This window comes from Mytilus galloprovincialis, chromosome 2 (genome assembly GCF_965363235.1).
Source record: "Mytilus galloprovincialis chromosome 2, xbMytGall1.hap1.1, whole genome shotgun sequence".
Taxonomy (NCBI): Eukaryota; Metazoa; Mollusca; class Bivalvia; order Mytilida; family Mytilidae; genus Mytilus; species Mytilus galloprovincialis.
Window position 1 is genome coordinate 94,985,862 of NC_134839.1, and position 60,948 is coordinate 95,046,809.

At 32.1% G+C, this 60,948-nt stretch overlaps 2 protein-coding genes across 2 annotated transcripts; both read right to left on the reverse strand.

Moving 5' to 3' along the window:
* Positions 1-28,386: 28,386 nt before the first annotated feature.
* Positions 28,387-35,390, reverse strand: LOC143064955 (uncharacterized). The gene is made up of 4 exons (XM_076238194.1): positions 35,264-35,390; positions 32,917-32,970; positions 32,119-32,201; positions 28,387-30,433 (listed from the first exon to the last, which is right to left on the reverse strand). Exons 3-4 carry the CDS (start codon positions 32,168-32,170, stop codon positions 28,482-28,484), a joined length of 2,004 nt encoding a protein of 667 aa, XP_076094309.1. The 5' UTR covers positions 32,171-32,201; positions 32,917-32,970; positions 35,264-35,390; the 3' UTR covers positions 28,387-28,481.
* Positions 35,391-43,578: 8,188 nt separating this feature from the next.
* On the reverse strand, positions 43,579-47,678 carry LOC143062461 (uncharacterized). The gene is made up of 4 exons (XM_076234154.1): positions 47,601-47,678; positions 46,094-46,208; positions 45,000-45,134; positions 43,579-43,716 (listed from the first exon to the last, which is right to left on the reverse strand). The coding sequence occupies exons 1-4, from the start codon at positions 47,661-47,663 to the stop codon at positions 43,583-43,585; spliced, it is 447 nt and encodes a 148-aa protein (XP_076090269.1). The 5' UTR covers positions 47,664-47,678; the 3' UTR covers positions 43,579-43,582.
* Between the last annotated feature and the right edge of the window lie 13,270 nt (positions 47,679-60,948).

Genomic DNA, 60,948 nt, shown 5'->3' on the forward strand with positions numbered 1-60,948 from the left:
TTGTTATGACCGTGTGTGTAGTTATGTCATAGATTTCAACAGACGTAAGCGAACGTAATCAATGCATCACTGGTAGCCAGGCGCCGGTATCGTCTACACAAGACTTAACACTTTTACTGAATTCTTTCATAGATACAAATATTTGAATAGTAAATTTGGCTGTACCTGTAGAATACTAATTACAAACAGAATTTCACATCCTAAAGGAGTAGGTGCGGTATGGGCTAATTTTGGTCTCAAATTTCAGGTTCATCTGACGAAAGATTTTGGACACTTTTTAAACACTTAAGTGTCTATTTCAGTTGATTCAATTAGTTTATGTGAAAGATTTCAACTGATTTAGTCATTTAAAACGACCAGATTCAACTTAAATATGAAAAATCTATCAAATATGCCAAAAAATGTCACTTTTCAGATGTTTTTTGTCAAAAATGAAAGTGGCCACATCCGTGTTCATCCTCAATCTTTATATATGTTATGAATTATCATTAAATACAACTTACATTTCAATATTACGGATGAACACAAATGCGGCCACTTTTATTTCAGACGGAAACCGTAAATAAATTAACTAAAATGCTAAAATTGTGAAGATTTCAGTAATTTAGCATGACTTAATGATGCTAGTACCCGATATATGTGCATTGTATTGTCAAAAAAAAACAGCCCATATGCATGTAGCAGAAGCATTCTACTTTCCAATGAATAACTAAAAGTGTACACTTTAATAATTTTGTAAAAATGCTATATGTTGGGGCCAAAAAGGGGTCTTAGTGAACCTACTCCTTTAATTAGTAAAGGTTTTCTTACCAATGTTGTAATTAAATCTTCGAATGTAGTTTACGTGGAACAAATACTGATTTTTTTTCTAAAACTTTATTTTTTTCAAGCGGGATGTAAAGAGACATATCCATCTTCATTTTTCCTTAAAGAAGTTAACTCCTACCTATCCTACTGCCTGTCGATACATTTATTTTTGGCATTGTCCATGACGTTAAAATACTAAATCACTGTGAATTGTTTTTAATTAGTTGATTTTAGTCTCTGATGCAAGATTATTTTTATTAAGGTAGATCATTAGTAAATATTTTTCGAGACAGATTTTTCTTATACTTAGCCAAAATGAAGATTTTATTATTACTATACTATATATAAAAATATTAATTTTCGCGAACCATTTAGGTCACGGAAATTCCAAAATATGGCATCAGTAAGGAGAGTTGTACAAACAATGTAAATACACAGAACCCCATCTAAACTTGCTTTAGCTAATAGTATTCATCTTTTTCTATTTTATATGTACTAACAACATTCCATTTTTCTATAATTTCGATTAAAAAATTCCAAAATCTGAGTTAAAATAGGTCGAATGCCCCAAATAAACGTTGCCTGATTGGTTGAAGTACTGTGGCGTCGATGATAAGCATAGAAAGCCTCGATGTAAAGCACACGCTTCACAGGAATAAGGAGAGTTTTACAAATAATGTGAATACACAGATCCTCCATCCTATTTATGTTTTGCTGAAAATGTTGCAGTGTTCATCATTTCTGTTTTGATTTTGCTAACAACATTCCATTTTTTCTATAATTCCGATTTAAAGATGTGGAAACCCGTAATAAAAATAGATGGCCTCAATGATTTAAAAAAGCAACGCAAAAAATTCCGTTATATAAACCAATTCACAAATAAACATGATAAAGATCTCCTTGCGCTCAAATGTAATTCTTAGTGAAGTATACGGGTAAATTCGTTTACGGAAATTTATACACACTTTATCATTAATATATTACCAGGCTTTTGCATATTCACGTTTTTTTATGCTCAACTTTAGTCAAATTCAATTCTATACATTTTTTTTTACTTAAAGCAATAGGAGTAAGAATATTATTTCGCGCTAATTTAACCAGCATCATCACCATCATCAAAATTATTTACCGTTATCTTTGTGAAATTTCAGTTATATAGTTTATTAATTAGAGAAATTTTGGTAAGTTTTACTTATTAATGTTAAGGTTCTACTGATGTGCTTCTCTAGACCTTTTTGACGGTCAGTTTTATCCAATTTACCTCAATATTATCCCCGATGACAGAAATGTCAACCCGACCTGTTCGTGTCAAAAGTGAAAATCGATGAACTAATTTCTTCATGAACTGTACATGCATTATTTCTGTATTATTTGATAACCAATCACATTCACGTTGCATGTTTGCATGATAATGGGTTATGTATTAGTGGATTGTAAGGGCGATGCAACATATGTGAGGTCTGCGCGATCACGTGACATTATTATTTGTAAACAAACATGCTCCCCGTGTAACACGTGTGAATTATCCTTTCAAAGTGTTATGAATCTTTCAATCACTATTTTATGATATATTTTTCTGTTTGTTTTTAGGTTTGCATATCAGTAAGTCAAAGTGAATTAGACATAGTTCTGAGAAGTGTGGTTTTTTTTTAGAATTAGAAGGTAAGTCTACATAACTTCATAATAAAATTGAAAATGGAAATGGGGAATGTGTCAAAGAGACAACAACCAGACCAAAAAAAAAAAAAAACAACAGCAGAAGGTCACCAACAGGTCTTTAATGTAGCGAGAAATTCCCGCACCCGGAGGCGTCCTTCAGCTAGTCATTATTTAACTGAAGTCTAAAAAGATGACACAACTTTCCCTCCAATTCTCCCTCTATTTTTGAAACCTCCATACCAAATTAAAGGGCATTGGCTCCCCTTGGACACTATTTGGCCCCTTCCCTGTCATTTCCCTTTAAATTTGCTCAAAAGTCATACTTTTAGTCCATTTACAGTAACGACTGATTTGTGATTTTACCATCTTAACTGCAATTTGCATATACACCTTATGGCTATTTGTCCGCCATTACTGGATATCACACAGGTTCCTGTAAAATTTTGACGTCATAAAACAAAATATCTGACGCCACAATGGAAAAGTGATTGTTGTGTAACCGGAGAGCATGTTTCTACTCTACAAATTAATATCGTCACCACCGGGATTCGAACCTCGGTCGTCTGCGTTAACCCACTGAGCCAAAGAATCGATTCTCTAGCTCAGTTGATTAAGACTGGCTTTATATGTTCTACCTGTACTGAGGGGAAGCATCCCTGCTACACTATTCCCCCACCACAAGAGTCATCATATCTTCATATATGACTCTTAACAACACAAACCCTGGCTATACTCCAGATAACCATCGTGGATTTTTTAGTTGGGCGCCAAATGTAACCGGAGAGCACGTATCTACTCTACAAATTCATATCGTCACCACCGGGATTCGACCCCGGTTGTCTGTGTGACAGTCAGTGCGTTAACCCACTGAGCCAAAGAATCGATTCCCTAGCTCAGTTGATTAAGACTGGCTTTATATGTTCTACCTGTACTGAGGGGAAGCAACCCCGCTACAGTTGTAAGCGTCAAAAGTTCAAACGGCCGGGTCAGCCGGGATTAGCGATAAGGTGTATTGAACACATTTGACCATTCAGTATGAGTTCCCATGTATTTTTGTCTTATATGAAGGAGGTTTTATGTCATGTTTTCCTAAACACCTTATTGCTATTTGTCTGTCTGGATTGTTAAAACCACAAAATCAAATATCGATAAATATGCAAGTTTTCAACAATCCAGGAGAACTGACATCCACGAAAAATATAGGAATCCACAGTAAGATAACTCCTCTTTAGGTTTTGATAAAATTTTGGATATGACATTAGGAAGTTTTAAAACTTTATTCTTTGAATATGTTTCAAGCACATTACATGCATGCATGCTCAGCACCGCTTTTTATCAGGAATTTTATAATTTATTAGGTCCGAGACCAAACAAAGTGTTGACAGTGGGTTACTTGCCATTAATTTTTATACCCCTTCCAAATTTATTTCTCCATGTTACATGTAAATGCCTCAAATTGCAAGTAGGGGAGGGGGGGGGGGGGGGGGGGGCGTCAAATTACACTGTAAAAAAAAATGAGTCCAGAATTTTAAAGGAAAGTAGTGATTTGGTCCAGCTGAAAAAGGTTTAAAATTAGCACTTCAGAAGCTGTCAAAAGATTTCAAGACGCCCTAAACATAAAATTGTTCATAGTTTGAGTTAGAGCCGATGAAGTTTTCTATAATTTTGATATAATTTTGCCCAAGAGTAGTACAACACACTGTAAAAGTTTCTTTGAGAAAGCGCAGGTTGGATTTTTTTTATTTTCATTTATGTTCTAAAAGAAATGCACTACGAAATAATTGTGGTCTCGGACCTTATGTCTTAAAATTCGGGTTTTATCCATTCTAATAGGTGGATTTTCAAGTTAATGAAAAAAATGCTTTGTTCACTAATTCAGCAATGCTTTAACTGTTGTGAATGTGAGCTCCCTTCGGCTATTATTAGAATCTAGATTTACATCATTCATTTTCAATGTAAGAGTTTTCCTTTCATTCAAAAGGTAGATTTCCATGTTTGCTGGTCACTTGACTAGAAACTGCATTCAGTGATATTGTTTGTCTCAATTTATACCTGAATTTCAGATTTTTCCTAATTACCAATTCACAATCACTAAAATAAATGTCATTTAATACGTAATAAATACATGTAGTATTGTATGTAACTATCATATTCATGTTTTTATTTGACATTATCAAAGTACTATTGAGATCCAGGATTCTGACTTGAATAAACAGTGTTTGTAACACACATGGTTTTATCCGTTTCTTTCCCTTCCCTTAAAAGTATCTTTCAGTTTGAAACTACCTGAGAAGTTCACACCTAATTTGAATTAGTTTAATTCACATTTGAAACAGTTTACATTAACAAACACATATAGTTCAAATGCGAATCGAATGCAAGTGAATTGTCTGTCTATCTATGGTCAACATGTTGGGGTATGACTATAAACCACTTTTACTAATTTTAAGAAACATTGTTGAATTTTATTTATGGAAGCTTACTTTTCATTTATATAAATTTAAGATTAATATTTCTGAGATGTAGGTTATGGATTGTCTCTACTTATAAAGGGGGAGGATTCCCAGTTATTTAATAGACAATAGACAATATTTTATTCGCACAAACACATTTACATTAAATGGTTATGGCATACAAAATTAAGACAATAAACTGACAGTAGTTAAATTGATGATAATTATATTAGAGTGACAGTGGTATTCACAGCGAAGAAGAAAAAAATTAATATATTTAATTAAATTGTATTCAGGCGCGTAGCTCCCTATACGCCAACACGCAGTTGCGTGCACATCAATTCAGCATACAAAAAAAAAATGTCAAAATAAAAATTTAAAGGAAACACAAATACCGTATGTTGTTTATAATAAACAAATCATTTAAAAATTGTATGTTTTTGAATATCATAAATACAGTTGTGGTGGACTATTAGTTCCCGAGGGTATCACCAACCCAGTAGCCAGTACTTTCGGTACTGGCATGAAAATACGGATTTTTTTGTGTTATTAAAATTTGCTGTTACAAAATGATAGAAATTGTTATAAATTAAGGAATGTAGTTCTCCCTCATGCAAAGCTCACTTTCACTGATTTGGCTATACCTTTTGGACCTTTTGGATTATAGCTCTTCATCTTTTATATAAGCTTTGGATTTCAAATATTTTGGCCACGAGCATCACTGAAGAGACATGTATTGTCGAAATGCGCATCTGGTGCAAGAAAATTGATACCGTTAATTTTATTGTGAAAATGAATAATCAGTCCCTTGCTTTAATGAAAATGAAAAATCTTGCTTCAATAGTGCAGAAAATGAATAATTTGTCCTCTTAGATTACAAAAATAAATAACCTGTCAAAAACAAATCCTCCTGCCCCCCCCCCCCCCCAGAATATCAAATGGGCGACCCCTAAGTCTATATAGGATTTTTGTTCTGCAACAAGTGCCTCAAACCATGTATTAAGATTTTGGATAAAGGACCACAATAGGTAAAAGTCCAATTTAAAATTAAATGTTTAAGTTCTTAGACCACATTCATTCTGTGTCAGAAACCTATTCTGTTTTGACTATTTGATCACAATCCAAATTCAGAGCTGTATCAGGCTTTAATGTCGTGTCCATACTTGCCCCAACTGTTCAGGGTTCGACCTCTGCTGTAGTATCAAGCTGCGCCCTGTGGAGCATCTGGTTTATTTGAAGGGTAGATGTTCCCGACCTGTTTATTAGTGGAATTATGAATCAGGCCATTACTCTTCTCAATTGTATTAATGCATACTTTTCATGTTGGGACAGTTTCCCTCATTTTTGAAGGCTGTATGGTTGCCTATAATTGCTTTGTCATTTGAACATTTGTATATGTACTTTAAAATTTTAGTCTTGCATGTTTATAATTATGTGTACGATATATCACTGATTCAGTGGCAATGGTAAATAGACACTGACAAGTCTTAGATAACATTTTATAGTTTTGAATGTTTTTTCATCAGTTGACTAAAATTAGGTGGAGGTGTGTTCTTATTTCCAACAACCTATATCAATTTGTGCATGAAGCAAATTGATAGTTGCTAGATACTGAATGATTATACCACAAAAAAGTTTTAACCTGTGCATATATACTTAAAATACGATAAAAAAAATCATGTCTTTTTCAGGACTTCTGATCCAACCATGTAGTATGGCATGTTATTGGGATATGGTTTTGGTCGATGGATGTTCGTGAAGGACCTGTAGTACAAAGTATATCACTGGATTTAGCTCTTTGTCTAAGTGTATTATTAAAGTACTTTGCTTTGAGCTCAGTTCATTGTTATGCAATTCATTCTTTGTGAAATAAAGATTTGACAGACAACTCTCATGTACAAGGATTTGTCAAATAAGTATCACCTCTATGTACAATGTAAGTAATAGGGAGATAAAAGCATTCTATTTCGATTGTTCATTGACCAAATTTAAAAAAAAAGACCAAATTTACCTGACAATACTACTCCCGCTACTAGCAATATGATGCTAGGTTGTTTTAATACATCTGTACTGCCTACTGATGACTTGGTCCTGAGTGTAAATGGTCCTTCAAGTACCCTTACAGAACTGAAATGTTTGCAGCACATCTGCTGCAAACAAAAAGCTTGCAGGAACCCTTAGAATAATGTTTACAGATGGTTTGCAGCTAGCTGCAAACCTCCTGCAAACATTGCAGCTTTTTGCTGCAAGCTTGCGGCAAGTTTGCAGAAACAAATATGTTTGCAGTAAGATTGCAGGAAAAACAAGAATATAAGGGATGTTCGCAGCTAGATTGCAGGAATCTTTGACAATTTTATATGTTTGCAAGAGCATTGCAAGAAACTACATAAAACGACTGAGCATGCCTGTTGGTAACTTCCTGGAAGATAAAGATTTGAAATTTGAAAATGTTGTTGATGTTTGCAATGTGTCATGATATATATTAGTGTTCAGGGATGCATTATAGTTTGGCAATTAACAGATTAGTTTTTTAAGACATTATTTGTAAGTACAAATTCATCGTAGAATGTAAACTTATGAAATTCATTCCCTCCACAGATATCTGCATGAAGGCTAAAATTACATTTTCAAATATGTAACCATGCAATGTACAATACTCCCTCATATGCTTAGAGATTATAACTTACAAAATATGTAAGTCTAGTTGAATTTTGTGACTATTTTAATTTAACTAGCTGTGTATATATATATATAATCCCAGTAAATTTAAGTTTTTAGCTCATTCTAGACGATCCGGTACAATTCACAGGTCTGCAGCAAACACGCAGGAGAAAGATTAATTTGCATAAATATGTTTGCAGCAGGTCTGCGGCAAACACTCATTTGTATATACATGTTTGCAGCAGGTCTGCAACAAACACTCATTTGCATATAAATGTTTGCAGCAGGTCTGCAGCAAACACTCATTTGAATGGTAATTGTTTGCAGCAGACCTGCAGCGTATTTGCAGCGTGGTTTACGGACTCTGTGTTCGCTGCAAGTCTGCAGCAAGTTCGCAGCAGACTTGCAGCAAATGTTTGCAAGAGGCTGATTTTTTCAGTAAGGGTATGTTTAAAGGGGCACTAGCTAAGAGATGTATAAAAATCTAAAGTATGATTCGTTTTTGTTCAATCAATTATAAAACTGAAATAGTGAAATAATAATTCGCTTTTAGCAGCCAAAATGGTTCAATTTTGTCAAATTATGTTAAATAATATTGATAATGAAGTATTCACTTGCAAGTGATTAAGTCGACCTCATTAAATCCGTATTCATGTGAACCTCAATTTAACCTGATTTCTAAAACTATATTTTATTGTACATGTTGAACATTTTTCATTCATTTGTTTATTTCTTAATTTGTGTGAATTAACATTGATACAGTAAATGTTAATTACTACACTTTCATACCACAACACATACTGTATTGGTACATGTATCACTTATATTAGTATTCATATAACAGAAAAAAAATGAAAAGAGAATAATTTTGCATAACCTTTTGAATACTACTTCAGGCATTGTCATTACTAAAATCCAATAAATGTATTCTAATATGAGGAACATTTTAACAATTTATACTAATGATACTGATGTTCCACCACAAAATAATATAAATTCAACCATACAAATAGTAAGCAAATACATATAAAAAAAGATGTGGTATGATTGCCAATGAGACAATTCTCCACAAGAGACCAAAATGACACAGAAATTAACAACTACAAGTCACCATATGGCCATCAACAATGAGCAAAGCCAATACCCCATCATCAGCTATAAAAAGCCCCGAAATGACAATATAAAACAATTCAAACGAGAAAACCAACAGCCTTAGTTATGTACCAAAAATTATACAAAAAGCGACTATGTAACACACAAACAAACGACAACCACTGAATTACAGGCTCCTCATGTTATCAAATCTTTATATCATCTCCCATTTAGAAAAAAATGCATGAAAAAATGAACCTATTATGTGTTGCTCTCCTAGCTACAAAGTGAATCAAAAATCAAAGATGTGGAACATATTCGATTATAATCATTTGGTAACTAATGTAATTACTGTCTCTTCCATGCCCATCTTGAACATAAAAACTAAATATTGAATAAACGATACTCCTAATGCTCAGGTTGTTTGTCATCGTGCAACGCCGTTAATAACACAATATAGGAAAACATAGAACTCCCTTTTGTCATAAGTAACTGTCAAACATCAAAACATACTATCCACACTCATCTGTGTCCACACTTGTGTTCTTTTCAAAAAAAGATAATAAAAAGTATGGGTCACCGTGCTATTTTTCAAGCTATGAGTCGTTGAAAATTGTCTAAATTTGGTTAGATTGTTCAAGGAAAAACACATTTGTGTGCATAAAAAAAATCTATGAGATAGAATTTTTAAATAAATTGTGAAAAGATAGGTTTTGTAATATATTTTAAGATAATAAAAAGAAAAAATGGTGTCACCGAACATGTTTTCTTACTACCAGTAAAAAGAAAAAAATCCCCTATCAGTCCAGTATAAATGTTTTACTAAAAGAGTCCCTTAAATGGCTCATTTTAAAAAAAATGATTCTAAAAAAAATAAAAAAAATGATATTTGTTTAAATATTTTGAATTATACAATAAATTACAATCTTTTCTTTATATTATTAAACAGTCTAACCTTTAAATTGCAAATCTGTCTCCAAATTGGCAGATTTAGGCAAATAACTAGACCGATTTTAACTGTGATTGTACAATCCAAGATGGCGGTATACCATGTATCTACCTTAATAATGCTTTTAACTAGCTGACAGTAACTGCGAGTACTCTGAAATTGTACTTTCTTGTTCATTTGGCTTGTTGATACTATATATTTTTAATGCTTTTTGTCATCTAAAATTTACTTATTCTGGGTTAGATATCCGTCGTTATGTCAGCTTTGATAACCGTTTGATAGTACTATAAACTTTCTCTTCTTCGTACTATGTTTTGTAAAAAAAATATTTCCATTCTCCATTTAAATTGTAAAGCGGTATACTACGGTTGCTTTTATTAAATCAACCCTGATTTTGTATTTACATTGTATCATAGACCAAATTTATTCGTTCAGTGTATGTTCACTATTATTACTAATAATATATCTTTTGATTGAGTTAATCCTTTTTAATTGATATTTTATAGCATGTCTTTCTATGTTGTGATGTTACACTATTGTTTCAGATTAGGGTGAATGTTGGTAAATATAAAAAATGATTAATCCGCTGCATTTGTTTGTACCTGTCCTAAGTCAGAAATCTGATGTTTAGTAGTTGTTGTTTGTTGATGTGGTTCATAAGTGTTTCTCCTTTCTCGGTTCTTATATAAATTAGACTGTTGCTTTTCCAAGGAATGCTTTTACACTAGTCATTTTGGGCCTTCATAACTTGATGCCAAGGCTCCATGTTGAAGGCCGTTCTTTGACTCCTAATGGTTTCCTTTTATAAATTGTGACTTGGATGAAGAGTTGTCTCATTGGCACTCATACTACATCTTCTTATATCTATTATCGACATCTATTGACCAAAAATGCAATGGTATGCTACCAACATCTATTGAACAAATAACTTCTCAATTTGTACCTTATCCTTTACTAATTACATGAAATATTTCAAATGTAAACACTATTTACCAAATACATAAAGTCATCATGTACATTGTCTAAAATTATCTATGCATGGTTCAAATGTTCTTTTATATGAATATACATATATGATATGTGCCTAATACATGGTCAGACTTTAAAATACCTTTTTTTGATAAATAATTAAATAAGCATATGAAGAGTATTAATAAATTATAATAAATTAGGATATTGGCCATAAACCATGTCTGAAATACATGTTTATAAGTCAAACATGATAGTTACCAAATACATGAATACATGCATGTATGTTAAAGTTATGAAGAAGTATACGATTGTTTTTATCTGATGGAACAAAAGGTGAATATATTTATTCATTGGCTTTCAAATTAATTCAGATTAGCAAAATTAAAAACTGATAATTGGAAGTTGATATTACATTACATGTATAAATACGCATGCAAATATAAAAATGGATAACACAAGTACATGTGCATATATAATGTGTACATCAAACTGATGTCTACTATAATAAAAGATCTCAAATACAGTCGTAACGTCAGCTGACAGCTATATACATGTAAATTGGTTATCATGCATTTCCTGCTTGCCGTTTTAACTATGCAATTATGCAAGTTTTTTAATATCGATTCAAATACTTCTTCTTTATAATATGTTTGTTTTTAATTATTGAATTCAAAATGTCAGAATACCTCTTGACGAGAAAATTCTAAAAAAAACACAAAAATGCTGAACTCCGATGACAAGTTTGAGCAGTGCGTGGGTGTAGCAGACTTGTCTTTGGTTGTTGTATGTTCCCCCATTTCTGTTAATTATTTTGTTGAATAAATTAAGCTGTCACATCTACTGTATTCCTCTATGCAGTTTGTTCGTAATATGGTTTTGGTATTCTAGCCCTTTCTTTAGTTTTCCTGCTTCATTGACTTTGACACATGAGTTCTGGTGTACTTGTACTTATTCATAAGTGCAAATCGTGTCATATGTTTATGATTTGTACCATGAAAGAATGCTTGGATAGGAAGAATTGTCTCTATTCTTAACTTCATTTATTTTAATGAGACAACCGTGCGTGCATATTTGAAATGGTATATATGTCCACCACAACTTGAGTATATAATCATTCTAAGTCTTGATTGCCATGAAAACACATTTTTACAATGAATACTTTCTAGCGGTGACATATTTCAACACAGGCATTAGCTCTTTATTACAAACTTGTCCATCTTGTTTTTTCTTTTTGCTATACTTCTTTCTAAATTGTTGATTTCAATGTTAGCACTTGGTCTGAGTATTTCTAGAGAGATTTGAAATCGGCTCATGAAAACATTATCTTAATTAAGCACATGAATTTTAGATACGATCTAGGTAAACTTCATCCTTCATATAAAGATATTGTAAAAGTTTAGCAAATCAACACTATAATTGTATCTTTGAATATTGTTTTATCGGTATAAATAATGATTTAGTATTCAATTAATTAGAACTTTATTAGATATCATTGTTATTTAAATATATACATTCACAGAACTACAATATCTCGATAAATATATTTTGGCATTGCACAAGGGCATACTATTCGCCGACTTTTAAAACAGTCTTTACGCAATATCCATTGGATGTTGAATGTGTACTGAATAATGTTTTAAATGAAAGTTAAGATACTAGATTTTGTTTCATTAAGTCGATAATTGCTTTGATCTCGCTTTCTGTTTTTGGGAGTTCTTTTTATCTGTACCTTGTGACTATTGTTTTTTTTTTTGTTGTGGTTGCTTCGTATCGATCTTATGAGTTGAGACCCGCTTTCAAACTGATTTTGATAGTTTGTTCTTATGTTGCATTGCTACACCACTGTACTAGATTTATGGAAGGGTTTTACGCCAAACACAATGTTTAACCCGCCACATTCTGCATAAGTGTGTGACAAGTTAGGAACTTGTAATATAGTGGTTATTCTTTTTTGGAGTATCTCATATTTCCTGTTCGTTTATTATTTTGTACATAAATCAAGCCGCTAGTTTTCTCGTATGATTAGTTTTCTATTTTTATTTCGGGAACTTGTTAGAAATATTATGCCGTATTGATATTTGACGAAACGCGCGTCTGGCGTACTTAATTATAATCCTGGTACCTTTGATAACTATATTCGCCTTGTTTGCGACCGTTTTCTGATTTATAGTTGTTTTTTAAATGCTTTGGTGCTGTGGTGAAAAGTTATCTAATTTGCAATAATTGAGCATCCTTTTATTCTCCTCTTTCGCATTTTATTTTCTTTTGCATCATGGCTAGTGAAAGAATATGACTCTGTCCAAAAGCCAAAAAAAAAAAAACCAGAAAGGATAAAGAAATGAAACATTTGTTTAAGATGTTTGGAGTGAACCAAATAACATGTATATCATATGACCAAATGATCAGTAAAATATCTCTTTACGCGGAATCGACTCTTCCATAACCTACGATGGGTTGTAACATAATTTATGATATGTGAATACTTGTGCCGGACACTTTGCAATATACATTACACTATGTTATGAAATTTAACGAGTTTGGTATACAAAATATAAAAACAGTAAAAGCTACGAATGTCACAATGAGCAGTTCATGTAAATGTTCAGAATGTCACTAATATTTTCCAATTAAAGTGTATATCTACGTGTTGTTTTCTTTTGATTATATAGATGTCCGTTACTCTAGTCAATACAAACTAACGCTGGCGTTATGTAAACTGTTGCAGTGACGTCAGTCCGTTTATTAAACATGCACTTGTTTCATGGATTCAATTTGAAATAGATAGCTCAAATAGTCACAAAATTCGTGATTCTCAGTCAAGTTTTTTCAATTGTGTTGCTTGTTCGCATAAATTTATTAACATGTTCAATAGTTTACTCATATAAAATAATGTGTACGTATGGCATGGGTTTAAAACATAACTTCTGAACTTTTTTATTTTCATTTGTCGTCACTGAGATTCTGATTACCTTCTTGAATATAACATTAAGAGAATATGGTGTGATTGTTAATGAGCCAACTCCCAAACAACAGACCAAATAACACTGAAATTGAGAACTATATAGGTCATCGTATGGCCTTCAACGTTAAAGACTGTAATTAATAACTGACATTAAGAACACTACGTAACAAATTGCTTGACATTACAATTATTTATTTATATATAATAATCAAATCAGATTTCATATTACGGTTTTCCCTATTTCTTTATTACAGAAAATAGTTGTTTATAAGTCATATAAAGAATTAAGTATGATTTCAAATTTTATCTCATCAGCAAAAATGTTTTGAACAAAAAAGTATTTTAAATGTTGAAACCAGGAGCATGAAGTAACCGATGATAAAAACCGAATATTATGGAAATATGGATTAACGACAAATAAGATCAGTCCAGAAGTTGAAACATTATAACAATCGACCTATTCCTCATTTGAGTGTTGGTACGTAGATTGAGTCATGTTCAAATTAATATCTCATCCAATGATTTATGGAATGCATCATAGTAAAGATGCCTTTATTAGTACTAGATGAGAACGGCTATATTTCATTTGTTATACAATATAATCAGAACCCCGTCATTCTTACCCCGTGTTTTACCATTTTAAGTTAAAAGCCTTTAATCTTTGTTAGGTCTTTACAACGACTATGTCATTGGCACTATTGGTTAACAATTCGTCTGGTATCACCAGCTCAGTAGTCCCCAAATGTCTATGGACATTGAATATCATTGACGTATTCATTTTCTGTAAACTTATTGTGTTAAGTTTCGGAATTTTCAGTTTTTTATGCTCATTACATCTTCTCTTTTGAACCTTTCCACTGTTTTGATTGCAACGTTATTATTGAATCTTGTGTAGACGAAACGAGTGTCTGACACACCAAATTATAATCTTGATATCAGTTTTTATGATATGATCCATAAACGTCATAGGATAAAGAGATATGTTCACATGGTTCGGTACTTGGATATATGTGGCTCAAATCAATTTTGATGAAGGTAAACTGAAAAAAGCTCTTCAGACGGAAAAACAATTGAAGTGTATTGGCATAATAAATCACAAAAAGGGTAAAAAAGAGGCAAAAAGAATATTCAAACTCATAATTCGAAAAAAAGCTGATTATGTCATGACAAAAAAACGACAATAACTAAAAGACAAACAACAGTTCACAAAACATAAAATAAAAAACAAAAAGCAAAATTAGTAGATCACATTTGATGAATAGAGGATAGAATTTTTGGAGGTATGATTTCAACTTTGAACTCTTTGGTCAATAGTTTTATTTGTAAACAGCAATCCTTTATCATGGAACTCAGGATATAAAATGCAAGTTCGTATAAAATGTTAGATATATACTACATATGAAAGTGCTGGTGGAATGCTGCTATATAAGGCCGTGTTCACACCAAATTCCATGTACAGTAAACTTGTTAACAATTAGTTTAATGAACTGGACATTGGTTTCACATTAAATTTGTTCACATCTATACACCTTGTTTAATTACCTGTACATAAGATTTGTTCACATTTGTAAACTCTATGTCATTTAAATGTTCATTTCGTAGAATCGAATGAAACATTTTCGGACAACTTTTCTAGCAGTAAGGGAACGACCATTTGACTCTAAATAGGGGGGATGGAAATATTCCGAACCCCAATTGGATAAAGAAAACAATTCTGGTTCTACAGATGATAAAAAATATTCTGAATCAAGAGTTTCCCCATACATTATAGTGTTAAATGTTGAAGAAAAAAAAATTGATTACCAGCATCGAAAAAAAAAAACAAAAAAAAAACCCGGAATGAAACGTTTGCGCGGCAAAATAAAGACTCAAATAAATAAACAAAATACCCCCCCCCCCCTTTTTTTGTTGAAGTTAAGTGGTTGCTTCTTTATGAAAGCCATTTTGATGATTTGCAGTAGTTTAAAGATACTAAAGATGTCTCGATTAAGCATTAGAAAACGTAGGCTGCAACAGCGTGCTTACAGACGAAGAAGAAGGATTGAAATATTAGGGATCACTATATTTCTGTCTTTTCTGTTTGTTCAAATGGTATTTCTTCTCCAAGAAGTATTTGGCAAAGGGAGTGGGTAATGTTTTTTTTCTTTTTAAGTGTAATTTCACGGATCCGAGATACTAGACAAACAATACATTTACCTCACACTTTTTAAGTAATTTTATGAGTGAATCGATGTTTGAGTAAAGACCAGTGGCAAATATTTCTGTGTAAGTTAAGTCAATTCGGAAAGACTTTAATTTTCAAATGAATTATGTGTTCAGCAATGATGCTGCTTTGGGTCTTGATAAGGGCTTAATAAAGCTACGTTAAGTTTTATTTCTAAACAACACAAATAAATATATCAAGTTGAGACAAATATTTCTGTAAAGAACTTCATAAATAATTGCTATAAATATCAATTTTATTAAAAAATCGTTTCTTCCTTAAATATGCACGGTGAAACTAATGTTTTAAATGCCTAGTTTTGTGTACACTTAATCTACACAAGGCCTACATCGAGTATCGACTGCATGTAGACAAAACATGATTTACACTACATGTAAACATTGAGTTTTATCAATGGGAACGTAATTTTGTTTAGTTTACGTGTGAGTTGCACTTACACAACACCGAGTTTAGGTCACTGTGAACACGACCTAAGATTGTTTACAGTTTGGAAGATCCAATCATCTCTTGTGTTTATAACCGACCCTTATTTTTAGTTTTTAGCAGTAAGTCAAAATATAAGGCTTCCTTAACTGCATTTAGTTTCAAATTACATAATTAAAAAGATAAAGAAAGGGTAAAAGAGAAGCAAAACACAAAAAGAAAATTCAAACTCATCACTCGAAAAAAAACCCCAGACAATGTCATGACAAAATGCGACCCTCACTGTCAATTTTAAGATGCAAGTTAATGTATTAGGCTTATTTAACTGTATTTGGTATATCATCTATTTCAAGTTCGATAGGATATATGCATTCAACATAGTCAGTAAAATCATTTAGTGACAGGACATCATCTATATAGCGGAACGTGAAGTTAAAGGATAATTCTAACTTGTTTTCATTCTTCAGAAGACGGCTCATATTAATAAAGGAACAAGCCGCAAAAAAGAGGAGGCATAGTTGATTCTAACGGGAATTCTGATAGTTTGTTGAAAAACACGTCCTGCTTCGTTACAAATATGTTGTCAATCAAGAAATTAAGCAATCATAACATTGCCAATAGATAAACCTGGAATCATCGCTTTTTGTTATAAATTCAACGAGCATGCTCCAAGTATTTACTCTACTTAGGAAATTATAATCCAACCGACTTACACTTTAGAATAGACCCCTGTACTTGCATATATATTACGTGTAGCAGTTTCGTTGACGTAAGATTTATCCAACTCTTATTATAAGAATATAACGACTAAAACCAATGATTAAAATGGAGTAATGTTTCCTTGCGGTCTTTGATAGTAATATATATTTTAATGACAACCAAAAAGATTTGTCAAAAAGGTATTATTAAAAAAAAAACTGGTCGATTGGTAAATGAAATGATATCTAATTAATTTACATTTGTTTTTTGTAAACCTAAAAAAGTAAACAATTGATATAATTATATAAGTAATTGTAAATAGTTGAGAAAAACCACATTGTGTAGGCAGTTATTTGAATTTGAAATTAACCGATACTGTCAAATTTGTTGTATAATACATTTTTGACAAGAATATTTTGATGTATTACTAATTATAATATAAATGAATAAAATGCTAAACAAGAAACGCAATTTCCTGAGGAATTGCCATAATCATTCTTAACGTCTTTTTAGAGTTTGTCAAAACTCAAGGCAGGGTCACTACGCCGCCAATTCGAAAAAGGCCAATTTATAACACAACATTTTTTAAAAATGTAAACAAAAACAATGTTCGTAACACTAACCACAATGATAATGAAAGTCTCATTGATAAAAATTATTGTACAAGCTACGTAACCTAATAAAGTCAAAAAAGTATGTTATTATGTTTTTTGACAATAACTGTCCTCGCTAAGAAACCTTTCTAAAAAATATAACAGGCTCTTCGCGGTACAGCTGGTGCTTGTTATTGAAAATAAAGTCTTACAAAATATTGGTAATGTGCAGGTGATACCTGATATAATGCTACCAGTATGAACGTAACTCGACCTATGACGTTGTTTCTTTTGTTTTTTTGTATGTGTTTTGTTGTGCATTTCCTGATTTTTGTCATGGATGGGAACCCCATATTCTTTGTTTTTCTATTGAATGATTTATGGCTCCTGGATAAGACAAAATGCGACTTTATTTGAACGTTTTAAATAAATTACTAGAACAATAAATAAGAAATATCTTAATTTGATGTATATAAAAAAAAAGCGGAAAGTTAATCATGAAATTCTATAATTAAAATGTGTTATCATTGATATTTCTACTAGATCTATGCATAATATATGACTGAGACAGCTTGTTGTATAATACATTATGACAAGAATATTTTGATGATTGTCTGATCGTTATTGAAATAAAAAAAAGCTAAAGAAGAAACGCAATTTCTTGAGGTAATGCCATACTCATTGTTATTTGAATTCGTCAAAAATCAATGTGGGTCACTACGCCGTCAATTCGAAACAAGCCTATTTACAACGCAAAATAAAAATTTAAGTATTTACAAAAAACATTGGTTTTATTACTTACCAAAAGGCCGAATCTCACATGGATTGAAATTAATTGTTAATGCTTCATTACCAAATAAATCCTAGAAGCCAGTATGTTCTCATTTTATTGACATTAAGTGTTTTCGTCTTTTAAAAAAAAAACTATTAGGGGGCTTCGCAGTATCATTACTTTTAAAGTGGTTGCATGTTTTTGATCATAAAGTTTGTTTTAGGAACTTTGGTAATATGAAGTTCATTCTTGCAATGATGCTCTGACGACGTACCAGGCTTGCAATTTAATACGCCAGACACGCGTTTCGTCTACATAAGACTCATCAGTGACGTCTCAAATAGTTAAAAGTAAAACAAAGTTTAAGAGCATTGAAAACCCAAAATTCCAAAACGTCGTGCCAAATACTTCTTAGGTAATCTATGCATGGGATAAGAAAATCCTTAGTATTTAAAAAAAAATCATACTTTTGGAAATTTATAAAAAATGACCATATAATTGATATTCATGTCAACAACGAAGTGCTGACTACTGGGCCGGTATAAACCTTTTTCATCTGATTTTTATAGATTGTTTTTATGTTGTACTGTTACACCACTGTGTAGGTTGGCGGGATTTTAACGTTGTTTTAATGAGTGTAACCCCGCTACCATATATATGTGCTTGCCCCAGGTCAGGAGCCTGTAACTCATTCGTTTGTTTCTGTGTAACATATTTGTTTCTCATAATTTTTTATGCATAAATCAGGGGCCGTGTCAACGAAGCTGTCCTAGGACTAAGACATGTCTTAGGATGGTCTTAGGACACGTCTTAGTCCTTAGTCGGGTTAACGAAAGTCTCCTAAAATAAGAATTTAAGATATGTCCTAAATTTGGTCCTAAAGTTAGGATATACAATTAGGTGTCTTAGGATAGTCCTAAAGGTTACATCGTCCTAAAACGTAATAAAAACAACAAATATGGCATAAACTCAATACTAAAAATACTAATACAATATTAAACTATCATTAGATAAAATTAATAAAAAAAAAATATTGTTTAATGTTTGTTAAAGATTTAATTGTATTATATTAAATTATTTCGTGATGCCTTTTTTGAAGCCTAAACAATACTATCATCATACGCAACATATTTTCAAATATGGGGAAAAGTTTACTTCTTTTTTACCTAATCCTGTTTCGATACATGTAATGAAATCGAGTGGACCTAAGGACAAAACTAGTTAATGTACTAAAATTGCAGCACGAATATCACAAAGTTTTGTGACCATCTACTTTTGTTTTCGTATTAAATTCATTTATATCTTTTATCATATTTAATAACGTATTTATTAGTATTCCGTAATAACTTTAACTTTTATTTTGCGTTAATTGTTTTCTATATAAGAGTCATCCTCCCTCTCTTTACATATATGTTCTAAAATACAATTCAATCTATGTCATACAAATCTCTACATATATTTTCAATTAAATAAATGTGTTAGGATGGTCCTAGGACCATCGTAGTTAGGACTGTCATAAGACAGCTTTGTTTTACATCCTAAGACATGTCTCAGACACGTCCTAAGACCATCCTAAATAATGTCCTAAGACCTATCTTAGGACATGTCCTAGGACACTTTTATTGACACGGCCCCTGGTCGTTTGTTTTCTCGTTTAAATTGTTTAACATTTGTCATTTCGAGGCATTTAAAACTGACTACACAGTATGTGGTATGAGCCTTGCTTATTGTTGAAGGTCGTACGGTGACCTATAGTTGTCGATTTATGTGTCAAATAGTCTTTTGTTTAGAGTTGTCTTATTAACGTACTAGTACCAGATCTTCTTATTTCTACATTTACAGTATCAACTACAACTAGACCAATGATGTCTAAATGCATGGCCACTGAGAAAGACATAATGATATGGTATTTGAAAGTTTTAAATATAGTACTAGAACTATAAAGTAAAAATTGTATTTCGATAAATAGGAGTAGATGTGGTATGAGTTGTCAATGACACAACTCTCCATCCAAGTCACAATTTATAAAATTAACCAATTATAGGTCAAATTACGGTCTTCTCACGGAACAGCAAGCTATAAAGGGCTCAAAAAGTGTAAATCTATTCAAACTGAGATATTGCCGTTATCACTGTTAACGTCTTTTTAAAGTTTGTCAAAATTGAAGGCAGGGTCACTATGACGTTAATTAGAAAAAAACAACAGATTTACAACGTAAAACAATAAATTCAATATTTACAAAAACAATTTTCTTATTACAAATCAGAAGGCCGAATAGCACACTAATTAAAATTAATTGTACATGCTACATCACCAAAAAAAGGTAAGAAGCCAGTACGTTCTCATGTTTATTGACAATAATTGTCCTTGCTTAAAACGAATTCTGAAAAAATTAAGGAGCGCTCGGCTTATAACTTTGTAAGCTATTGCTTATTTTTGAAATAAAAGTATTTTAGAAATTTTGGTAATGTGAACTTTTTACTTGAAATAATGCTATGATGAGTCAAACCTTTTCAACTGATTTTGACAGTTATTTTTCATGTTGTACTGTAACACCGCTGTTCCAGGTTAGCGTAGTATTGGTGCTTTATAACTAGTTTAACCCCGACACCCTTTAAAAGTGCTTGTCCCAAGTCAGGAGCCTGTAATTCAGTAGTTGTCGTTTGTTTCTGTGTAATATACTTGTTTTACGTTCATTGTATTAAATCAGGTTGTTTAATTTCTCGTTTGAATTGTTTTACATTTGTCATTTCAGGTTATTTTAAAACTGACTATGAGGTATGAGATTTGCTTATTGTTGAAGGTCGTGCAGTGACATGTAATTGTAATTTTTGTGTCATTTAGTCTCTTGTTCTAGGGTTGTCTTATTGTTCTAGTAACATATATTCTTATTTCTATATTTATTCACCCCTATTTTATAGATTTTGTATTTACATCGTATTATAAATCAAATTTATTTGTTCTGTATTTTTCTTTTTGTATTAATATGTCTTTTGATTGAGTTAAGTTATTTCAATATATATTATATTCTTAACAGTTGCACACTAATGCAGCAGGTTTAAACGTTTTAATGGTACGTTTATTATTCCTATTAAGTTTTAGCGACTATATTCTATTCTTTTCTTCTTTATTTTGGTCAAATATAAGCGGTCATCGTTGATATGCTATCAATCTGCTGTAATATTTCTTAAGGTTCACATATATTCTTAAACAAGCTAATTTCAGACACGCTAAATTGTTTCTTTTAAAATTGTAACACGATGATGACTGCTGTACCCATATTTTGACTATTTTATTTATTACGTCTGTTTAGTTCGCGCATCATTGTAAATATAACGGCATTTGATTAGACTGTCGTACAAAGTGCGAGGTTTAGCGCTATAAAACCAGATTTAATCAACCATTTTCTACATTTGAAAATAACTGTACCAAGTCAGGAATATGACAGTTGTTGTCCATTCGTTTTTGATGTGTTTGGTCATTTGATTTTGCCATGTTATTAGGGACTTTCCAATTTAATTTTAAGTTCAGTATTTTTATGATTTTACTTTTTTCGAACGAATTAAGGGACTGCGAGAGGAATGCCATAAACTACCCAGTTTTTTAAACAACAAAAAAGATAAAGAGGACAATTTCGTATTAGTAACATAAATGCTATTTTTTTATAAGTTGAAAAACATCGATAAGTTTGAATGGATATTAGAAGTCACAATTTGTACAGTAAACCATTATAGAATTTTATTTTTCAAGGCCATCCATAAATTACCACCGAATTACCAATTCTAAAATCAGTAAATATATTTGAAATATTGTATATAGACTAAAAAGGTAAAAATATCTTGTTTTAACAATTCAGTTCATATTCCTAAAAGAGAGGTATGAAAGATACCAGAGGGACAGTCAAACTCATAAATCGAAAATAAACTGACAACGCCACGGCTAAAAATGAAAAAGACAAACATACAAATAATAGTACACATGACACAACATAGAAAACTAAAGACTAAGCAACAAGAACCCCACCGAAAACTGGGGGTGATCTCATGTGCTGCGGAAGGGTAGGGAGATCCTGCTCCACATGTGGCACCCGTCGTGTTGCTCTTGTTACTACAAACCCGTTAAATAGTCTAAATCAGTAGGTCACATTCATGAAAGAGAAGAGAATTGTAGTTACGACGTAAGCAACATATCCGATATCATCTGTGAAACGGTTATTCCATAACGGTTCATAAACTCGTGATGGCGTCCGTAAAATTTAAGAAGGGATTATTTCAACTGCATCATTTGGAGCTCTTGGTTTAATAGCTTCCTTGTGAGCAGCAACCCTATATCAAGAAAATCATGATAGGAAATACAAGCACGTGAATATCGTATCAATTGGGATATATACTACCTCTGAGTGAAAAAAAAACAAACAAAAAAGAAGCATTGTCTAATATTTTTCAGATAAATACTTCAAACGATTTTGTCATGTAAAGAAAGACAATTCATTTCTAAAATTAACATTTTATAAGGTACAATACAAATATGGTAAATACTATTCAGTACGAAATAGGAATGAAATTGTATTATATCCATACAGATTTAAACAAAGTACGTAGCGTATCGATTGCAGATTCCGTTGATCTCCATTTGTATAGGGTTACATATGAGAAATGTCCTTTGATCTGTGTAAAAAGGATCCGATGATTAATAGATTGAAGAAATCTACCCGGAAATTTTTGTTTAATTATAGCCAATTGTGTAAAGATGTTTATATCAGTGAAAATACACCTACTTCATGTAATTACAGTAATTCCAAATACATTTATGGACCCATTTCCAATGTTATAACAGGAGATCTTAACATCGTTCAAGACCGAGAGTTGAAATCATTCCTCAGTAAAGGACCTAAATATCGTCCCCCTTCAACTATTAATTGGAATGAGTGTCGTGATATCATCCACGACTCACTCCGTACTTACTGTTTGAAATGGATAAAACGGGAAAAAGCTGACAAAAAAATCTTTGGACTCTTTTTTTAATTCAGTAATAAACATTGTTGGTATACGTATTCAACATTTTAAAGAACATTTTACTCTTTACAATAACCACAATAAACCTATTTCTCGTATCAAACATAAACTAAAAGAACTAGCCAAGGAATTAGTTTTTGTCCCGGCCGATAAAGCTGCTAATAATATTATTATTGTTTGACGTAAATTTTACATTGAGGTTCTACAAAAAGAAATCACCAATTCACCAACATTCCAGCTGACTCCATTTTCAGAAAACGACATCTGTAACAAACATAAACTTTTAGCTACCGCTTTACAAGCAGAACCAAAAACAATGAAAGTCCCAACTATGTATTGGCTTCCGAAACTACACAAAACACCTTACAAATATAGATTTATTTCGTCTTCAAGCCATTGTTCCACTACTAAATTATTTATTCTTCTTACCAGTACACTTGGTACAATCAAAAACCTGATAATAAATTGTTCAAATAAGGCCTTCGAAAATAGTGGAATTATTTACTTTTGGAGTGTCAAAAACTCGTTGGAAGTACTTGATAAATTGCATGCTTATATTGGTGATTTTGAATCTGTTCAAAGTTTTGATTTTTCTACCCTATATACCACATTGAATCACATTCTCATTAAGAAAAAATTCACACACCTAATTAAATGGGCATTTAAAAAGTCAGAATGTGAATATATATGTTCAAACTCTTTTAGGTCATTTTTAGTAGCAATAAACAAAAAACCTATGTCAATTGGACATGCTTTGATACTGTATCTGCCCTTGACTTTTTACTAGATAACATTTTTGTTCGCTTTGGAGATTCCGTATATCGTCAGGTTATCGGAATTCCAATAGGGACTAACTGTGCACCATTTATTGCGGACCTGTTTTTGCTTTGCTATGAGTTACAATTTATGACAAAAATCAGCAAAGACCCATCGAAACAACATCTGATACACAAATTTAATAATACTTTTAGATATTTTGAAGATATTTTAGCTCTCAATAATGACGACTTCAGTATGTATACTAAAGAAATGTATCCTGTTGAACTTACTTTAAATAAAGCTAATACTAACAATGACCACTGCCCTTTTCTCGATCTTGATATATATATCATTAACGGAAAGCTTAATACTAAAATTTATGATAAAAGAGATGATTTCTCATTTCCTATCGTTAATTGTCCATTTTTAGATGGTGACGTTCCCTTGTCACCATCTTACGGTGTTTATATTTCTCAACTTGTACGATTCGCTCGTGTATGTAACAATGTTTTAGATTTTAACGAGAGAAATTTATGTATTACTGAAAAATTATTACACCAGGGTTTTCGATATCACAAACTAGTCAAAACATTTACTAAATTTTATCATCGGTATAAGGACATCATTCGTAAATATAGCTCAACATGCAGACTTCTTATACGTTCAGGTATTTCACATCCAATATTTTATGGAAATATTCTTTATAAAGCACAAAAATGTCAGTATTCCCCTCAGAAACTTACAAAACCTTTGAATAGACTTATTAAGAAGGGATATAATTACGATACTGTTGTCAGGTCATTAAAGATTGCATATTTTGGCGTTAATATTGATTCACTTATAGTATAGGGTCTTTGCATCGGAACTAAACACATTTATTATTAATAAACCAGTTGTTGGCATGACACGGGTTATGTTCTTGTCATATATGTAATGATGGTATGATACTAAACCCCATACGGGGAGGATTGTGCCTGATATTCATATGATGAAGACATAATTTTTTAATCAGTTTAATTGAAGTCCGGAGCTGGCATGTCAGTTAACTGCTAGTAGTCAGATGTTATTTATGTATTATTGTCATTTTGTTTATTTTCTTTGGTTACATCTTCTGACATCAGACTCGGACTTCTCTTGAACTGAATTTTAATGTGCGTATTGTTATGCGTTTACTTTTCTGCATTGGCTAGAGGTATAGGGGGAGGGTTGAGATCTCACAAACATGCTTACCCCGCCGCATTTTTGCGCCTGTCCCAAGTCAGGAGCCTCTGGCATTTGTACAATTTCAATTTTTAGTTTCTTGTGTACAATTTGGAGTTTAGTATGGTGTTCATTATCACTGAACCAGTATATATTTGTTTAGGGGCCAGCTGAAGGACGCCTCCGGGTGCGAAAATTTCTCGTTGCATTGAAGACATGTTGGTGACCTTCTGCTGTTGTCTGCTCTATGGTCGGGTTGTTGTCTCTTTGGCACATTCCCATTTCCATTCTCAATTTTATGTTGGTGTTCAGTGCAACACTCAGCATACTTAAATATACCACAGCGACCAGTTTTTATTTGTGTTGATAGCATAGCTACCAGAAAACCATGAATCCTAGTCAATAGAAACTAGAGTCAAACACACCTTGCCACGAAAGGGGTTTATAATCACAACGTTAGTTTTGTTGGTTCTTGTGGCATAAAGGATACTATAAGTTTGAGGCATGCTAGTAAAAACTGAAGATGAAACACTTAAGACTATTCTGTCACCATGGTCCCTGGATAAAAAAAAACGTCTTTGCCAGGATTTATCGACGCAACGTTTGAGGAGCAATAAAAAATCTCATACTGTGGATTCATCTATTTTCGTGGTTACCAATTTCTGAAGATTGACGAAACTTTTCATTTTTGTATGGATATTTGATTTCGTGGTTTTGCATACATTCATATATAAAATTTGTAATTTGATGGACATTGGAATTCGTGATAACCAAGTAACAAAGAAAATTGGTATCCAACGAATAATAATGAATCTAGAGTAGTATTGCAATTGTACAATTTACATATCGGAATATAAAAACCGTTTGACGTGTATATCCCTATATCAATACAATGTGTTCACATCTTCAACCATCCGATAACTTTACTAATCCATCCGAACTAGCTTTATGTAGACACAAAAGTCGTTCAGGCTAGTCCGAGCGTATTTCCCTTCAACATTAATATATTCTTCAGCATGCTCTTTCGGTGCGATCTACACAATTGTCTGCAATGTTACTTATTAAACAACAAACACTGTATTTCCTAGAAATCAAACCTAGTAAGCAGTACAGCCATTTGACAATATCGCAGTAACTATTGCAATTTATGTTTTTTTTAAACATTCCTCCGACCATATGTTGATAATGATAAAGACAAATGTGTATAACTCACTCGTTCAGTTTGTATCAATTGTTTGATATTTATTTATTGAGAATTTGGGTAGATGCAAGATATTTGTTCGTCAAAGTTGAATTGTTTTACAGCTAGTTCAAATTGTGACATTTAGATTTCTTTTGTTGTTAACTTACTAGGTTGCTTTATCTCGTTTTCTCGATAACGTTCAATCCACTGATCCTTTTGTTCTGGGAGATGGAAGATGGAAATAAAAAGAAAGACGACTAAAACAAGTTATTGTTAGTTAACTATTTACCTCAGTCATCAAACTGTCTTTTCTACCTCTATACAGAATTCCTATAACGTAACAAGTGCATTACACTTCAGTATTTCAACAAATGTGGTTTGTGTTGCTCGGTCTTAAGTTTTTTCCATGTTATTATTTTGTTTACTGTTGTTTGTCTTTTGGTCGTTTTCCGTTTTTTGCCATGGCATAGCCAGTTTTTTGCAATGGCATGGCCAGTTTTTTGCAATGGCATAGCCAGTTTTTTGCAATGGCATAGCCAGTTTTTTGCAATGGCATGGCCAGTTTTTTTGCAATGGCATGGCCAGTTTTTTGCAATGGCATGGCCAGTTTTTTTGCAATGGCATAGCCAGTTTTTTGCAATGGCATAGCCAGTTTTTTGCAATGGCATGGCCAGTTTTTTGCAATGGCATAGCCAGTTTTTTGCAATGGCATAGCCAGTTTTTTGCAATGGCATGGCCAGTTTTTTTGCAATGGCATAGCCATTTTTTTGCTATGGCATAGCCAGTTTTTTTGCAATGGCATAGCCAGTTTTTTGCTATGGCATAGCCAGTTTTTTGCAATGGCATAGCCAGTTTTTTCCCCCGAGTTATCCTTTAGTATCTTTCGCTTCTTTTTTTTGAGTAATATATTTATACACAGATTTTTCTTTTTTTTTCTTTTAAGATCATATGTACCACTCGTATAGTATTTGACTTATTTCAAAGAAAATAATGGTGATTGTATATATATATATAAAACCGAGAAAAAAAAGTGACGTTGAGGAACATCTAATAAAAATAATGTAACTTTTCGTCGGTTATATATACATTACACTCCAGTTTCTTCTGCTTGTAATATGTTAATTTGGTATGGTGTTGTTCTGGGTTTTTTTTGCAGATATGAACAACGAGAAAGAAGACGGGATGTGGGTCATCTGTATTTCTAATATGTAATACAACTAATCAAACATATTCGTTTAGACTGCAAACTATAGAAATGGCATCGATGTTAAAATGAATTTCACTGACTGCATGTTCATGCACATTCTCTAGTGATATTAGCTGATTTAAATCACTTAAATATACACAGAAAAAAAGTAATTTGATATCTCAAACTTGCATATGTTACGATTTCAAATTGTTAACGGACTAGGTTATATGAATACTACTAATCAATGTAAAATTTCGAACAAGAGCAGGCAAATGCCGCTACAAGGCAGCACTCACACCCGCAAAGTTAAAAGCGATTAATATAAGTTGCATTAACTTGTTATCCAGTCCACTCTAAATAAATATATTTAAACTAAATCAATGTAAATAATTGATATACAGTAAAATTTTATAGGACTGTAATAAATATTCGAAGGAATGTCTTGTCGTCTGAGAAATATACGACTGACTTTTCATTCAAATGATATCAGTAATTCTTAATGAAGGACCATTTTGCTACATGTAGATACCTTTATATATTTGCATACACCTCATGAATGCATGAAAATAGTTAACTTTTTCAATGTTTGTACATTTTACTTTTTCAAATTCCTGTTCACGGACCCATACCCTTTTTTCTGTGTAACTTCATACACACGCAGATCAACGGACTGAGTCCTCTATCGATCGATTGATACCATTGAAACCGAAAATGAAAGAATGATTTTAAACTTCACATTCACTTTTTGGTCAAAAATTGAAGACAAAATCCATATTTCTTATGAAAATTTATACAACCTATTTGATAGAGTTTACGACTTAAAAGTATATAAAATAAAAGCATAGTCTTCAATGAACCTAACTATAAACTTAATATGTCCGATTTGATCCGCCAACTAAAGCACCTTTTAAAATTTGCATCATCATTTGCGGATTTTCACTAAGTGCCTCATTCCCCATTAACAGAGGAATTAGACTACTTGCTTGTGATCGTCCACCGGTTGATGCGCCTCGGTTCATGTAACGCATTAACATTGGATTCTGCATTAACGGAGATTCCTCACCGCCAGTTAAAGCCATCATATTTTGCATGTTAGATGGATTATGGTTTTTATTTGACCTTGATAACATATTGGAAAGGAAATGAGGGTTCTCATTTTCCCCTCCCGAAGGAGACAATAATGCTGTAATATCGGGAGGATTCTGGCGTGAAATCGAACCTTGTAAACTTCCGGTTCCTGGTGTTGTATGCTGTTGTTTAGATAAAAGATGCTGTATCATTAATGGATTCATGTTTTCTCCTCCTGATAAAGCTAGCAACGGAAGAATTTCCGTTGAACTTTGTGAACTTTGTGATGTAGGCTGCTGTTGTTTAGATAGGAGATATTGTAACATAAGTGGATTCATGTTTTCGCTTCCTGATAAAGCTAACAAAGGAAGAATATCCATTGAACTTTGTGAACTTTCAGTTCCTGGTGATGTAGGATGTTGTTGTCTAGATAAAAGATGCTGTATCATGAGTGGATTAATGTTTTCTCCTCCTGATAAAGCTAACAAAGGAAGAATATCCGTTGAACTTTGTGAACTTCCGGTTCCTTGTGATGTAGACTGTTGTTGTTTAGATAAGAGATGCTGTAACATGAGTGGATTCATATTTTCTCCACCTGATAAAGCTAACAAAGGAAGAATATCTGTTGAACTTTGTAAACTTCCGGTTCCTTGTGATGTAGGCTGTTGTCGTTTAGATAAGAGATGCTGTAACATAAGTGGATTCATGTTTTCTCCTCCTGATAAAGCTAGTAAAGGAAGAATATCAGTTGTCGATCCTTGTTGTTGACTCTTTTGTGTGATATGATAAAGTAATGCAGGATTAATGCCTTCTAATCCACCTGTCATGGCCAGGGTCTGCAACAATTTATCCTGACTCTGGTTAGGTTGCATTAGTTGAGATAACACTAAAGGATTGTTCATTATACCTTCGTCCCCACCAGATAATGCTAGTATTGGTAACAAGTTTGACTGAGTTGCACCATTTTCACTTCCTGTTGTCTGCAACCCCTTTGACAATAAAGGGGGATTTTGAGGCAGTCCTTCCATACCACCTGTAAGACCTTGACTTGTTTGTAGGTCACCAATAGTAGATCCTCCTGTGTGGGTCTTGCGATTGAAAAGGTATGACATTGCTTTTGGGCTTCGAGATATTTGTTCAGTGCTTCCATAAATTGAGTGAAGTAATTTTAATTTGTTAAGGAATTTTTGTTTTGGTGAATCACTAACAATTCCTTGATTTGGCAATGGTAAAGAAGGTGACGGAGACAATGACTGATAACTTGTTCTAGTTGGTGCTCGTCCTAGCATTTGACTAGGCATTTTAAAACCTATACTTTCCTTCTTTGTTTCCTGTCCTTTATTTTGTGCCAAACTGTTTGTATTGACCGACAGAACATTTGAGGTTGCATCAATAGGTACATTGTTAATTTCTGATAATTTTATTACATCAATGTTCGATTCAGGTACAGAATTATACAATGGCTGTTTTGCTGGTATTGATTGAGATACTGAATTATACAACGGCATGTTTGCTTGAATTGATTTAGATACTGAATTATACAATGGCATTTTTGCTGGAATTGATTCAGTCACAGAATTATACAAAGGGATTTGTGTTGGTATTGATTCAGCTTGCTGATTAAACCCACTATCCCCAGTTATTGAAGAACCCTGTAAGGGATTGTTTGAAAATGCATCGGTATTTGTGAACATGAAGTAATACTTCCAAAATAATGGATCTGTAAATGGATAAGACGGAGCTCCATTAATTCCTGAAAACAGAAAAGAAAATCACATTTATGCTTATAGATATATATCAGGAAGACCAATTGCCTTTGATTTTGTTTTACTAACTTTTAGTATCTTTTTGGGATAGTTGAATATCGAATAGCGAAACAATATACTATGACTTAAATATAGGGCATTCAAAAACAGAAAAGACTTAATCCCATCCATACAAGTATATGAAAGATATCTAACTGTCCAAAGTATATTTAATTTATGCGCTATCACCGTGCAAATCCTAAATAATGTTGAAGGAAAACTGTAAAAGTTGCGGATCACAATAAGTAGGTAAATTTTTTGTGTAACGAACAGACGGAGTAAAAGCGGTTACTAGTATAGATGATGCAAGGTTTTTATAAGAATAAAGTATGTGTAATGTTTATCATGTTTTCATAATTTACATAATGTGTAAAACAGAAATAACCTAAAATATCTTGACAAATATTTAATGAATGCATTTCCTTAATTAGTAATGCGATTACTAATGTAACGACAAGGTACAACACAGCCGATTATACTTATACTGATGGACTTGGTTATTCCTATGATTTCTCATTTTTAAGTATGTAATTTCTATAAAACAAATGTATGCAAATAAACTTCATACATTACTTCATTGTCTGAAAAGAGTTTGCAGTTCGAAAGTCGAGTCGATAACTTCATCTTTAATGTTCAAATTATTTGGTATGCCCTGAAACCCTGGTTTTTCTTTTGTGTCGAGAGCAATGACTGCCTGTTACCAACGCCTAAATGATTGACAGAAAAGTCAATCAATTCTGTTTGGTATGCTTTGAGTTTTAATGTGTGCCTTCTTATTTGTCCTTTGCCTCGCCTACTATAGTCTGTTTTGACAGTATGCGGTTTAAACTGTAGGCCTTTAAATGTTTTCTCCAGGCAATTCGGTTGCAAATTAGTTTACGGGAATCATTTATGGAATGAATTTTTCTGCCAAAACATCATACGAATTGTTAAGCAGTTGACGTTGCAGACGTAAATATGTCTCGCAAATGACGTTGCACATTCAAAATTGGCTATGCGGTATGGGCTTTGCTCATTGTTGAAGACCGTACTATGACCTATAGTTGTTAATTTCTGTGTTATTTTGGTCTCTTGTGGAGAGTTCAACTTGTCTCATTGGTAATCATACCACATCTTCTTTTTTTATATTTGGTTGTCACTACATATTGAGCTGGTCATGAGTGGTCGCCTACAAATCACGTCTGCCTGTACCGTTGATGTTAGGACAGTAAGAAGAGTTTCTGAGGTGAAATTTTCTAGCAACGAATCGATCACCTATACTTGTCCAAAATATTCATATGGCCTCATTCAGATTTTCACCGCTTAGTCTCGACAATATGGAAATGCAAGATTTGTGTTACCGATTTGAGTGTGGGTATTGATTCATAGAAATATTTCACGAATATATATTGCTGGTAGAAAAGCATTCATGGATTTAACATGTTGAGCAGGATTGCCTACCTTTTAGGAGCACCCCCGGTTTTTGGTGGGGTTTGTGTTACTCAGTCTTTAGTTTTCTATGCTGTGTTGTCTATACTGTTGTTTGCCTTACAGTCACATTTTTTTAAACAGAAAGAAGTATGGTAAGCATGCCTATATATTATTTTAAGATTATTTGGTGTAAAAAAATCAGCAAAGGTGTAAATATTCTTACCGGGGTCTGCAATAACTAACTGAATACTTATGGCTATCCATAATAACCTCATGTTGATTTGAAATATCAGCGTGTACGAAAACCTATAAATTAAAATAATCTTTAATATAGTCGTTCTGTTATCCGTCAGTAGCTCGAAAAATTCACTATTAAACAGGAAAAAACATATAAACATATGCATGGCAGATATATATGTACGTAGAAAAATTTGTAAGAAAAACTTTAATTTGGCCTAAAACAAATGCCGTGCTATATTGAGTATTTTCTTACCATAAACTGCATGAAGTGAAATATTTTCACAGTGTATAATCAAATCACTCGACACCTTCATGTCTATATACAAACTAGATACTTTTAGTTTTTTGTTCTTCGTCCAATCTAAGAGTCAAGTCATATCCATATTTACATATCGTACTTGTGTTGTGCTGTTATACTATTGTCGCATGTTAGGCGTAGGATCGAGTGATTCAAAACATGTTTGGTCCAACCGCATTGTGTATGTGTTTGTCCCAAGTCTTTAACCTGTGACTCAGTTTTTGTCTTTGGTTGAAGTCTATCATAATCGTTTGTTACTTTTTTCGTGAATCAGGACATTGGTTTTTCTCGTCTAAATTGTTTCACACTTTGTCACGTCGTCGGAACGTTTTCAAGCTGACTACACAGTATGGTATTGCTCATTCTTGAAAAACGCACGGTAACCTATTGTTGCTTACATACACTCCATTTGAATAGTTGTCTCATTGGCAATCGCACCACATTTACTTATTTTTATAACATTCCTTTAATCAACAGACTTACCTCCAGTAGGTGCTAGCAAGTATGGGACTATTTCAATTATACTAGTTGTTAATCCTGAAAATATTTACACTTTGACAAAAAAATATGTGAATGACACGAGTAATATCTGTCGGGAAATGTTTGAAATTAACCGCAACAAAAATATACGTCTTTATAAATTTGATTGATTTGCAATCTCACACATTTCTTAAACGTTTTACATAACTTTTCCATTTCTATTATTTGTCATCGTAAACACAGAAGGAAGTTTTTTTTCCCAAAACAATATTGATGGTTGTGTTAAGTTCAATGTCATCTCGACATGTGTCTTAATATGACCGAATGTATGGCATACATAAGAGACTGTAATGAGCTGTTTAGTTTGCAGCTCTGGAAACCTTATGTGCAATATTACCTATATACTATACTCTTCCAATGGCAGTTCCAATTTCTCGCTCTTCATGCAGGTCGACCTTTTATTATATACAATCTCTTTAAATGATTTTAATAAGTTGTCTTTTCACAAAACATCTTACGAGAAAAATACTCATAAAAAGCAAGAATTTCAGTATATCGTACGATTTTGTGAAAAGAACCACGGAAAATAAACAAAATATTTGCCACTGGACGTTATTAATGATTCAAACAAATGATAAGTTGAATGATAACTATTTTTTACTTGCAATTTCCAACTTGCAATTGTTTCAATTTTCTACAGGACAGAATACCTCAACTTATCAAACAAACGAAATATAGATTTAAAATTAAATGGTTTTTTAAACAATTTAATGATAATTATCATTGCAGTTATGTATAAACTGTTGCTTATGAACATAACTCATACAATGCATGTCTAGTCGTACATTTGGTATTCTATCTTGAAATCATTCGCAAATTGTCTGAACTTGAGCAGATGATGACCGTGGTCCTTTTTTTGTTGTTGTTGTTTTGAATGGTTAGTATAGACGTACGCCCATTAACAGAATGTCTGCTATGAAAGTATTTGTTTAAAATTAGTAAGCATTCTTTACAATTAATCAAAACTATACATGATACTAGTTACTATGTAAAGTAATTATTACTACAATGGTAGGTTGATTGTTTTCTTGCTTGGAAGATTATCGTTTTTCTTGCTTGGAAGATTATTGTTATGCTATTTGTTTCAATGAACGACCATAATGTCATTACCAACATTTTCCTTAATAATTTCTGAAATTTCTTTGAGGGAAAAATTACAGATGTCACATACAATATTAAGAAGATGCCTGCAGGAACACTATGATGATTCAGGTCAATAACAAAAGACAATCGATAACAAAGGAGAGGACTGAGTTTAACTCCGCAACTTATGTATTTGTCTAACTAGAGCTGGTATAACTTTGTTTACAATGTATTGACAATAAATAAAACTTTTGATTTGATTTGTCTCTCTTTAGAAACACCGTCAGTTGATGTCTTAAGTTGCCGGTACAATAGTATATATCTTTAAGTTTTTAAGTCATGTGGGAAATTTTCTGTTGATGGCAGATCTTTCATAGTTTCTGTTGAAACTGTTTACAATTTTAAAACTCTGATTATTAGAGCTTGACATATTTTATATACGCACTTGACGTAAATTGGTCTTTTAATTTGTGTCCTTGGATTGCGGTGTCATTGACATGTACCGATGACAAATTGATGGATATGACCTAAGCGTGACATATTTGCGAAGAGGTAAAGATTACGTTCAAATGCAACGAAACAGATAAGTGGCGCGATGATCACATTTGAAATTGAAAATCTTCGAAACTTCCTGTCAACATTAGTTAATCTATGATACCTTAGACTATAGAACATTTAGAATACATGTAAATAGGAATAAGATGAGATATAAAAATATTATAATATATTTCATTTTTATAGATTGCATGGAAACGTTATCAGATGCTATATTAAGGCTTACACAGTAAGAGGTATCTCAAGTTTGAAGACAATAAAATACACTAAGGCATGCTTTTGATTCAAGCAAACCAGATCCGTTAACAACAACACTGGTTGTGATTATATTTATAAATTAAATCCTAACACTTATATGTCGTCATGGATTTCTTTTTGATGATATTTTAATGTGTAATGCCTTCTACGTTTTATTCTATTATTATTTCTAGGGAGACTTCCTAGAAGAAAAAAAAAAACATCTTCGGTGAACGTGCACATATTTTTCGAAACTTTTATTTACACGAAGATGGTTTTGATGCAAGTACTAACACTACGTAGACGGGTACCAAGTATTTATGAACCCAAAAGTTATTTACTAGTTCTTATTTTTATTAATCTTTAATTGAAAATCGTACCAAGTTTTGTTTATCTATAAGATTAATTTTCTTACCTTTTCTTTACGATGATGTTATTCGAAAGCCTTATAATCGTTTTTATCTTAAATTACAGCTTTCAAATAAGTGTCATTTATTTCTATAAATTTAACTCATTAGTGACTGGAAGGCAGTCGTGTAGTATAGGTTGTGTGTTAGGTTTGTAATCTGTTGTTTATTTCGTTTGTTTACGACATCAGCGTTGATGATGCTTTACAATCATTAATTAATAATTATTTTTAAACATAAAACCAAGACAAATAAATGCTCGAGGTTACCACAAAGACATGTATCAACAATGTAGCTTGGAAATAGATAACAGGATGCATGACTTAACCTTAACATCTGTATGATTAGTATATTATATTCATTGAAGTTTGTCATTTGCATGTGATTATATAACCTTATCACTCTTGTCATTATCATATGACATGTTTCTTACCAATAAAAAAAGAGCAGAATCCATTTTCTTTGTACACATTACTCCTACGTGTATATCTTATAAGCTAATAGAAATTCGGATCATCTTTTTGTAATAAGACAATTAATAGATTAAAACGAATCATTATGGCGCGAACATTTTGTATAGATATTCTTTGATATAGATTTGCTGCTCACAAGGAAGCTATTAAGCCAAGAGTTCCAAATGGTGAAGTTGAAATCATTCCTTCGTAAATTTTACCTACGCCATTACGAGTTGGTTGATCGTTATAGAATTTCCTTTTCACGATGATATCGGAAAAGACCCTTATGTCGTAACTACAATTCCTGTTTTCACGAATTCGACCTAACGAATAAGACCAGGTTTGTTTTAACACGAGCAACACGTCGGGTGCAACATGTGCAGCAGGATCTTCTAACCCTTCCGGTGCACATGAGATCACCCCCAGTTTTTGGTGAAGTTTGTGTTGCTTAGTCTTTAGGTTTCTATGTTGTGTCTTGTGTACAATTATTTGTTCTGTTTATCTTTTTCTTTTTTTAGTCATGTCGTTTTCAGTTTATTTTTAGATCTATGCTTTGAATGTCCCTCTGGTATCTTTTGCCCGCCCCTCTTTTGTCGGAGCTTGCCGTGTGATGCTAAATTAACCAAGCACAGCGCGTCATTTGGCTTTCTATTATAGTGTTTGTCATTTTATACTATTTTTTAAGACACTTACACAACATATTTAAATGGTTCAATAAAAATATAAAAACAATTGTAAAGTAGTTTGTTTTCCTCACTTAAATGCATTTTGTTTTGCTCCCTCATCCATGAAGCCTACGAATTATAAAAATGTTAAAGACACTACTACGAAGATATGGCAATGAAGCAGATTTCTACACATTCGGAGAACACGAGTTGAACCAAGGTGTTCTTTTATTTTCAAGAGATTGTATCAACAGAGTTATGTACCTTGTTGCTTTCTCATGATTGTGTCTGCATTCTTTTATTTCTTTTTCTATACAGAGCATTTGAATCCTTTCTTTAATGTTTTTTTATTCAGTTTTATTGATAGCCAAAAAAGCGTTTTATGGTCATTTTAGTAATTGAACTGGTGAATCATATGAAAGTAAAGCCTTTGAAATTCAAACAAATTCTTTAATCAGTTCAACTTTGTAAATCAACATTACTCAAAACTGTCTATAAAACAATATTCTCTAATTTTTTTTAAATTAATAACATTTTCAGTGTTGGGACACATGTACATTTTTATACAAAATGCCTAAACACTTTGGAGATACTGTGTTTTTATTCCCAGCCATTTGAAAACTTTAGTTGCCATAGGATCGCTTTGAAGTTTGTTCACACTGTCATCCACTGATGGATTTGATACTTTAGCACGCCTTGGAAGCTTACTGAATGTTCAATTTCATGCTTGAATTCATTGAAAATGTTGAGTTCAAGTACTAACCAATGGCAACATTTTAACACACGAAGATCAGTAACGACTGGATCACACAGCGCGACAACCAGGACGACTGGATTATCCAACGACAACCATTACGACTTGAACTGCGACATTTCAATGATGTATAGTCATCAAAGTAATAACACTACACGTATTTTATATAATAAGGTTAAGAGGGTCTAGGGAATCTACATAGGTATTTAGAATGTAAATAGGTTTAGCATGATGAATCATTCTCTCCACGACACTAGCATATACCTTTTCTGGCATATATTCAATAATTGAATGGCAAATATATTTACCAAAACATTTACTGGAGAAATAAAATGGAGGTTCCAAGAAAGCATTTTTTGGTAAACCATGTAAACAGTCTTCTGAATATTGCATTTTATATAGGGATAAGGCAACTCATTTGTCTCTGTGTTGGTTTTATTGGAATGTCTTAATCGACTGACTCTCCTGTTCATACACAGTTGTATCCATATATTCAAAGAATGGAGAGAAACAGGCTCTGTCATTGGGATCCGGCCGACACCTCTAGTTAATCAACCATGCCTGTAACATATATACTTTTTTTCTTGTTACACAAACACATCCTCCAAAACCTCGTCAAGAAATGTTTTACTATTGTGGTTATTAATATAAATTGTGTACACTGCTTACCTCTTTTTGTGAATTTCGCTTCCTGTAAATCGTTTTTGATAACTCCACTCTTATTTATTCAAGTTCATGTTAATTGTGTTACTGTTTTCTTATTCTAGGATGAGTTCTCTAGTATTTCAATTCTTTGTATTCCACTTTTATGTCTTTTCGGCTATTGCTAATATTGGTTTGTTAAATTACCGGTTTGTCCATAACCACCTCGTGTTTTTTTTTATAGGGATAAGGCAACTCATTTGTCTCTGTGTTGGTTTTATTGGAATGTCTTAATCGACTGACTCTCCTGTTCATACACAGTTGTATCCATATATTCAAAGAATGGAGAGAAACAGGCTCTGTCATTGGGATCCGGCCGACACCTCTAGTTAATCAACCATGCCTGTTACATATATACTTTTTTTCTTGTTACAGAACACATGCTCCAAAACCTCGTCAAGAAATGTTTTTCTATTGTGGTTATTAATATAAACTGTGTACACTGCTTACCTCTTTTTGTGCATTTCGCTTCCTGCAAATCGTTTTTGATAACTCCACTCTTATTTATTCAAGTTCATGTTAATTGTGCAACTGTTTTCTTATTCTAGGATGATTTCTCTAGTATTTCAATTCTTTGTATTCCACTTTTATGTCTTTTCGCCTATTGCTAATATTGGTTTGTTAAATTACCGGTTTGTCCATAACCACCTCGTGTTTTTTTTTTTTATCAACTATAGCTTCTAGTATTCTTAAAATTAAAAACTTTGTTTCTCTCTGAAACCTCAACTTCCTGTTATCTTTTTGCCAATATTGTTGGAGATAGAGTTCGACTATGAATTTCAAAACAACAATCAAGACAAATTCTACAAAAAAAGTCAAATGGCCAAAATCATCACTCGACTCCTTAAGGGAGTACTGCCTTGAAATAGCATTTTTTGCCATTTTTGTGTTTGCCTATTATCTTTAAAACAATGATACAGAGCAACCTTTCAAACAAATTGTTAGCAAGATATTAAAGATCTACCAAAAATAAAATAATTGTAATATCAGTCAACCCTGATAAATAGTATTGCCCCACTTTTTTTACCATGTTTAATGTTGCCTATAATTTTGAAAAATATAATAAAAGAGAACAAGTTGACGCTTTTTAACGTTTATTTTTTTGTTATTGACTTATATCTTGAATACTATTTTACAAATAGAGAAACTGAAAAAAGGATCGAGATTTGCAATCAACTCAAAATGTCCGAAATCACCAGTTTAAAGGTTCTTGCTCCTAAGTACCGATTGTTATCTATTTTATTGAATTTTGTAACTAATATTATAGAAGACAGTTAGAAACCCTAAAAGTAAAATCTGTCAGCAAAACACGATCTATAATAATTAAGTCATCTTAATCAAAATTGGCAGTTGAGTTATTGCCCTTTAATCAAGATTTTATGTGAATAAAGTTATGTTCTTCTATCATTGCAATTCGAAGACTTGCTTCTGTGTCATTGTTGTCATAAGAAAATGCCTGTACCAAGTCAGAAATATGACAGTTGTTGTCCATTCGTTTGATGTGTTTGGACTTTTGATTTTGCCATTTGATTTGGGACTTTCCTTTTTGAATTTTCCTCGGAGTTCAGTATTTTTTTGTTTTTTTTTACTTTTTGCAACAACGGCCGTAAACATATTGCTTTCTTCAAAGTAATTCAATTTCTCGATGATTTTATCTAGCTTGTAAAACAATGCATAGTGTATAGATACAAGTGGATAATAAACATTGCATATTTGAGGTTTTTGTCTATCGTAAATGATTATAATTTTACTTACCACGCTGTCACATAAATATTGATATTCAGAGAACATCGCCATTATTTATTTAAAAAGGTAAGATACAAAGTGAGCAATAGATACATATAAACATGTCTAAAAAAGACAAAAAAAAAACCACGAAAGCCAATTGAAAAAGAAAAAGAAAATCAGGTTCTCCGGAAGAATAGTAATTCTTGTTCCAAAAGGGGCATCCTTCGTGTTGCTCGTAACCAGTAAAACTTCAGTCATAATTCATTATTTCACAAACAAAAGTAAAATATAGATATAACAGTTGTCATCTGCAACAGAAACATTCCATGACGGTTTCCAGATCATGGTGGTATCGGCATTACATTATTCAATTTCGTGGAAAGTCTTAGCAGATTTATGAACTGCAATCCCTAATTTTGAGGGGAAAATTCTCAAATCATATCTCTTCGTAATTTGAAGTTATAAGCCTGGTTTTTTTATGTGTTTGTTTTTACATTTCCTCTGAGGAGGCATAATTTCATTTAATATTAAATTATATATATATTTGCAAGTGAAATTATTCTTAAGAAGGATATCTGTTATCTAAAATATTTATAGATAACTACATTTAACATTTCCTTTTTTTATCATTGATGTTGTTTTGTACACTTTTTAGGCGTTTATATAATTTATTAATTGTGTACATTAATCATTACTCAAAACGTTACAGTGGCTTCGTAGGAATGACCGTTGCCTGATATCTAGACGTTATATGTGTATTTATAAATTTTATAAATCAAAGGCGTGAGTTCTAATCCCGTTGAGGAACAACAATTTGTCAGATAAAAAACAAATGCCAACACTATTACATGTTTGTATATATAATTATGAATATAATATGTGTTTTCAGCCATGTATCACATTCACTAATGATCCAATGGAGTTGTTACTGGTTTAAACGTACTTTTAAAATAATTATTTCTGTGACTGCATCTTACGATCCTTTACGACAGATAATTTGCAATCAATTCCATCTTTATGCTTAAAATACCATGAACTGTGTAACAACTCTAGATTCTACTGACGAGGAAAGGTAATACTAAGCCACCGAATTTTAAGTTCAGTCTAGGTGGCCGATTTGTCTAGAGCGCTGGAAACAGTACAAGCGGTTTTGTCTCTTAATCCAAATTGGCCAATAGTATGAGTTCAAATCCCGCTGAAGGTAGAGCTACAATTTATATAAACAATTGTAATTTTTGTATTTTTGTCTTTCATTTTTGCTTATGTGCTTTATCTAAATACTTTTTTTCTGTTTTCTTTGATACATATGACGTGGCTCTGAACTTATACTACCCGTTATTGTGATATTGTTCTATTGTACATTTTTATATTCTTGACTTTCGTTTTTGCTAGTATGCTTTGTCTCTGTGCCTTTTTGTACTTCTTTCTAACATATTTGTTTAATTTGTAGTAATTAAGATTTAAGATTATAACAATATTGACTGCTGAATCCTTATTTTTGACATTTGTACCTATTATGCTATTATGCCTGTTTTTTTGTTCACACATCATTGTCAGTATAACGGATTGATAAAACTGTCATACAATTGAGAGGTTTAGCTAGCTTTAAAACTAGGTTTAATCCACCATTTTTAACATAAAAAAAATGCCTGTACCAAATCAGGAATATGACAACTGCTATACATTTGTTTGATGTGTTTGAGTTTTTGATTTTGGTATTTGATTAGTGATTTTCCGATTTGAATGCTCCTCGGCGTTCAGTAATTTCACTTTTTGTTGAATTTGAAAGTCGCGTTTTCCAGTATGTTGTCGAAATTCCTATCAGCACTCCTAGCCGACCTTTCTTATTTCATATGAGTCAGAGTTCCTTCTGATACTTGTAAAATAATCAAAGAAGCTATATCATTTAATTTCACATACAGATACATGATGATGTTCTATTTATTAACAATCCATACTTTCTGATAAGGTCCCATTAATTTATCCTCACTAACTAGATACATTTATTAAAAATCATGGATGCAACTTCCTCCGTCTCATTTCTAGACATATACCACTAATTCGAGTACAACGGTCATCTCCGTACCAGATTCTATGAAAAACAAAGGGATTTTAATTTTGAAAGAATCTATTATCCTCACCCTAGTATCAATATACAAACTTCACAGTGTATGGAGTATACATATATAAACTCAACGATATTTAAGAGCTTCTAGCTGCCATATTTTACAACGTCAATAGTATTTTTTTTACTTATTTCATCTGACAGTTTCAAGCGCATATAGGTAAATATTCAATGTCTTCTTCACAAATAATACAAAATGGTCTTCATTATAAATTCTATAGTATATGCTGCAGTTGTTTTTCTTTTTATATGTTTTACAATTTTCTCTGAGATTTTCTGTGAACTGTTATGTCCTTTTTAGTCGTATACCTCTTGACTTGGGATATTTAACGAGGTATAAACCTTATTAGACCTACCCTCTTTCGATACTATTCCCACCCGTAGTTTTTTTTACTACTGTTAAACTCCATACAGGAAAAAAATCTTGTGATTAGGCATCTCATTATAACAGAATGGCAGATACCTCTAGAATACCACTTATACTATATTCCTTTTGGTAGTATGACTCTTGACGAGGATCGAATTTTGTAAACCCAGCTTTCTGGGTTTTTATCTTTTGGCATTAGGCGTTTCGATTGCTAGTCGATCCAGAAATGTGATAGGATGGTTTTCATTACATATACCCATGTATTTATTCTATGAATATAATCAACCACAAAATGTTTTCTTGGTTAGCACCGTCATATTCATTTGTTATACGATATGTAGCTAAATTAACTTGTTTGTTAGCGTCTTTGTCTGATTTTTTGTATGTCTTTATGAACTGCTTAATTAGTTGTGATATACAATTTATGACTGTGATGTATGTGTACACATTTTTGGCTGTTATATCCCAATTACTGTCACATGTACCAATTATGTCTGATTGGGTTGGTAATCCAAGTTTGTTCATATAACGGATCTACAATTTAGAGGTTGAGCGAGCTATAAAACCTAATTTAACTTTTTGATTATAGCTCTTCATCTTTTATATAAGCTTTGGATTTCAAATATTTTGGCCACGAGCATCACTGACGAGACATGTATTGTCGAAATGCGCATCTGGTGCAAGAAAATTAGTACCGTCAATTTTATTAACTTACTATCCTGCGTTACTAGTGGCATCCTAAGTTTTACTACTGTTTACAATCCACTCAAAGAGACATATCTGGTGATTAATAATCTTAACATAACGAATTGGTGAATGCTTATAGTATTATTTTGATTATAAGAGATTGCCGAACTCATAAATCATCGGTAATGGTTGAACCAAAATATATGAACAAATGACAAAGTGAGAAATTGTGACACTGCTTTCTGGACAAAAAAAATCAAAAACAAATATTTTTCGACATTTACTAAAAGATATTTAGGGGACACTCAAATACCAAATGTCGATGACTAACAGATAACATAATAACCAAAAAGAGAAACGACAAATTAATTAACATGACACTTCACAGACAACTGAATGAAGGGCACGAACTCCACAAAAAAAGAGGGTGAAATGCAAAAGCAACAGACACCCTCTTTAAAAACTAAGGATACGTAGTTTTGAATCAGGTGGGGAACCCGTCGTGTTGCTGAAATGAATTTAACATTCAAAGATTAGTCTAATTCGATGATGTCACAATCGAGAAAAAAAGTATGGGAATGTGATAACAACAAGTATAACCTATGACAAAAATATCCCATAACGATATGGCGTCTATTAAACGTTACCATTAAGACATGAGGATGAAAATTTGGAGATTTTCAAATTGAAAATATTATTATTTGACAAAGGGTTGTGCAAACACTTGTGTTTTGTTGCGTGTATTGGAATGTGAAGTTTTCTTTAAATACCAAACCAATCAGCTGTTTCTGAATATGTGTTTCATCTTTTTTTATACAAATACAAAAATTATAAACTGAACCATTTAGATAAAAGTTGAACATAAACATGTGTTGGAGTTAAAAGCAGTTCCATCAGCGCACATCATTTCAATCCAATAACCATTGCTATATTGTTCATAGTGTCTTGGACTCTTGTCTGAAGCTCTGAGGTCACAGGCTGAAAAAAATATTTTTTAAATTAATACTATATCTATTCAGATAATAATTTTAAATCTGATTAATCTCATTAGGTCTTGAAACTTCTCTTACAATTAACACAAAATGAAAAATCTAAAGCTAGCGACTAATAAGACCTCACTTTTCAGTTTCGGAATTTTGGGACTTATTGCGATAGTACATTTTACGTTTTTGACAAAAGTTGGTATCGAGTCTACCTGGAGATTTTACTTCCAGAAAAATCTATGTTATGTTCGATTATCATATACATATTGTAACTCGACTTTGACGGAACTGATGCTAGTGGATATCCGCCCTGTACGCACCGTTTGACCAATAGCCGGTATTTTTGCTACACTTTATTTTATAGCTGTTTAAGAGTTTTGAAACACTATATTTAATAGCTGTTCGAAATGTTTGCTACTGTATTTCATAGCTATTCGAAATTTTATACACTTTATTTTATAGCTGATCGAATTTTTTGTAAGAAATGAATTTCATAATTTTATCTGTAGAAATCATACATTCACCGCTTTAAAATGGATTACTAAAATGGAATGTATGTATCATTTTCGATCACCTAAGAAACAAATCCTATGTTAGCTGTCGCTTAATGTCCATTGTTTGCTTTAAACTTTTTTCTTTAACATTTATGCTTTAAATAGCTATGCCATTTGAAACTTAACTTATCCAGCATTATCCTAAGCAGGGATCTACTTCTCAAATTATGTTTGATGAACCAGTCTCGAAAATAAATGGATTCATAGAGGTTAATTTACTATTTGATGGGGTTCGTGCTGTTTATTATGTAGTTTTCTATGTTGTGTTATGTGTACTGTTGTTTGTCTGTTTGTCCATTTCATTTTTAGCCATGGCGTTGTCAGTATATTGTCGATTTATGAGTTTGACTGTCCCTCTGGTATCTTTCGTCCCTCTTTTACTAGAAAACAGACAATGTGATGTTTTTGTTGTTCTTCTTTGATTTTGTTTCATTAGTTTGTTTATTTATGTATTTAATTGGCTAACATTTTCAGACAGTTCGAATCTAGTAGATACGCATTCACAGAAAAATACGAACTTTAGAGTACAAATGTAGCAAGGTTCCTATAATTGCTCGATAAAGTTATAGTACACAAAGTTCATTATGAAAAGGTCAATATTAATTCAGTCAGCAAAACGTTACAGTTATGTTAAAGATGTTACAAAAAGCTACATTTATATCTCCCAATAGTGCAAGTTGTGTAAAATCTTACATTATAAGTAACAACAGTAAACAATACATACGTGGTGGAGTATGATCACATGAACACTTATGTGCGAAGAATGCTTGTCCATGAGGACAACGTCGTAGATAGCGTCTACCAAAGTTGTCTACATGCCAATAACTCTCTGGATTTCTGTGTGTTTGTAGTGGACAATCTGTATCAACAAAAATGTTTCATTACATATATCAAGAGATAGGTTAAAGTTTATTTGAGACTTTCAAAAACAGAAATCTAGCAGTGCTTTAACATGCAGATTGGGACTGACAGTTTCACTCACCAATGTTACAAAAAGGACGTTAACAGTGTATAATTTGCTTAGTTAGATCTGATATCCATAGAATTGGATATTTACTGAGTTTAAATTTTCAAACAAAATGTTGTCAATGGTACATGTCACACACACAGAAAATTTTATCTGCCAATCATGACCAATCAGTCTGGGCTGTATAATATTTCAGATACCGTCAAATTTTCAGAGAAATTCTTCACAAATTTTGTCGAAACCGACATTTTGTAAGACAAACAGCGGACGACAGGGTCGTTATGTATTGTTTTACCTATAATTAGGACAGGAAGAACGGAATGTGCTATGTTAGGCATCTTTGTTGTTGGGAACTTTTGTCGTTCTGCAACATATGAAATTGGTATTTGTAGAATCATCCTCAAGAAATTTCACGGAATATTTGTTTATACTTATGCAATCTACATAATCCAATTTTAATTCATCAATACTTTTTACGGTGTAAGAAATGGAAAGAAAAAAAATATTTCCAGTTATGAAAACGATAATTATAGATTAATTAGCGTTGATCATCTCAACGCGATTGATTTTTTCGCTTGAGCCGGTACGACGAAAGGGAGAAAAGCAATCGAGTTGAGATGACCAATGATAATCTGTTTATCGCTATTTTACCTATGACGACGTTGTCAATTTAATGTCAATTTTATTGACAACACCACGTGCCACATTAGTTACATGCGATATTTTTTTTTATATCACTCGACTCCCTACGAAAGAAAATTATAAGCCGGCAAGATCAAATGAAAATTTTATAAAATAGCGATAAAAGTCGATATCATAAATAAAAGTGTCTTATAAATATTCGTACTCACTGGATATGGAATTAGAATTCCATTCACTTTGCCTTTGACTTTTCCTCCATGATTGTGATTTAACACCAATAATACACAAAAATAACAATAGCCCCGAAGTTACGGTTATCCGCATCTAAAAGATTTATAATATTTATCAAGATTAAACAAAAATTGACATAATCTGAGTGCGCTTTGTTACATTTTGTTCGTTGGTATTTATTGTTGTTGCCGTTTTGTGTGATTACGTTTGTTTTGTGTAAATTTTGGTTAGTCAGTGATGGTGAGTATTTTGACTGTGAATTCACATTATTATAAGACGTGTCACGGTACTTTTTATCCCAAATTCATGTATTTAGTTTTGATGTTATATTTGTTATTCTCATCGGATTTTGTCTAATGCTTTTTCGTTTCTGTGTATGTTACATTTAAATGTTGTGTTGTTGTGCTCTTAAATTTAATGCGTTTCCCTCAGTTTTAGTTTGTAACCCGGATTTTTTTTTATCGATTTATGAGTTTTGAACAGCAGTATACTACTGTTGCCTTTCTATTTGAAGTTTAAAATATATTAAAACGCGTTCAAATGCAATACATAATCTACTAAGAGTGCACAGTTAAGGTAGCACAATACAAAGATTTTATAACTCCAACTCCCAAGTTTTAAAATGCTGTAACTTTCTTAAAAATGCTTGAAAATTTATAAAAGTGGTAGTTTTGGATAGCTAACATATTACTCTTGCAAGTTAATGCAATGTTAGTATTATGCAACAATTGTGTAACCAATTATAATGTTAACTGTGTCTAAAATATTTTTCACCAAATTTCAACTTTCAAATGAAATTAGCTTCTGCATAGGTATCCCTAGAGGGTTGATTTTGTTATATGTTGTTTCTATGGTCATTATCTACGAAAGAGTGTCTCAGATTTCAGATAGAATTTATAGAACAAATTTTACACCTAATTAAACATTATCTTCTTTTATGTGGTTAGGATATTTACACTAATTAGAGATTTATGAGAGAATGGAATACCATAGAGACAATCTGAGACATCCGTTTGAAGCCCATGATGTGTTGATTAAGATTTCGTTAAAATTTTCTGTATAGTTAAAGAGATGATAGAGCTAAATTCATTCAAGTGAACTTACCTAGATTTTGCCACTAATTACATAATAATTCATTACATAATGATTGCATAATAAAAATATTGCATTCATTTAAAAGATTAATCTTTTATCTATCTATATATACCTCTTTTATTACTTTCTATGCATTCATAAGAAAGTTACAGCATTTCAAAGGTTAGTGATTGGAAGTAAAAAATCTTTGTATTGTGCTACCAAATAGTTTCTAGTTCAATTTCCGGACATTTATCGATACTGTTGGATGCATTGTCAATATGATGTCATGTTTTATTGGAAGTGAATGGCTGAATTCATGAACAATAATCTTTTATAGACCATCAAACCAAGAAAGAACAAATCTTCTAATACCGGTTTTTAAACAGAGAGTCTTTGAGAAATATTTACCTTAACAGGCGTTATATCCAAAGTATGCACAAAGTCTTCAGACAGTCGTACTGTTTTAAACATACAACAATATGAGTATCCTTTGTCTATGTTTTAATGAATTCGTATATTTTATTCATGACCAAAAGCCACTAAAATTGAACATAGTTATAAACTAACTCGGTTTAGTTATATTTTATGAAATAATTTATTAACATGTATATATGTAAGTGTTTGTATTTGTGTCGTATTATAATAATGAAATTAAATATGTGCATTAATATATAATAAGCACCATGCATTCAAGAACGGGATTATAAATTTACGCGAAGATATATGTCATTCAATCTATAATGTATGTAATATACGGACTCCTGTACAATTGTGTCAAATGTATGTTATCACAAAATTCCAATAAACCTGATAAGACAAACCCTTTCTGATTAGGTATAAACGTAAAATGATATTTATTTTAGTGCGCAGGACACATGCTTTTTGAAATCGACAATAGGCATCCAAAGAGTGGAACGAGAAATAAATAAAAGTTCGTACGAAAGTAGTGTCAAAACTCCCGTCAAAATCAACTATTGTCAACTTTGTAAAAGGGTTGCAACCTTTCTTATAGCACAATTGTATAAAGTTAATACAAAGGAATAAAAGATAAAAATAAAAAAAGTATTTTCATTTATCTACTATTGTTTGTTTATCTCTGAAATTCCCTACTTTCATAATAGTTATCATAAATGTGTTTACAATTATTAATTAGTTGGTGACAACTGACAACCTTGTTGTAAACAATTTATTAAATTTTACATGGCCTCAATGACTAATTTAAGAGTGAGGTTGGGAAGTTTAAAAGGTTAACATAATTTAATGATCAAATGGAAACTTTGGTCTTACCTTTATAAATTGAAGTCGTCCAGTTAAATAATGAACCTTGGATAATGACCTATCAAACTGTTTTAAGAGTGCGGACTCATTAGTAAAAATAACACTTCTGGTTAACTGTCATGTGTGATGAATTGCTTACACAGTACTTGCACCTTGATAAAATAGTTATAATTATTTAGCTTTGACCATATTTTTTACACAAATACATCATTGACGAGATTTAATTACCGAATTTTGTCCGGAAAACATGCTCTTGGTAGATTGATTGTCATCGAGGAATGTATATTTAATGTCAGACAGAGGTGATACTGTTAGTCGTCATGATATGTCTGTATTTTTACGACTTAACGCACACTATTAACGTGCTTAAAGTCATATGAAACGAATTTGTGGTGTATTTAATGTTAAGGAAATTATCAAACTGGTGCATGAACATTTGCTTAAGGAAATTATTGAATCAAGGCATGCACACGTGTTAAGGAAATGTTTTAAAAAACTGCATGCAAATATGTTAAGGAATTCATTGAACAAATGCATGCACATATGTTAACGAAATTATTGAACCAATGCATGCATATATACTGAACTTCGTTATTTGAATTATTGTTCATTCTGAATGCATAACGTTTGATCGACAAAAATATTTTTTTAGACATTGACAATCTGATAATTTGGGTTTTTGTTGTCTAAGTTTTCCGAATTGTGACCTTGACCAAATATTCATAGACACACATGGATCACTCGAAAAATAAATGAGATGACATATTTTGTTTATTTTTATTTTTTCCATGTTTTTCCATTTGTTTATTAACTATGTCATATCTGTTGAAAAATGAGTTCGTGTCTTATAATAAAGAATTCTTTCAGATTCGGTTAAAACTGTTTTCCTTTAATGTTGGTTTACGTTTTCTCTCGTCGTGAATTTTCCCTTCGCACTTGCACTGTTGGATTGTCAAATGTGTCATGGTAAGGTTACTCCATATACAGAAAAGTTGTCGGCGAATCAAAGTACGGGAAGACAATAATTCAATAGCAGTACATTTTCGATGGTTTTTAGAATATAATGGAGTTTCCTTTAAAAGAAGAGCCTTATTATACTGGTGTTTTATCTCAAAATTAAGCTATATAAAACATAAAATAAATCTAATTGGACTTGGCAATGGGCATATCCTTTGTAAGTCATCTCCATTTACCAGCAACGGTTAAATTTGAACAATCAAATGTAAATATAATGTCAAATGACATATTCGCAGGAGTGAATTCAATATATACACATTAATTGTCCATTTAATGCCTAATTTCAGTATCGACTCCTAGGAGTCGATATTAAGAATTGAACGATGGACACTTAGGGCGTGAATTTTTCTTGCTACCTGATTGGAAGATATTACGAGACGTGAATAATCAAAATTTATTGATTGGTTAGAACAATCCAAACCTAGTAAATGTCCTTCAATCCCGTAGAGTATCGGATTTGTCGTCTCTTTTTTTAGCAATTAGATTTTACACAGGTAACTTTTATCTATAAATAGACGAATCTTCTGGAGTAAACAACAACGTTAAACGATACTATTTCATAACGTGTGACCTCACGTGTAAAAGTTCCTTAAAATAACCAATTAAGTGTAAGCAACCCAACAATGACTTGTTCGGTTTGTCTGAACATTTCATGGGCTGTTAGACCTTTTGAAAGTTTTAACTCTATGTCAGATCTGCTTTAAATGCTTTAGTTTCTGAGATATAAGCCAAATACTTCATTTGACTCTTATGTTCTATTTTTAGCCATGGTGGCCATGTTTGTTGATAGATAAAAACGTGGGTACAATTCATAAACTAGATTCCTAAAGCAACATTCATTTAAAGTGAAGAAGTATTAGGCACAGATTTCCTCTAAAAGCTTATTTTTTAAAGATATAAGCCTAAAACTGCATTTGATCCCTATGTTTTACTTTTAGCCATAGCGGCCTTGTTTGACGATGGATCAAAACTTATTTATAAATTATAAACTAAATATCATAAGGAACATTCAGTTAAAGTTTGAGGGTATTTAGCCCTGTAGTTTCAGAGTAAAAGATTTATGAAATAGTTTATGATGACAGTCGACGGACGACAAGTGATGGCACACGCTCACATGGGGCCCTTCGGGTCACGGTGAGCTAAAAATGAAGTGGTATAATACGTTTTTGTCTAATCCTATTATTGCATCGCACCACGGTGCGGAGGTATTAGTTTCCGGCAACGCCATCTTGAAATAATTACTAATCACATATAGATTATGATAGGTTACTTTATGGTGTGGCTGAGATACAGCAGTATCTATTGGCTTACTAAGATAAAGAATAACATACATTTCTCGTCTCAGGATAAAACATTAAATGCTGAAAAATTAACTATGTGTATATCAGTTCCAACTTACTGTCATTAATGCATGTACGTTTTATTACGCATATATTGCACACTGAAATTTGATATTGAAATATCAATTATTAATACTACTTTTTTGCTTTGTTAATCTTTAATATACACGAATTGTTTTGCGAAACAATGTTCATATGTGCAATGTTTATAAAAATGCATTATCAGTATTTTATTACTCCTGTCAGTCTGGGAACACTTCATGAGTCACGTTTATTTGTATTTTTTTTTAATGTTTATCAAGTAAAGTGAACCAAATCTCAAAAGTGTATAACGTGCACTCATCTAGTAAATCTGTGTTATATATGTCGTGTACAAGTTGCGATTTGCGGAAATGTGTGTACTCGTGGTTTACGTAAGTAACGTATCGGACGTAAGTGTATTTGACACTATTTTTCTCTGTTTTATTATATTGAAATCGTGTATTATTTGCGATATTATTATTTTTGAAAAAAAACTTGATTTAGAAAAGAATGCTGTTTCACTGGATAAAACGAAGACTCTTTTAACTGTTATTGTGGAAATGAAATACGTGCTCCCTTTACGTTCGTTCGTACCTTTCGTCAATTTGTAAGAAAGCTCTAATAGAGCTTTCTTACAAATTGACGAAAGGTACGTATGCTTGACGAATCATACGTAAGGCTCGTTTAAGGGATCCTTTCTTCTGACATATTTAAATAATTATAGTCGTGGAACTTCGGACAATTATCCTACATGCAACGACACTTATTAAATTGGATTTTTCTAGGGATATATTTAGGATTTCGGGACGTACGATAGGTTAAAATATGATACCACCAGGTCGGAGGAGATACCACTTCAAAATATCCTAAATATAGAGTAGTCAGACGAAAACATTTCCCCTAATAGACTGAAAACCGGCCCTCTTCAATATTACAATGTTGTACTGTTTAACCTAAAAAAAAAGTCAAAGCAAATACATTGTCTTCTTCCCTTACAGAAAAATGAGAAAAATCAAAGCACAAATACTTCCTTGATTCAAAATTTACAACGCTCAAAATAATAAAATGAAAATGAAGAAAACAAGATGATCTTCAAACTATGCCATATGCTGGTGCTCGTTTAATAACTTTTGAATCATCGCCTCTCCCCTGGTAATATTCATTGCTCCCCCCTTAATGTGTATATATGATACACCGGAGCAATTGAAGTGTTGTTTTAGTGTATAATTACGTTTTGCCTATTGTCCTGAACCTTCATGAAATATTAGCCACTAGACGATAAGTGACAACTTTGCGTCTATCTTCCAAACATGTGTACTGTTAAATCGTCATCATAAAATCCACAAAATTGTAGATTTATTTTCTTGATATACAAAATCTGTTTTTCTAGATTTATTTAACATTTCTTTTTAAAAACATTGTAGCATATTTTTTTTTTAGCAAATCTCGATATTCCACTTTGACAATTTGCTGAAAGTTTACTATAAAAAATAAAAATAAATGTGAATCTTGTCGTTAAATTTAGACTAACGTACTTCAATAATGCCATTGAAATGTTAATCGTGAAACTCGTGCTTAAAAAAATCCCGCGGAAATGTGTGTACTCGTGGTTGACGTCAGTAACGTATCGGACGTACAAAAAAAAAATGTAAGTGTATTTGACACTATTTTTCTCTGTTTGATTATACAAAAATCGTGTATTATTTACGATATCATTATTTTTGAAAAAATAAACTTGATTTAGAAAAGAATGCTGTTTTACTGGATAAAACAAAGACTCTTTTAACTGTTATTGTGGAAATGAAATACGTGCTCCCTTTACGTTCGTTCGTACCTTTCGTCAATTTGTAAGAAAGCTCTAATAGAGCTTTCTTACAAATTGACGAAAGGTACGTATGCTTGACGAATCATACGTAAGGCTCGTTTAAGGGATCCTTTCTTCTGACATATTTAAATAATTATAGTCGTGGAACTTCGGACAATTATCCTACATGCAACGACACTTATTAAATTGGATTTTTCTAGGGATATATTTAGGATTTCGGGACGTACGATAGGTTAAAATATGATACCACCAGGTCGGAGGAGATACCACTTCAAAATATCCTAAATATAGAGTAGTCAGACGAAAACATTTCCCCTAATAGACTGAAAACCGGCCCTCTTCAATATTACAATGTTGTACTGTTTAACCTAAAAAAAAAAAGTCAAAGCAAATACATTGTCTTCTTCCCTTACAGAAAAATGAGAAAAATCAAAGCACAAATACTTCCTTGATTCAAAATTTACAACGCTCAAAATAATAAAATGAAAATGAAGAAAACAAGATGATCTTCAAACTATGCCATATGCTGGTGCTCGTTTAATAACTTTTGAATCATCGCCTCTCCCCTGGTAATATTCATTGCTCCCCCCTTAATGTGTATATATGATACACCGGAGCAATTGAAGTGTTGTTTTAGTGTATAATTACGTTTTGCCTATTGTCCTGAACCTTCATGAAATATTAGCCACTAGACGATAAGTGACAACTTTGCGTCTATCTTCCAAACATGTGTACTGTTAAATCGTCATCATAAAATCCACAAAATTGTAGATTTATTTTCTTGATATACAAAATCTGTTTTTCTAGATTTATTTAACATTTCTTTTTAAAAACATTGTAGCATATTTTTTTTTTTAGCAAATCTCGATATTCCACTTTGACAATTTGCTGAAAGTTTACTATAAAAAATAAAAATAAATGTGAATCTTGTCGTTAAAGTTAGACTAACGTACTTCAATAATGCCATTGAAATGTTAATCGTGAAACTCGTGCTTAAAAAAATCCCGCGGAAATGTGTGTACTCGTGGTTGACGTCAGTAACGTATCGGACGTACAAAAAAAAAAATGTAAGTGTATTTGACACTATTTTTCTCTGTTTGATTATACAAAAATCGTGTATTATTTACGATATCATTATTTTTGAAAAAATAAACTTGATTTAGAAAAGAATGCTGTTTTACTGGATAAAACAAAGACTCTTTTAACTGTTATTGTGGAAATGAAATACGTGCTCCCTTTACGTTCGTTCGTACCTTTCGTCAATTTGTAAGAAAGCTCTAATATGTACAAAAATAGTGTACATGTTATAACTTGTAAAATGCAAAAATACAAGTTATAACATGTACAAAAGTACCTCATACATTTTATAACCTGTACAAAATATTGCTTAAAAATGGTTTTAACTTGTACAAAATTTAAGATAAATCTTAATGAAGTAAAATATACATTTAAATTCACCAATGCATAAAGAACAACAATAAATAGGCCAGAACGTGTCCTTTTCTGTAGAGGACAATGATCACAAAGTTTCAGAAATATATGTTTTATGACTTATGTTGGCAAAATGTGTTTTCATGCAATTGTATGTTTTATATAGTCCATCATGGCTTAAATAAGTGTGACACTATTTACTAAAAGCTTGCATTTCATCAATGACAATTCCATTAGATACTAGTAATTTAATTCTTCCAAAAATTTTAAGAATGATGTCTTAAAAATTTGCGTAATACTCCTCCCTCTCGTTTTATAGCATGCAAAGACTAAAATAATGTCGTATATGCTTACTCTGTAAAAGGAAGAGAGAGCTGAAATAGTTTTCATTGGACCACGCTTCATTATCAATATCTTTGGATCTACTCTTCAACATTTTTGACCTTCAGCATGTAAATTCATAATTATTAGTTTTATATAAACTATAAAATCATTGCATGAGGCTGATGTCATTTTGATGTTTTAAATATATATCCTCTACTTTGAAAGCATGTATATGTGTCCTTTGGATGTCGTCTGCTCCATGGTTTGGTTGTTGTCTTTTAGACACATACCCCATTTCCATTCCCATTTTTATTTGTAGACACATCTGTCCTGGCTATCCTCTTCTGTCTTTTAGTGTGAAATATGAAGTGGACACTCACAATTATAATTCATCAAATCAAGATATGTCCATAGATAGTCATAAGAGGATCATAAGACATGGCCTAAGATATATCTTATGACAAGTCAGGAATGCTTCGTAATACCGACCCCTGGACATTAACTGTACCAAAAAAGGACAAAACACACTACCATGAAGGAATAATAAAAACGTTATGAAAATATTATTGAGGTCATAACATCTGTTGCAATAATAGAAACATATCCTTATTTTTCAATTTTTTACAAGTTAAAACCATTTTTAAGCAATATTTTGTACAGGTTATAACATGTACGAGGTACTTTTGTGCATGTTATAACTGAAATTTTTGCATTATACAAGTTATAACATGTACAATATTTTTGTACATGTTATAACCTGTACAAAATTGCAACTTGTACACGACATATATATCAATCGATATCTAAAAATACCACATTTCCAATACTAAACCAACAATCACATGCACACATATTATATTAAATTATGATAGAGCGAAGCAGTTGATAGCTGTTTAGAAAGCTCAAACTTGCATTATAATCTCGATTATAATCATATCAATATATTTATAACATAAGTGTATCACATACATGTAGTTTTAATTATCCTATAGACACATGTTCATTGATCGTTTACCAACATTGTATTCAGATGATATTGCATAGCATTGCAGACGCATCTTTCCAATATTCTAGTTTCTTTTGAGATGGAGTTGTGCTCATTGTGACATTTCAATGTTTGCTCTATGCCAAGTGCATAGGTATATTGTCAAATTCAAAACAAGTCTCCAATTGCAGCTTGACACTTTTAACCTATTTTGTCAAGATTGGTGTTTTAACACGAATAAAACAAAACACTTTTTTTTTTAAATATGAATGGGTGTTTTCTGACGGAAATATTAAGAATTGTCATAGTAATATATAGAATTTTCTAATCATTTAAATATTTGGGTGTAGATTTTAGCAACACGTAAACAAGTTTACCTAGCTAAAAAACCAGGTTTAATCCACCACTTTTTACATAAGAATATTCCTATACCAATAGTTTTCAAAGGTACCAGGATAAATTAGTACGCCAGATGCGCGTTTCATTTACATAAGACTCATCAGTGACGCTCATATCAAAATATTTAAAAAGTACAAAGTTGAAGAGCATTGAGGATAAAAAAAAATCCAAAAACTGTGCCAAATACGGCTAAGGTAATCTATGCCTGGGATAAGAACATCCTTAGTTTTTCGAAAAAAATCAAAGTTTTGTAAACAGGAAATTTATAAAATTGACCACATTATTGATATTCATGTCAACACCGAAGTTGGGCTGGTGATACCCTCGGGGACGAAACGTCCACCAGCAGTAGCATCGACCCAGTGGTGTAAATAGTTATCAAAGGTACAAGGATTATAATTTAATACGCCAAACAAGTACAAAGTTGAAGAGCATTGAGGATCCAAAATTCCAAAAAGTTGTGCCAAATACGGCTATGGTAATCTATGCCTGGGATAAGAAAATCCTTAGTTGTACCAAGTCAGGAATATGACAGCTGTTATCCATTCGTTAAATGTGTTTGAGATTTTGATTTTGCCTTTTGATTAGGAACTTTTCGTTTTGAATTTTCCTCGGAGTTCAGTATTTTAGTGATTTTACTTTATAAAAAAATTTAATTAAGGCCAGATTCTTATTTTACAGAAATATTAAGTCTGTCTCACCTTCTTTGGAAATATTGCTGCAATATTTGATCATATTATATAACCCATTGTTTCATAGATGGATGTGACATTTGGGATATTATACAATTGGAGTTATATGTGAGTTCAAAGGACTCCTTCGTGCATAGGCATTATCACTCAGATACATTGTATTGACATTGATATAGGACTTCACTATCCAAACTTCTAAATAATACTTATACAGAATATTAGACTGGTGATTCAGCCCAAGAAAGTGCTTTGTATGCAAATATAATGTTTATTAGTTAACTGGTAAATCTATTTATTTGTTAAAACATAAGTAATGACACAATTAAATTGTTGCTAATAATGTCTATAACACATGTCTTTCTAAACTGCTGGAACGCGCGTAAAAAAAGAGACATAATCGAAAAAGTAGTCAAAATATGGTTACAGCAGTCATCACTGTCAGTGTGTTACAATCTCAAAACAAATAAACTTTAACGGGAAGGATTGTGCCTGATGTTCATATGATGAAATCATAATCTTTCAGTCAGTTTAATTGAAGTCTAGAGCTGGTATGTCAGTTAACTGCTAGTAGTCTGTTGTTATTTATGTATTATTGTCATTTTGTTTATTTTCTTTGGTTACATCTTCTGACATCAGACTCGGACTTCTCTTGAACTGAATTTTAATGTGCGTATTGTTATGCGTTTATTTTTCTACATTGGTTAGAGGTATAGGGGGAGGGTTGAGATCTCACAAACATGTTTAACCCCGTCGCATTTTTGCGCCTGTACCAAGTCAGGAGCCTCTGGCCTTTGTTAGTCTTGTATTATTTTAATTTTAGTTTCTTGTGTACAATTTGGAAATTAGTATGACGTTCATTATCACTGGACTAGTATATATTTGTTCAGGGGCCAGCTGAAGGACGCCTCCGGGTGCGGGAATTTCTCGCTACATTGAAGACCTGTTGGTGACCCTCTGCTGTTGTTTTTTATTTGGTCGGGTTGTTGTCTCTTTGAAACATTACCCATTTCCATTCTCAATTTTATTTAGAAAAAAGCACAAAAAGGATCTATCAAATTAAAAAACCACATTCATTTTTCGCGAGTAAGGCGTCAAAAAAATGTAAACGTCGCATAGGAAGAAATTTTGTCGTTCAATGTATATTCCAAACAATTATAATTTCACATAGGGAATGGTGGTATTCAGTCAGGGTTAAAGAATCAAAAGTTATGTTAGAATTAATTTCAGAAACAGACAGGGATTTAAAATTATCCAGAAGTTCTTTAGAATTTTTTAAGAATCCATATATGGTTAATACCCCTTCGCAATTAAAATAATTTTGTCGTTTGTCGCTCAACCTATTTTCTCATTTATAATAGAACTATAACATAATGACATTTAATAGAAGAATAACATAATGACGAGATCTTTTAAAGTACAGAGACACGTTATAAGAACCAAAGAAACACAAAAAGTCGTATATACAAAGCACACCAGCAAAAATGAAAGATAATACAAACACATTGACGGGATGTATAAGTACCAAGCCACGTCAAATGGATATCACATAAAACAGACCAAACAGTAAAAGGAATATTAATAATTGAACAAAGACAAATAAAAGAACAATATAAGACGTAGTTAAGATGATAAACAACGTCAGTACGTCTGTACACCAAGACCATCATGTATTACTTGTGAAGCTGATATATATATCAACAAGGTCTTTGTATCTCCAACTGTCTGTAAATCATTTTTATTCGTTTCTGAAGACTAAGACCACAATTAAGGACCCTTATTTTCCGTTGTTTACGAATAGTGATCCCTTTAAATACAAAATATTTTTTTCTTTATTTTTTTCCCTTCCTTATTAACTTCTTAGCTTTTCAAAGGTCGGAAATGAAAGAATACAATTGAAATATACTTTTGAATGTTTTATTTTAATAACTCGGTAGATAGAAGGAGTGATTAAGCCAAATGCAAAATGGTAAAATTTATAGTTTTTCGAACATGTCTTGGCTAGTCCTTACAAGGAACAATGTGCACTACCGTAATTTGTAAAATTCGTCAGTGTCATTTGTTTACTAAATGTTGGATACAATTGCAAATCAATTTGAACAATACACACACCATATATTGTGCAGAATTTGCAGGTGGGATTATGTAAATGTGACAAAAACGTTAGAATAAACAAATAAGGGTAATTAATAATGGTCTATGACCGAAGAGGTTGATTCTTAAATACCCGAAAGTAAAGTAAGGACAATCTTTACTGACAGAAAATGACATATATATAAATCATGCCTTGTTTGTTGAACTTTTATTCAGTAATGTTGAAAAATCTGTGAAAATATGTAATTTTTGGCATTGAGAAATCTCTTTTTTACAGATTTATGAGAGCCCTTTTAGTTTTGTGATGATTCCAACATATTTATATATAAATCAATTATTTTGGAATTTTTGTTTGTGGTTTATATGAATGATGAGTGGAAGATAAAAAAGAAAAGAAAAGAACAAAATGGAAAAGAGTAGGTTCAGTAAGACCCCTTTTTGGCCCCAAAATATAGCAGTTTTACAAAATTGTTAAAATGTTAACCTTTAGTTATTTATTGGACAGTAGAATGATTCTGCTACATAAATATGGGCTTTTTTGACAATACAATGCATAATATCCGGTACTAGCACCATTAAGTCATGCTAAATTACTGAAATCCTCATAATTCTACCATTTTAGTTAAATTTTAGACGGTTTTCGTGTAAAACGAAAGGGGCCGCATTCGTGTTAATCCTTAATATTGAAAAGTAAGTTGTATTTTATGATAATACATAACATATATAAAGGTTGAGGATGAACACGGATGCGGCCACTTCCATTTTTACCAAAAACCATCTGAAAAGTGACATTCTTCGGCATATTTGGTAGATTTTTCATATTTGAGCTTGAATCGGATCGTTTTTAATGACTAAATCTGTTAAAATCTTTCATATAAACTAATGGATTCAAATAAAATAGATACTTAAGTGTTTAAAAAGTGGTCAAAATCTTTCGTCAGAAGAACCTGAAATTTGTGGCCAAAATCGGTCCTTACCGGACCTACTCCTTTCAAGATTGATGTTCTACAAATTAGACTTTGAAATTTTTTATTACCTTGAAACGTTTATGATCTTGTATATTTGTGGTCTGGTCTTTAAATTAAATTAAAATCTTATTTTGCTCGTTTTGTTGTAACTGTCATGAAACTTTATATAATATCAAATTAGAACAAGCAATAAAATCACGGGTTGTTTTATGTTTCAGGATACCAAGTACGGATATAATTTAAGCTGTCATGAACTGATTTAATTTTCAGAATGGAATCTATTAAAAAAAACTTGGTACCAAGCACGCATGAGGTTTTGAAAGGTTTATTCATTAAGGTAACTGTTAATAAAACAAATCCCAAATTTTACTCTACATGCCCAAATTACTAAACTTTATAGAAAATAACATCAATCATAGTGAATGATAGTTTGATCATTTTTCATATACACAGTTCGTAGTCAACATGTAATCATATGAATGTAATATGAAGTAATCTTAAAATAAACATGATTACACTTGTTGTTTTTTTTACATTATAATCGATTTAATTACGATCAATTGTAGTCCGAAATAACAAGAACTTGGAAATATGGAAATTCATTATTTTTCTTCTTCATTTTCGTCAGAGGAGACTCTATAAAATCTCACATCGGTCTCCTCTCCTCAGGAGCACTACAATCAAGATTTCCCATTACATAACTGTTTAACGTATTAACTACCATTATTTTTACAGTTAAATAAAGCTTCCAGGAATATTTTTCTGAAGTACATCCAACTCGAGGTGCTAATCAATTTTTTTCTATCTTTTTAGATCATGATAAATATAATATACTTTGAAAAGAACCACACCTATGATGATGATATAATCAAATAACTGGTTTTGTTGTATATGTAAATAATATTGTAGCAAGTGTATTGATATTTGTAAATACATTCGATATTAAAATTGGTACTGGTGGTGCACTTCTATTTACCATCTTGCAGGGAAATTTTTATGCCGACTTTTCGAAGACCCCCTCCCCCCCAAAAAAAAACAAAGAAGAAAAAAAACATCTTGCTCATTGAAAGTTCTGCAGTTTGATTTTGAGATCGGAAGTTTCGTTATATTTTTCTTCATATATTGATATCGTCTTTGATTTCCGCAGATACGGACGTCTTCAATATGACACCTATGACAAACGTGGTTATTTCAACTTTCCAATTGTCGCTTTCCTATTGTCTTATGCCTGCTGTAACATACGCTCGGTCCCATGGTATGGCGTTGACATATCAGAATAGATGTCTGACCTTTAGATTTAATAGTTGTGTCATATTCCAATATGTCACATTTTATCACATGATAGTTTGTAACTGTGATGTGTATCTTCTTAGATAAAAGCATCG

Coding starts and splice junctions, on each gene's coding strand:
- LOC143064955 (XM_076238194.1), bottom strand. CDS start 32,170: ATGAGGTTATTATGGATAGCCATAAGTATTCAGTTAGTTATTGCAGAC. Junction 30,434..32,118: donor GTTAGTTATTGCAGACCCCG/GTAAGAATATTT, acceptor TTCTGTTTTCAG/GAATTAATGGAGCTCCGTCT.
- LOC143062461 (XM_076234154.1), bottom strand. CDS start 47,663: ATGTTTAAAACAGTACGACTGTCTGAAGACTTTGTGCATACTTTGGAT. Junction 45,135..46,093: donor GAATTCTAATTCCATATCCA/GTGAGTACGAAT, acceptor TTGTTGATACAG/ATTGTCCACTACAAACACAC. Junction 43,717..44,999: donor ATGTGATCATACTCCACCAC/GTATGTATTGTT, acceptor TATTTTTTTCAG/CCTGTGACCTCAGAGCTTCA.